The 71,096-nt window shown below is 52.5% G+C and overlaps 1 protein-coding gene across 1 annotated transcript; it reads left to right on the forward strand.

Moving 5' to 3' along the window:
• The first annotated feature begins 9,212 nt into the window (after nt 1-9,212).
• LOC149520842 (uncharacterized) lies at nt 9,213-26,749 on the forward strand. Its single transcript, XM_089775084.1, has 4 exons — nt 9,213-9,260; nt 18,672-19,092; nt 23,290-23,869; nt 26,602-26,749. The coding sequence occupies exons 1-4, from the start codon at nt 9,213-9,215 to the stop codon at nt 26,747-26,749; spliced, it is 1,197 nt and encodes a 398-aa protein (XP_089631210.1).
• Nucleotides 26,750-71,096: the final 44,347 nt, after the last annotated feature.

Below are 71,096 nucleotides of genomic sequence, written 5' to 3' on the forward strand. Positions count from 1 at the left end.
TTCGCCACACTGCCCTCCGGCAGTGCCCAAGTCACTCGCTCTGAGCCCCCCTTCCGGGGGATTGGTGTCTCTCCAGCAGGCCTGTCCGCAGGCCTAGCAGGCTGGCCGGTTGGCTGTCCAAGCGTCCTGGCCCAGCCTGACTCTCTAGCCCTGCCCTAGCTCCAGAGAGCGTCCTGCTCCCTCGGCAGCCAGGCTCACAGCCTTGCCGCAGGCCTAGCAGGCTGGCCGGTTGGCTGTCCAAGCGTCCTGGCCCAGCCTGACTCTCTAGCCCTGCCCTAGCTCCAGAGAGCGTCCTGCTCCCTCGGCAGCCAGGCTCACAGCCTTGCCGCAGGCCTAGCAGGCTGGCTGGTTGGTTGGCTGGCTGTCCAAGCGTCCTGGCCCAGCCTGACTCTCTAGCCCTGCCCTAGCTTCAGAGAGCGTCCTGCTCCCTCGGCAGCCAGGCTCACACTGCCTTGGCTGAAGCAGCCCTTCCCTTTTATAGCCCCCAGCTGGGCCTTAATTGGCCAACGCCGCCCAGCTGGGCTGAACTCCCCGGGCCTGCTCCAGGCTGGGGTTTGGCTCTTAAGGGGCCAGTACAGGGCAGCTGCCCTGTTACACACCCTCCCCCTTAAATATCTTCCGGGGGGGGGGGGGGGGGGGGGGTTCCCCTGCTGCCTGCCCTGTTCCACAAGTCCCAGCCCCCATCCCGCTATGAGGCGGGGCCACAGGTCCATGCGTGTCCATATCGAGTCCTCCTCCCGGAGTGGACCCGGGACGGCCCCGGGGGAGGGGGGGGGGGGCGCAGGCCCACCCGTCTCACTGCGCCCCGGCCCAGGGACCCTGAGTGCAGCTGCGTCGCTGCGATTGGCTCAGTCCGGGCCTTGCTGGCCGTGGCGGCTCTCCCGCCTGAGCGATCCCTGGGCCCCTTCTTCCCCCCCTTCCCGGGTACCTGTAGCCTCTGCGGGCCCGTCGGGCTGTCGAGCTGTCCCCGTTGTTTTAGTAGGGTCTGGGCGGCCCGCTCCAGTGGTCAAGGGTTGGGTCCCGGGAGGTCCTGCCGGCGGTTCGGCCACGGCGTTCCAGCACCCACCGGGGATCTAGCTGGTCCAGCACGTCGGGCTCGTCCTCGGGGTCCAGGGGTGCTCCTGCGGCTGGTCTGCGCCCGGCCTCCGTACCCCGTTCTGGGAAGTTTTGGCCGGCCTCCAGGAACTCAGCTGGGGGCAGCCCAGCCCAGGCCTCAGCCTCCCCAGGCAGGAGTTCGGGGTCTGCCTCCCGCTCCTCCAGTGGCTGGGCCCTGACTGCCCTCTCCCGCCGTCCTCTTAACCTCCTTGCCCCGCCCTCTGGGTTCCGGTTAGGTGACGGAGTGGGGTTCGCCTCTGCCCACCCGGGCGTCCTGAGGGGTTCCTCCTCCTCTGGTTCCGTGGGCGGCCAGTCCGCCCTGCTACCTGCCCTCCCCCATAAGTCCCGGTCCCCCCCCTCGGGGTTGGATTCTTGTTCCTCCTCCAGGCGGGACAATGCGTCCGCATTGGCATTGGCCTTGCCCGCCCTGTGGTGTATGGAAAACACATAGCGTTGAAGGGCTAAATACCACCTCATAAGGCGGCTATTGGTGTCCCGCATAGTTTGTAGCCACTTTAGCGGGGCATGGTCTGTCAATAGGGTAAACTCACCCCCTAGCAGGTAGTACCTTAGGGCTTCAACCGCCCATTTGATCGCCAGGGCCTCTCTTTCTATTACGGAGTACTGGCGTTCTCGGGGAAAACAGCTTACGGCTGATAAAGACCACCGGATGCTCTTCTCCACCAACCTCCTGGGAGAGTACGGCGCCCAGCCCAGTGGCGGAGGCGTCTGTCTGTAGACAAAAAGGTTTATCGAAGTCTGGGCTAAGCAAAACGGGCTCGCTACACAGGGCTTCTTCAAGTTGTTGAAAGGCCGAGTCACACTCTGTGTCCCACCTCACTCTCTGAGGTTTGTCCTTTGTGAGCAGAGAGGTGAGCGGCGCCGCTATGCTAGCAAATTGGGGGACAAATCGGCGGTAATACCCCGCCAGTCCCAGAAATTGTCGGACCTTCCTTTTTGTGGTCGGTGTGGGGTAATTTCGTATGGCCTCTACCTTCCCCACCAGGGGCCGGACTAGCCCGCGCCCCAAGCGATAACCCAGATAGGTGGTCTCTTGCGCGCCGATTTTACACTTTTTGGGGTTAGCCGTGAGACCCGCGTCGCGGAGCGTCCGTAACACAGCCGCCACTTGGTTTATGTGGTCCTCCCAGTCGCGACCATAGATGACCACGTCATCCAGGTAAGCTGCGGCATACTCCAGATGAGGGGCGAGCAGGCGATCCATCATCCGCTGAAAGGTGGCGGGTGCCCCATGGAGGCCGAATGGCATGCGCACGAAGTGGAAGAGCCCGGACGGGGTGGTGAAAGCTGTCTTCTCCTGGGACTCCCGATCCAGCGGGATCTGCCAATAGCCCTTGGTCAGGTCGAGGGTTGTTATGAACTTGGCTTTTCCCAGGCGCTCCAGCAGTTCATCCGTCCGGGGCATCGGATAGGCGTCAAACTTCGATATCGCGTTCACCTTTCGAAAGTCGATGCAAAACCTAATGCTTCCATCTGGCTTAGGGACCAATACGACTGGGCTCCTCCACTCACTTCTGGATCGCTCGATCACTCCCAGCTCCAACATGGTGCGAACCTCTTGTTCTACGACGTCGCGCATCCGTCGGGGAAGAGGTCGGTTTCCCTCGTGAACGACCTGTCCGGGTGGGGTTCGGATGGTGTGTGTTATCACCGAGGTTCGGCCCGGACGTGAAGTAAAGGTCCTGGTGAACGTTTCGATGAGCACCTGGGCTACACGCCGTTGGTCCTTAGACAGGGTGTCCGCGAGCTGGGGTATCTCCTCCTCCTTGGCGTCAGGGACCCTAGGACCTAACACGGGCTCCGACGGGTAGGGCGCAACCAACAGGCCTTCTCGCCCTCGCCAAGGTTTGAGGAGGTTCACATGGTATATTTGTTTTTTTCTTCGCCGGTCCGGCTGATGAATCTCATAGGTGACCGGGCCCGCTCGTCGGGAGACCTCATACGGCCCCTGCCAGCGGGCCAGCAACTTTGACTCCTCTGAGGGGAGTAACAGCAGCACCCGATCCCCGGGTTCAAACACTCTTTCCTGGGCCCCCCGGTTATACCCTCGCTCCTGCGCTCCCTGGGCCGCCTGTATGTTTTCTTGAGCCAAGGCCCCCACCTGCGTGAGTCTCCTGGAGCTGGAGTACGTACTGCAGAAGCCCGACCGAGGAGGAGGGGCCCCGTTCCCAGGCCTCTCTGACCAGGTCCAGGACGCCACGAGGTCGTCGGCCGTACAGGAGCTCGAAGGGGGAAAATCACGTGGAGGCCTGTGGCACCTCCCGTATCGCCATCAAGAGCAGAGGGATGAGCTGGTCCCAGTGCTTCATATCCGCCGGTGGAAATCTTCTCAGCATCCCCTTCAGGGTGCGGTTGAACCGCTCGACCAGCCCGTCGGTTTGGGGGTGGTAGACGGAAGTTTGCAGCTTGTGAATGCCCAGGATGTCGCAGACCTGACGCAGCAATCGGGACGTAAATTTCGTTCCTTGGTCTGTCAGTAATTCCCGAGGTAGCCCCACCCAGGCAAAAATCCGAACCAACTCGTTCGCGATTGTGCGGGCCCGGGTGTTTCGAAGGGGGATGGCCTCGGGGAACCGGGTTGCATAGTCCTTGATCGTTAAAATATATCGAAATCCAGCCGCGCTCCGCGGAAAGGGCCCCACTATGTCCAAGGCAATCCTTTCGAAGGGGGTCCCTACCACGGGCAAAGGGACGAGGGGAGCCTTCGGCACCCCGGGGGCTGCGGCGAGCTGGCAGGCTGGACATGACTTTGACCTCTTTGTACACCCCGGGCCAGAAGAAGCGGGCCAAGACTCGGGCCAGGGTCTTCTCATGCCCGAGGTGCCCAGTGGCCGGAAGGTCGTGCGCCAACCTCAGCACGGTTCGTCGATGGACCCGGGGTACCATCAACTGGGCCTCTTCTTCCTGCGTCTGCGGGTTCCGCCCGACCCGGTAGAGCCGGTCGGCTCGTAGCTCAAACCGGGGCCAGTGTGCTGCCCTCTGTGGATCCACCACCGTCCCATCAACACAAGCAAGCTGGACGTAGGCCTCCCGCAGGGTGGGATCCTCCCGCTGGTCGCGGGGAAAATCCGCCGAGTCCAGTGCAATCGGCACGTCCTCCGTGTCTGAGCGCCCTGGGTCGGCCGGGTCAGATGCGTCGCGCTTGGCGGGGCCTTCCCGGTCAAGCGACCCCTGCGGGCGGTCTGCCTGGAGTTCCTCCCCTAGGAGTTCCACATGGGGCTCGGTCGGCGCTGGTAAGTCTGTAATGAGAGCTGTAAGACCTGGCCAGTCGCGACCCAGCACCATAGGGTATGGTAGGTGCGGCACCACGCCCACTCGCATCATTCGGGTGACTCCCCGCACCCTCAAGGGGAGCCGGACCTGAGGATAGGACTTCACATCCCCATGGACACACCGCAGCTGCATCTCCCCCTCGGGCGCCGCGGTGTCAGGCAGTACATCGGGGCGGATAAGCGTCTGGCTGCATCCCGAGTCGAGGAGGGCAAACACCGCGGGGTCCCCCGCGGGTCCCCGCGTGGTCAGGGATGGGGAGCTAGCCGGTGGAGTCGGGGCGGCCCCCATACCGGCCTGGTCCTGCTCCGCCACCTCCTGAAGAGCCTGGCGGTACTGGGCATCCAGCTGCTGTACCAGCCTCTGCTGTTGTCGGAGCTGCGCCGCCAATCGTTGGGCTCGCAGCTTCACTGGCGGCGGTCGCCCCTTAGTCAGTCCTTCGGGCATTGCCTCTCCCTCCATGGCCCTCCCGCCCGAGCTCGCCGAGAGGGGAGGAGGGAACCTCGCAAACTTCTCTCTCTTTGCGTGAGGGTGTGTGTGTGTGTGGTTTTTTTTTTTTTTTTGTATTAGGGTCCACTGAGGCACACGCGGAGCCCTTACGTCAGGGCCGGGATCGCGTATCTTCAAGTGCCCACATTCTCCACCATCTGTGAGGGGGTCACTCACCACCGTAGCGGGGGTCCGTCGTCTGTCCCCGGAATCAGTCCATTCCGCCCGCACAGGCCTCCGCTCACGTGGCGTTTCCCCTCTGGAATCTTCTGGTCGCGTTGCTCTCTTCGCCACACTGCCCTCCGGCAGTGCCCAAGTCACTCGCTCTGAGCCCCCCTTCCGGGGGTTTGGTGTCTCTCCAGCAGGCCTGTCCGCAGGCCTAGCAGGCTGGCCGGTTGGCTGTCCGAGCGTCCTGGCCCAGCCTGACTCTCTAGCCCTGCCCTAGCTCCAGAGAGCGTCCTGCTCCCTCGGCAGCCAGGCTCACACTCTTGCCGCAGGCCTAGCAGGCTGGCCGGTTGGCTGTCCAAGCGTCCTGGCCCAGCCTGACTCTCTAGCCCTGCCCTAGCTCCAGAGAGCGTCCTGCTCCCTCGGCAGCCAGGCTCACACTGCCTTGGCTGAAGCAGCCCTTCCCTTTTATAGCCCCCAGCTGGGCCTTAATTGGCCAACGCCGCCCAGCTGGGCTGAACTCCCCGGGCCTGCTCCAGGCTGGGGTTTGGCTCTTAAGGGGCCAGTACAGGGCAGCTGCCCTGTTACACTTCCCAAAGAATTTCCAATCTCGTGACCGCATGCATAGTGCAAATGTACGCAACAAGAGGGTTACCCCTTCCGTCCCAACCACCCGCTCATTCCGCTAGAGCCATGGCCACATCTACAGCGTTCCACAGAGGCATATCTCTGAAGGACATTTGCAGAACGGCGACTTGGTCCTCTCATGGGACTTTCGCTAAGCATTATTCTATCTCTCTCTCTCACTCAGATGGGGCAGTGGCGACTGCGGTGCTCTCCACAGCGGATAAATAGGGTCTCCGTGCCCTCCTTCCGTTTTTGGCGACTACCGCTATGCAGTCACCCATAGTGGAGCACCCGCGGGGACATCCCCGAAGAAGAAAGCGAAGTTACTCACCTCCGGTGCAGTGACTGTCGTTCTTCGAGGTGGTGTCCCCGCGGGTGCTCCACTACCCGCCCTCCTCCCCGCTTCGGAGTCCTCTCTCTCTCTTTCTGCTCTTGTCTTTTACAGACTCCGAGGCGGTTCCGAGGAACTGGCGGAGGGGCCGGACCGCGCGACAGAAAGAGTGCGAAAGCCACGAGCCTGCGGCACATGCGTGGTCCGGCAGGACACTGCTAATGACAAGTCTCCATCTGCGGTGCCGGGGCAAGCCCAGCACCCATAGTGGAGCACCCGCAGGGACACCACCTTGAAGAACGACAGTTACTGCACCGGAGGTGAGTAACTTCGCTTTCTTCGAGGTGTGTCCCCGTGGGTGCTCCATGACCCGCCCTCCTCCCTGCTATGGAATCTCGTCTGTTTCTCTCATTTCAGATGAGGCAGTGAGAGGAACTGGAGCGGGGGCCGGACCGCGCGCGGAGAGGAAAAGGCACGAATGGTCTCAAGCGCTTGCGCACGCGCAGTCCGGCCGAATACAGCTATGTGAAGCCTCCGATTCGCAGCGCCGGGACGAGCCCGACACCAGACGTGGAGCACCCACGGGGACGCACCTCGAAGAACCATTGTTACTGCATGAAGGTGAGTAACTTCTTCTTCTCCAAGATACAGTACAGCATAGACGTAATCTGGTTACAGGAACTGGGGCCAGGAGGCCTCAGGCCCCCCCCTTGAGATGCAGGGTGGCTGGGGCCCTACAATCCCAGCCCCCTCCCTAGCCCCTTCTCCCGTGCTTCCCAGACAGTAACTGCCTCCCTTACAGCCCTGCCCCCCCAGCCAGGGGTTGGACCCTGCCTTCCGCCCTTTGTCTCTCCCTGGGAGGCAACTGGTCTGACAGGTTGGGAGACCCTTGCCTACGTGACTCATCCGCTGTCCTGCTGGGCCGTGCTACAAATAACTGCCAATGGAGGTCACCCACAGCCCACTGCCCATGCCTAGCAACCAGCAAGGTGCCACCACCACAGCACACTGGGTTAAAGAGCAGACAGCCCCCCCCCACCATGCCACACCCTCCCTGAATGCTTGTGCCTCTTCCCTCCCCATTAGTTAGTCCCGCCCTCCCCCCCCCCCCCCCGTTCACCTCCCTTTCATGGTGCCATAGACCTCCCTTTCCCAGTGCAGCCGGAGGAGCCGGCACCTCCACCCTGCACCTGTACCATCGCCCCTGTACTATCCGTCAGTGCCCTCCTCTTCTGCCTTCAGCTTTGCAGGGAGGAGTGGTTGCTTTTCCCACCTTCCCCCTCGGTTACCCCTTTCGCGCCCTTCCCCTGCCAGCGCCCTCCCGCCCTACAAACAATCCAGCGGGAGGGAGTGGTTGCTTTCCCCATCCCCCCTCCCCCCATTCGCAACACCCCCCTTCCCTCGTATCCCTGCCCCTCCCTCTAGCGCCCTACCCCTTTGCCTTCAGCCCTGCAGGGATGAGTGGTCGCATTCCCCACCTTCCCCGTCGTGCCCCCCACATGTCCTTGCCCGTTTGTCTAGCACCCTCCTCCTCTTCCTGCAGCTAAGCAGGGAGGAGTGGTTGCTGTCCCCTCCCTCACTTCCCCCTGAGTTTGGCGCTCTCCTCCCTTGCCTTTGTCTCAGAGGGGAGGAGTGGGTAGCCTGACCCCCACCCCCACCCTTACCCCACCCTTGCCTGTTGCTTGGTGGGGAGGAGTGGTTGACCCTTGCCCCCCCTTCCCCACTCTCTGTGCCTCCTCCAACCCTGCCCCCCATGATGGAGGAGGCCCCTGCCCCTTCTCCCATCCCTGTTGACCCTAAGTTTCCCCTGGTGCCACCTGTGACAGCGCGTTGGGGTTTCCCATCTCCTGCACTCCCGTAATGGCACGGACAGACTCCACCAGCCAGTAGAATAGAGGGAGTTTATTGCTTCTTCAGGATACAGCACAGCACAGATGTAATCTGGTTACAGGGCAGCCCTAGGATGCCTCAGCCCCCCTTGAGATGGGGGAGCCTGGGCCCCTAAATCCCAGCCCATTGCCTAGGCTGCTTCCTCCATGATACCAGCCAGAAACCAAACTAACCCACTTCCAGCCCTGCCCCCAGCCAGGGCTCCACTCCCCTTCTTCCTATTGTTCCGCTCCCTGGGAGATAACTGGTCAGACAGGTTCGAAGCCCCCTTGCATAATGACTCATCCCCTGCCCTGCTGGGCCGTGCTGCAGCCAGCAGCCAGTGGAGGTACTGGCACAACCCAAGCCTAGCAACCAGCAAGGTACCCCCCGCTATGTCACACCACCGATCCCAAAGATCGCTTCAGCCAACCTCCCGACCCCCGGCCCGGGCTCCGCCACTGCCACGGACGACACTCCCCCCGATTCGGAAGGAGCCTCCACCTCGGCCGGTAAAAAGGGCCAGGGGAAGAAAAGGGCAAAGGCCCGGCCCGGAAGGCCAAAACCCCCATGGCTGAGGGTGCCCTGACACGACCCCTCCTTCCCTTGCCATTCCCCCCACCGGCTCTGGGGGTGTTCCACCTGCAGCCCCCAGAGTGTACGCCCAGCTGCCTCTGCTGCCCCTCCCCCCCCCCCCGCATGCCACCATATCTTCTACCCCAACCGCCACCTCTAGTTCCATCCCTGGTGGCCAGGGCCCCTTCCCCACCCTGACCACTGCCTCGCCGTGCAGGCGTTGGCAAGGGTGGTGGGGTCCTCGGCCGGGGTGACAGCCTCTAACATGTATGGCAGGGTTGTGTTCTTCCTTGCCTTGGAGGCTGCCACCCAGGAGGCGGTGGAGAGGGGCCTGGTGGTGGGGGACGTGCACGTGCCCCTCGAGCCGCTAGAGGACCTGGGCATATGGGTAGTCCTTACCTCCATGCTGCCCTTCCTGCCCAATGCTGCCCTGTTGCCTGCCCTCTCCACCCTGGGGAAACCTATTTCCACCATCAGCCCTCTCCCGTTGGGCTGCAAGGACTCCGCCCTCTGCCACATTTTGTCATTCCGACAGCAGGTACAGCTGCAAATGCTGCCGGTGGCACGTGGCAGGGAGGCACTGGAGGGGTCCTTCTTGTTGCCCTACCAGGAGGCCTTATACCAGGTCCATTTCTCCTCAGGGGAGACCTGGTGCTTCCTCTGCTGGGCGGTGGGGCATGTCCGGAGCCACTACCCCCTGGCCAGGTCTGAGGCGGCGTCTGGGGCCCAGAAGAGCACCGGCCCCAACACCGCTGGCCCCCCTGGTAGTATGGTCTCCGTGGATGCCCCTCCTCCTATTGCCAATGGCTCTGCTCAGGTGCCGGGGGCTCCGCCTGGTGCGCCCTGGCAAGCAGGAGGAGAGGGTTGCTGTCGGGCGAGGGAGAGGGTTTACCCCAGGAAGAGTTTTCCCAGCCCCCCGTTGTTCCTCCCTTGATTCCTAGACCCCACCCCCCGAGTACCACCTGTGCCCCCTTTCCCAGCTCTAACGAGGAGGGCAGGAAGGTCCCCTGCAAAATATTGAGTGGGGGCACTGCTGCCGGCATAACCCCTGACAAGTGTCAGCAGAGGCGCTGGCCGAGAAAGTCATGGCAGTGGAGCGGGACTCCTCTGTCTCCCTCGTGGAGTCCATTCCTGAGGGGGCCTCAGATGGAGCTCCCCCCAGCCCCTTTACCTCCTGTATCCCCCATCGTTACCTCTGAGGCAATTGCTGCCTTGAGGAGATTGAGGCCCTGGGTTCTGACCCCACTTGCCCAGAGGGAGGACGACCCCTTGCCAAAGGGCCTCGGTCTGGGCGGCAACTCATCTGCGCCGCCCCCTCCTCCTTCTCCTTCTCAAACACCTAACCTGGCCAGCAGGTAGATGGCAGATCGACGCTCAGAGTGAGTGTGCTGCTGGACCCATCTTTATACCCCTAGGGGCCCGTATCCTTTTTTTTATCTAAGATGCCAAATTGTACTGGTCCATTTTTGTGGTGCCAGTTCTTACAAGGGAGTTTCAAATAATTTACACTTGTAAGAGAGAGAGAACTAAATTAGGAGTACTGGACATTCTTTGCTGGGCGGGAGATTTTTCCACCCCCGACGAGTGTGTGATCGTATCAATATGGGTTTCAGTCAAGGGCACTCCTCGGCAGCCTCTTGGTCAGCGATTAATTCGACCACCCTCTTATCTCTGCTTACAGTTGTCCAGGGTCACTGGGTGAGCTGGCATATCTGGGCGTCATGTTCAAGGCTTTCAAAGACTATGCTGTTTTTACTGCTCTGTGTGCCCTGTATGCTTCCGGGCAAGCAAAGATGGATGTTACGGGGGGGTTCATGTCTGGCTACATTCCACCCCCTGATACCATACACCACGTTCCAGGATACAAGATGGCGGTGATGCCAGCACCTTTTGCCCACCTTGGGGGAATCTAAAAGTGCCTGATGGTCTGATTAGGGGGTTCAGGATTGAGGTATTGGCTGGGATTCTTTCCTAGTGCTGTATATCGAATGTGCACAGAAGAGATAGCTACATTGACTAGGCGTTTCACAATACACAAGGTTATGCAGAAAATGATTACAGCAATTACAACAGTTAAAACAGTGGTTATGATGGAATGTAAGAAAGGAGTTAGGGAAAGTCCCAACTGTTGGGCTAACCAATTTAGCCATGTGATTTCCCCATCCTTGGTTACAGCATGTAGCACTTTAACTGCATCCTTTATAGCAGACACATCTTGTTCAATCTGCCATGAATGGTTTACATAGAAACAACAAGATTGATTAATCACAGCACATACTCCTCCTTGCTGGGCTAAGATGGCATCTAATGCTATTCTATTTTGTAGGGCAAAGCGGGCCACTGATTGGATCTGTTTGTTGAGTAGGCCCAGGGCATCTGCAGTGTGGTTGAAAGCTATTTCTAGTTGCCCTGACACATTTACTATGGCTTGTTCAAGCTCAGCTACTCCTAGCCAAGGCAAGAATGCACAGGTAAATCGATGGAAACCTGTGGGACGTCTCACAAGAGGGTTAATAGTAAATTTCCTCTTGGATCGGTGCAAGAAGCTTCCAAGGTTTGTGATACCTGGAGCTGTAATGTGTGGGTGTACCGTTAATCCTCCAGGCACAGCATGTCCCAGAGAGCACCGTCCTGTCCAGGCTACTGGCAGGTATTTGTAGGCCTTAGTCCCACAGATGAAAAATAATCCAGGCTCTTTGTTAAGGATAGGGGAATATGATCCCTTATACCATCCCCTTCCTGTGTGTCTCTTCTTTGGGGCATGGTACACAGCATGGTAACTAATATTAGTAATAGAGCAAAGGAGAGCGAACAGCAGATCTTAGAATCATAGAACCATAGAACTGGCAGAGACCTCAGAAGGTCATCAAGTCCAGCCCCCTGCTCTAGGCAGGACCAATTCCAACTAAATCAACCCGGCCAGGGCTTTGTCAAGCCGAGACTTAAACACCTCTAGGGATGGAGACTCCACTACTTCCCTAGGTAACCCATCCCAGTGCTTCACCACCCTCCTAGGGAAATAGTTTTTCCTAATATCCAACCTGGACCTCTCCCACCACAACTTGAGACCATTGCTCCTTGTTCTGCCATCTGTCACTACTGAGAACAGCCTCTCTCCATCCTCTTTGGAACTTCCCTTCAGGAAGTTGAAGGCTGCTATCAAATCCCTCCCCCCCCTCACTCTTCGCTTCTGCAGACTAAACAGACCCAAGTCCCTCAGCCTCTCCTCATAAGTCATATGCTCCAGCCCCCTAATCATTTTGGTTGCCCTCCGCTGGACCCTCTCCAATGCGTCCACATCCTTTTTGTAGTGGGGGGGCCCAGAACAGGACACAATACTCCAGATGTGGCCTCACCAAAGCCTAAAGGGGAATAAAGGGGAACAATGACATCTCTGGATCTGCTGGCAATGCTCCTCTTAATGCAACCTAATATGCCATTAGCCTTCTTGGCTACAAGGGCACACTGTTGACTCATATCCAGCTTCTCATCCACTGTAACCCCCAGGTCCTTTTCTGCAGAACTACTACTTAACTGGTTGGTCCCCAGCTTGTAACTATGCTTGGGATTCTTCCGTCCCAAGTGCAAGACTCTACACTTGTCCTTGTTGAACCTCATCAGATTTCTTGTGGCCCAATCCTCCAATTTGTCTAAGACACTCTGGACCCTATCTCTGCCCTTAAGCGTATCTACCTCTCCCCCTAGCTTAGTGTCATCCGCAAACTTCCTGAGGGTGCAATCCATCCCCTCATCCAGGTCATTTATAAAGATATTGAACAAAACCGGTCCTAGAACCGAACCTTGGGGCACTCCGCTAGAAACCGACTGCCATCCTGACATCGAGCCATTGATCACTACTCGCTGGTCACTTCTAGCGATCTTTCTATCCATCTTACTGTCCATTTATCCAATCCACATTCCCTTAACTTGCTGGCAAGAATATTGTGGGAGACCGTATCAAAAGCCTTGCTAAAGTCAAGGTATATCACATCCACTGACTTTCCCATGTCCACCGAGCCAGTTACCTCATCATAGAAGCTAAGCAGATTGGTCAGGCACGACTTGCCCTTTGTGAATCCATGCTGACTATTCCTAATCACTTTCCTCTCAACTACGTGCCTCAAAATGGATTCCTTAAGGATCCCTTCCATGATTTTTCCAGGAACCGAGGTAAGACTGATAGTCTTATAGTACCCTGGATCGTCCTTCTTCCCTTTTTTGAAGATGGGCACTACATTTGCCTTTTTCCAATCATCTGGGATTTCTCCGGATCTCCACGACTTTTCCAAGACAATAGCCAAAGTCTCCTCAATTACATTTGCCAACTCCCTCAGTACCCTCGGATGCATTAAGTCCGGACCCATGCATTTGTGTACGTTTAGCTTTTCTAAATAGTTCCTAACCTGTTCTTTACCCACCACGGGCTGTCCATCTTCATCCCATCTTGCGTCACTTAGCGCAGAAGTCCAGGAGCCGACCTTGTCCGTGAATACAGAGGCAAAGAAAGCATTGAGTACTTCAGCTTTCCCCACATCATCTGTCACTAGGTTACCTCCTTCATCCATTAGGGGCCGCACACACACTCTGATCACATTCTTCTTGTTAACATGCCTGTAGAAACCTTTCTTGTTATCCTTCACATCCTTAGCCAGTCGCAATTCCATCTGCGCTTTCGCCTTCCTGATAACCCCCCGGTATTCTCGAGCTATACATTTAAACCCCTCCCTGGTCATTTGTCCAAGTTTCCACTTTTTGTAAGCTTCCTTTTTGTGCTTAAGTTCACCAAGGATTTTCCCTGTAAGCCAATCCGGTCTCCTACCATGTTTGCCTCTCTTGATACGCGTCGGGATGGTTTCTTTCTGTGCCTTCAATAAGGCTTCTTTAAAATACTGCCAGCTGTCCTGGACTCCTTTCCCCTTCATGTTAGTATCCCAGGGGATTCTGCCCATCAGATCTCTGAGGGAGTCAACATCTGCTTTTTTGAAGTCCAAGGTGTGTATTTTACTACTCTCTTTTCTTCCTTTGGTCAGGATCCTGAAATCTACCATCTCATGATCACTGCTTCCCAGGTTGTCACCCACCTCCACTTCCCCTAATAGTTCCTCCCTGTTTGTGAGCAGACGGTCAAGCTGCGAACGGCCCCTGGTCGGATCCTTCAGCACTTGTGTCAAGAAGTTATCCCCAACATTCTCCAAAAACTTCCTGGATTGCCTGTGTACTGCCGTATTGGTCTCCCAACAGATGTCAGGGTGATTCAAGTCCCCCACGAGTACCAGGGCCTGCGATCTGGAAGCTTCGCTCAGTTGTCCAAAGAAAGCCTCATCTACTTCATCCACCTGATTCGGTGGCCTGTAGCAGACACCAAGCACAACATCACTGCTGTTGTTTGCTCCTTTAAACCTAACCCATAGACTCTCAAGAGGTTTTCCTCCCTCTTTATACTGGAGTTCAGAGCAATCGTAGTGCTCTCTTACATATAGTGCAACTCCTCCTCCTTTTCTCCCCTGCCTGTTCTTCCTGAACAGTCTATACCCTTCCATGACAGCGTTCCAGTCATGCGAGTCATCCCACCAAGTCTCTGTTATCCCCATTAAATCATATTTCTTGGACTGGGCCAGGGCCTCCAGTTCTTCCTGTTTGTTGCCCAGGCTTCTCGCATTAGTGTACAAACACTTCAGGTAACCAGTTGATTGCCCTATCTTCTCCATTCGAATAAGGGTTCCTCCTTTTTTGCTCCTTCCTCTCTGCATATCTTCCCGGTATCTGACTTTCCCACTCCCCTCAGGGTTTTGGTCACCATCCCCCAACGAACCTAGTTTAAAGCCCTCCTCACTAGGTTTGCAAGCCTGCCCGCGAAGATGCTCCTTCCTCTCTTTGTTAGGTGGATCCCATCTCTTCCTAACAATCCTTGTGCCCGGGCAGAGTCCCATGTTCGAAGAAACCAAAGCCCTCTCTGCGACACCACCTGCGCAACCACGCATTTACGTCCTCAATTCGACGATCCCTGCCCAGTCCTTTCCCTTCAACAGGGAGGATGGACGAGAACACCACTTGCACTCCGAATTCTTGGATCCTTCTTCCCAGCGCTACATAATCTGCAGTAACCCGCTCAAGGTCATTCTTGGCCGTATCATTAGTTCCCACGTGGAGAAGCAGGAAGGGGTAGCGATCTGAAGGTTTGATCAGTTTGGTAAGCTTCTCAGTCACATCCTGAATTCGAGCTCCTGGTAAGCATCACACCTCAAGAATCCAGGTCCTTCCTACCTTTTCCCCCAAACTCCACACCAACTGCTTCAAGAGGACAGTACACACCCTTGACCTACACAGAGCGCTCTCATTCTACCTACAACAAACTAGGCCTTTTCGAGCATCCCCAAGAGTGTGTGTGTCAATAGTGACCCACAATAAGGGCCAGGCCCTCTCATCACAGAGGCTCTCTTACTGGATATCTGACTGTATTAATCTCTGCTATTCACAATCGCAAGTAATCCCTCCAGACAATATAAAGGCACGCTCCACTAGAGCCTCAATAGCGTTCCCTTACTACTACCTCCTGCATCAGATATTTCACATTTGTTGTGTTTATTCAACTTTAGACTTGTTTAACTGCTTACTAGAGTTACTTTCAACTTGAGCTGTACCATGAAGGTGGCAAGGTGATAGGGAACAGCCAGCATGGATTTGTAAAGAACAAATCATGTCAAACCAATCTGATAGCTTTCTTTGATAGGATAACGAGTCTTGTGGATAAGGGAGAAGCGGTGGATGTGGTATACCTAGACTTTAGTAAGGTGTTTGATACGGTCTCGCATGATATTCTTACCAATAAACTAGGCAAATACAACTTAGATGGGGCTACTATAAGGTGGGTGCATAACTGGCTGGATAACTGTACTCAGAGAGTAGTTAATGGTTCACATTCCTGCTGGAAGGGTATAACAAGTGGGGTTCCACAGGGGTCTGTTTTGGGACCGGCTCTCTTCAATATCTTCATCAACGATTTAGATATTGGCATAGAAAGTACGCTTATTAAGTTTGCAGATGATACCAAGCTGGGAGGTGTTGCGACTAATCTGGAGGATAGGGTCATAATTCAAAATGATCTGGACAAATTAGAGAAATGGTCTGAGGTAAACAGGATGAAGTTTCATAAAGACAAATGCAAAGTGCTCCACTTAGGAAGGAACAATCAATCTCACACATACAGAATGGGAAGCGACTGTCTAGGAAGGAGTATGGCAGAAAGGGATCTAGGGGTTATAGTGGACCACAAGCTGAATATGAGTCAGCAGTGTGATGCTGTTGCAAAAAAAAAAAAAAAAGCAAACATGATTCTGGGATGCATTAACAGGTGTGTTGTGAGCAAGACATGAGAAGTCATTCTTCCGCTCTACTCTGCGCTGGTTAGGCCTCAGTTGGAGTATTGTGTCCAGTTCTGGGCACCGCATTTCAAGAAAGATGTGGAGAAATTGGAGAGGGTCCAGAGAAGAGCAACGAGAATGATTAAAGGTCTAGAGAACATGACCTATGAAGGAAGGCTGAAAGAATTGGGTTTGTTTAGTTTGGAAAGGAGAAGACGGGGGGGGGGGGGACATGATAGCAGTTTTCAGATATCTAAAAGGGTGTCATAAGGAGGAGGGAGAAAACTTGTTCATCTTGGTCTTTGGGGATAGGACAAGAAGCAATGGGCTTAAACTGCAGCAGGGGAGGACATTAGGTTTAGGTTGGACATTAGGAAAAAGTTCTTAACTGTCAGGGTGGTCCAACACTGAAATAAATTGCCCAGGGAGATTGTGGAATCTCCATCTGTGGAGATATTTAAGAGTAGGTTAGATAAATGTCTATCAGGGATGGTCTAGACAGTATTTGGTCCTGCCATGAGGGCAGGGGACTGGACTCACTGACCTCTTGAGGTCCCTTCCAGTCCTAGTATTCTATGAAATAGGGGAAAGATGTTCAGGGGCTCTGAACTGGAAGTTCCAGGAGACTGGAAGAAAGCTAATGTGCCAACCTTTTAATAGGACTACCTGCATAATAAGCTTGTTAGCCGGATCTTGATCCATGGCAACATATTGGGAGTATTTGATAGGCAAATCTATTCATGGAAAAAAAAACCCTCTGTTTAACATGATCAGTTTTATGTAAAACAGTGCCTGGTGTTAATTTTAAGATTACAAGTTTGGTCAACATAGCAGACTTCAGCAAGGCAGTTGGACCTAGTACCATGCAATATTTAAGACACTAGACTGATATACCATGCATTACGGACTCAGTGGATTAAACTGGATGACAGATTTCATAATGGGATTGTAACCAGGAACCATAAATGAAGTAGGTGTGTTTCTAGTAAGGTCCCACAGGCATGGATTCTTGACTCCATGCTATTTACTATTTTTGTCCATGACCTGGAAGAAAACAAAATCCTCATTGATGAAGTTTGCAGCAAAGATGACAGGACTCACTGTTACCAAATGGTTGAGATAATGCTCTGAACTGGGCACAAGCAAATGTTTTAATATGGCTAGATGTAAGATGTCATGGGGTACACCCCTGGCGGGGGTGCGCCCCCCCCCTTAAGGTCTCATTGCCCGCTCGGGTCCTTAGATCCAGGCGTACACGGAATTAATAATCCCAACATAAAGTCCCATGCCCCTCTATCAGGGGAAATATGGCTTTGGAGGCCTAGCTGCCCAGAGAAGCCTCTCCTGGCCCAGGGGTTGATTATCCAGGGCAGGGAAAATGGGTGGTGGGGGGACCCAGGCCCTCCCTCTCCACCAGGTCCCAGCCCAGGGCCCTTTAGGCAGGGATTATGTCCCCTGCCCACTCGGCGGGGAATCTGGCCGATATATGCCGAGCCACGCTTTTAGTCCTTTGCCCTGGGCTGCTTTCTACCATGGCATGGTTCCCCTGGGGCCTATTCGCCTCCGAGTCAGTACTTGCCGGGGCTGCCATCGGGGTTGCGGGTGCGCTACTGCCTCTCTGGGGTTGGCAGCTGCTGGCTCTGCTTCCGGGTCATGCATGGACGGCAACTCCGGTCCCAGCTGCTGCAGAAACACCAGCCCAGCCTGGGCTACTTCTTCATCCTGCGGCCTCCCTGGCTGCAGGGCTCCCTCTGCTTTTATACCCAGGCTCTGCTGGGAGCATGCCCAGCAGGGCTGGAGGGGCAGGGCCTTCTCAGCCAGCTGGGCCTGGGCTACCCCTTAGCCTTCAGTGCAGGGCCTGTCTGCCCCGTTACATAAGAACAAAGTACAGCCATATTTAGGAGATGAGGGACTCTATCCAGGGAAGCAGTGATGCTGAAAAAATCTGGAGGTTGTGATTAATTAGCTGAATATGAGTTCCCAGTGCAATGCTATGGCTTTTTAAAGGGCTAAAACAATCCTAGAATGCATAAATGTCACTCTCAAGTAGGTGTATATTTGGCACTAGTACCACCATCACTGGAATATGTCCAGTTTTGGTGTCCACAATTTAACAAGGATATTGAAAAACTGGAGGGGATTCAGAGAGGTGCCACAAGAATGATTAAAAGATTGGAAAACATTCCCTATAGTGATACTCAAACTTCTGTTTGAATCTACTTAAGGATTGACTTACATTCTACAAGGGGAACAAATACTTGATAATGGGTTCTTCAAACTAGCAGACAAAGGCATAAGAATCAAAAGCTGCAGGCTGAAGCTAGACAAATTCAGACTGGAAACAAGATATAAATATGTAACAAACACTATGGGTAATTACATATTGCAACAACTTACCAAGAATTGTGATGGATTCTTTAACACTGGCAATTTTTAAACCAAGATAGGATGTGTGTGTGTGTTTTTTAAGATAGTTCAAACAAGAACTATTTCAGGGAAATTACTTGGCTTCAGGGGTGGCTTTACAATGAAACATACCGTGCCCTGGCACGGGGCACCCCCAATAAAATGGGGCCCCCAGGGTCATGCAGCCCAGCACTAGCAATTAAGTGGGCAGTCGAATCCCTTCGATGCTATCTGTTGGGTAACCCATTTCTGTTAATGACAGACCACGCACCGCTGAAATGAATGCACAACACGAGGGAGGCTAATCCCCGTATAATGTGGTGGTATTTATTTTTGCAACAGTACAAGTGTCAAATAGTGCACCAGGCAGGGCGAGCTCACGCGAACGCTGACTTCCTGTCAGCAAAGCAGATAGGGGAAGCACAGGACAGTGAGATACAAAAGGGGGAGGTGTGTGACAGGGGATCCAGCCCCCGCACTGCCGGTGGCCCGGCGGCGGCAGTCTGCCGCCCGGGCACAGATGCAGCTGCTACGCCAAGTGGCGGGTGCGAGGACGCTGTGCAGGTGCATCGGCACCCGGGCCCAACCCGTGGGCCTTAGGACCCAGGGAAGCCCAGCCGGCGCTGACGCCGGGGCGCACCGTGACGCCACGCCGGGAGGACGAAAGGGAGGAGAGAGAAGGGGGGAGAGCAGGAGCTGGCTGTGCGCTCAACCCCACAGGCACCGAGCGACCGGGAGGAGCGCCGAATGCCCCAGCGAGACGCCCAGCCGTCGACCCGGGAGGGGAGCGACCTGTCAGCGGCGAGCACAAGCCCCAGCGGGACGGGCAACCCAGGAGCTGGCCGGATGCCAAGAAATCCACCACACCTGGGACTGGGCTAGGTGAAAGAGGCAGAACCCGGAAGGGGAGTGGAAAGAAGGAGTGAGGGAGAGACTAAAAAGGGGACAGAAGCAAAGGGGGGGGCTTGGGATGGAGCCCACCTGACCACTCCCTTTGGGTATGTCTACACTACCCCCCTAGTTCGAACTAGCGGGGTAATGTAGGCATACCGAACTTGCTAATGAAGCCCGGGATTTGAATTTCCCGGGCTTCATTAGCATAAAGCCGGCTCCGCCATTTTTAAAAGCCGGCTAGTGCGAACCCCGTGCCGCGCGGCTACACGCGGCACGGACTAGATAGTTTGGATTAGGCTTCGGATTAGGCTTCGGATCCGGGGCTTCATTAGCAAGTTCGGTATGCATACATTACCCCCCTAGTTCGAACTAGGGGGGTAGTGTAGACATACCCTTTGTTACACACCCCAGCCCAAACTCCGGCACCCTCACATCCACAAGCCTGTGGCTTGCTCAGCACCCCAACCCTCCACCTGAACCCAACACTCTCCAGCCTGGAGCCCCCTCCCTGAGCCAGCATCCCCTTCTCCACCTCCTCCTGCATCCAAATTCCCTCCCAAAGCTTGCACTTCTCACCCCTTCCCACACCCAAATCCCTCATTCCCACCCCAGAGAAAGCACCTCCTCTCTCAACCAAGTGAGGGTACGGCTAGACTGCAGGAGTTTTTCCGGCAAACACACTCTTTTGGCAGCCCCCGTATTCCTCGTTCCACAATGAATAAGGGGGCTTCCAAAAGAAGGGGGTTTTATGACGTTTGGCCCAGTGTAGACGGGCTGAATGTTGGAAAATCTCTTCCAACAGAAGGATCAAAAAAAAGTGGAAGTGTAGCCATACCCCGAGAGTGTGTAAGGGCCGGGGATAGCAAGTGATGGAGAGAAGAGGAACAGAGAGGACAGGGCCTCAAGGAAGGGGTGAGGTCTTGGGGAAGGGATGGGGTAGATCTTGGCTTGTCCTGACATTTAAAAAGCGATCTTCGGTGTAAAAAGGTTGGAGGCCACTACTCTAAAAGGACATGACGAGTCATCAGTTTCAAATAAAAAAGGTCATTTTTTTAACCTGCCTTGAATATCTTAGGGTCTGTCTACACTACAAACTTAATTCGGAATAACAGCCATTATTTCAAATTAACTTCAATAGCGTCTACACATGCAAACCGCTGTTTCGATTTTAAATCGAAATAGCGGAGCGCTTATTTCAAATTTGGTAAACCTCATACGAGGAGTAATGCCAAATTGGAAATAGCTATTTCGAATTAAGTGCTGTGTAGACACTTAATTCGAAATAGGGGGCCTCCAGCCCTTCCCAGGGAGCCCTGGTGGCCACTCTGGGCACAACTAGGAAAACTTGTCTGCTCCCCCCAGCCCTGGAGTCCTTAAAGGGGCAGACTCTGGCCACAGTGCCTGTGCCAGTTGCAAGCCTGCCAGCACACAGCCAGCAGATCGTGCACCTGGCACAGGATGAGCCAGCAACCCGCTGCCACCCAGCCCTCCACCGCTCCCCAGGACCAGGCTGGCGGCTCCCAGGAGCCTGCCAGAGACCGCAAAAGGTGGGTGCCTGCCTGGTCTAGTGTGGAGATCGTAGACCTCATTGAGGGTATGTCTACACTACAAAGTTAGTTCGAACTAACGGACGTTAGTTCGAACTAACTTTAATAGGCGCTACACTAGCGCTCCGCTAGTTCGAATTTGAATCGAACTAGCGGAGCGCTTAGTTCGAACTAGGTAAACCTCATTTTACGAGGATTAAGCCTAGTTCGAACTAGCTAGTTCGAATTAAGGGGTGTGGCCCCTTAATTCGAACTAGTGGGAGGCTAGCCCTCCCCAGGTTTCCCTGGTGGCCACTCTGGCCAACACCAGGGAAACTCTATGCCCCCTTCCCGGCCCCGGACCCCTTAAAGGGGCACGGGCTGGCTACGGTGCCCGTGCCAGGTGCAAGCCTGCCAGCACCCAGCCAGCAGACCCTGCACCTGGCACGGATCGAGCCACCCACCCGATGTCCCCCAGCCCACCCCCTCTTCCCGGGAGCTTGCCCTGGACCGCAAGAGGCAGGCACCTGCCTGGGCTAGTGCGGACATCGTGGACCTCGTCCACGATCTCCGCACTAGGCACAGGAAAGTGGCCGTCTAGGGCAGGCAGGAGAGCTGCCAGCCTGGCCACCCAGGAGCAGGTGTGCATGAAAATCAAGGGGGTCCACTGAGACCCCCGACCCTGAGCCCTGAGCTTACAATGGCCGTCCTGGGTCAGACCAAAGGTCCATCTAGCCCAGTAGCCTGTCTGCTGACAGCAGCCAACCCTAGGGACCCTGGAGGGGATGGACCGAAGACAGTGACCAAGCCATTTGTCTCGTGCCATCCCTCTCCAGCCTTCCACAAACTTTGGGCAGGGACGCCACTCCTACCCCCTGGCTAATACCACTCCATGGACCCAACCTCCATGACTTGATCTCACTTCCCTTTAAACTCTGTTCTAGTTGTAGCCTTCACAGCCTCCTGCAGCAAGGAGTTCCGCAGGTTAACTATTTGCTTTGTGAAGAACAACTTTCTCTTACTAGTTTGAAGCCTGCTACCCATTCCTTTCCTTTGGTGTCCTCTAGTCCTTCTTTATGGGAACTCAGGAAGAACTTTTATGAATGCACCCTCTCCACCCAACCCCTGCTTTTAGAGACCTCTATTCTGTCCCCGCTCCATCTCCTCTTTTCTAAGCTGAACAGTCCCAGTCTCTGTAGCCTCTCTTCATCTGGGACCTGTTCCCAACCCCTGATCATGTTAGTTGCCCTCCCCTCTCCCAGCCTTTCTCTTCCCCTCTCCCACCTCCTTTTCCCAGTCTCCCCCAGTTTTGTTCAATAACGTTTCTTCCAACATTGACTCTGTCTTTATCTTTATTTTGTACATCAATAAGAAGGGGGGCTAGGGAAGGGTAAGTGGAAGGAGGTGAGGGAGGAATGGGGTACGAGCCCCTGATGGGGAGGACTGGGCTGGCTCTGCGGGCTTCTGGGGGTGGAAGCTCTCCTGCAGCCCCCCCAATTGCCCCCTCTCCCCAGATGGCAGCCTGCGGCAAGTGCAGCCGGGCTGATGGCCGAGTACTCCGGGCACTCCAAGCCAGAACTTCTTTGCAAGTGGGGCACCCCTTAGAACTGTGTGTCCGGGGTGGGGGTCGGGAGCCTTTAAGCGCAGCCCTCGGCTAGCCTGAGACAGCATCTCCATGCTAGTTCGAATTAGCAAAACGCTAATTCGAACTAGTTTTTAGTTCTAGACGCGTTAGTTCGAATTAGCTTAGTTCGAATTAACTAATTCGAACTAAGGTAGTTCGAACTAGCGCTGTAGTGTAGACGTACCCTGAGGTTTGGGGGGGAGGCCTCCAATGCCCATGATCACCGCACTAGGCACAGGAATGCGGCCATCTACAGCCGCATGGCTGCCAGCCTGGCCACCAGAGGCCACATGCACAGCCAGGAGCAGGTGCAGAGCAAAATAAAAGAGCTGCGGCAGGCCTATGCCAGGGCCTCCCACCCAGGGGCTGACCCGGAGGCCTGCCCACAGTACGAGGCCCTGGACCACATCCTGAGGGGTCGGACAGTCCGTGCCCCCCTGGTGGTCATTGACCCCAGGGCAGAGGGCCCTGCCCCTGACACAGGGGAAGAGGAGGAGGTTGGCAGCCAGGAGCCTGCAGGGAGCGTGCCCTGCACCCAGGACCCCCGAGCTGTACCAGAGAGCCCGTCAGCAGCCTCATCCGAGGCTGGGGAGGCCTCCCACATGTGACTGTCATCACGGTCCCCTTATACAGGGCGGGGGAGGGGAGGGGGAGCCCAGGGACCGTGCGCATGGGCCTTGCCGACCACGGCGCAGGCGGCAACCTGTGCATCTGCTGTGCCATCCAGGACATGTGGCCCCAGCTGGGTGACATGCAGGGGCCCTGGCCTGTTCCCCACACACATCTACACGTGAAGGCACATGACAGGCTCCTGACCCCGGGGAGAGACACTGCACGCTGCCTTCCCTCCAGATGCCCCCTCTATACAGAGGCAGGCACATCTCCCCTCCCCCCCACACCACACTATAGGCAGCACAGGGGCTGGGGTGCAGTCCTGATGGTGCGGACACCTGCCGTCCTCGCCTTGCAGAGGGGGGTGGGTTTCACCCACTGTGTCCCCAGGGAGAACTGACCACTGCTCTTGTTTCACCACAGCCGCAGCACCTGCGAGTGCAGAATGCACCACCCAACCTGGAACATCCACCCGCACCCAGGCCAGCAGGCTCACCCGCAACCAGGAGGAGTTCCAGAAGCAGCAGCTGCGGTTACAGGGACTGCAGGTCAACAGCCAAGAGCAGTGGGTGCAAGAGGACCTGCAGCTGCGGTGGGAGAGCTTGTGGGAGCTGCGGGAGCAGCACCGTGCCCTCCGTCAGTACCTGCAGGCCCTGGCGGACCGATTGCTGCCTCCTGCTGCTCCAGCCCCTGTGGCCGCCCCAGCTATCACTCCTCCTCCCACCCCTGCTCCCCTCCCGCTTCTTCCGCCCCCCCGTCCCTCCTGCCCCACCCTCCATACCCACTCCCCCCTGGGGACACTGAGGCCCCCGCACCCTCAGTGCTGTGAGACAGGAGGGCCAGCAAGACCCCCAACCCTGAGCTTCCCCTCCCCCTTCCTCCCCTTGCCTCCCCCTTCCAGTTCCCTCCTCCCAGTTTTCCCCCCTCCCCTCTCCCCTCCTCATTCCCCCCCTCCTCCCACCCCAGTTATGTTAAATAAAGAGAGTTTTTTGTGGCAACACGGGTGTTTTTATTGTATATCAGGAAGGGGGGTTAGGGAGGGGAAAGGGGAAGGAGGTGCGGGTGGACTGTAAGGCACAAGGCCCCAGTGGGGCACGCCAGGGGGACTTCAGTCCTCGTCCACCAGGAAGCTCTCCCGCAGGGCTTCCAGGATGCGGACAGCCCCCCGAAGGGCCTCCCGGATGGCAGCCGTGCAGGGCTGTGCGTACTGGCCAGCCAGGTGGTCAGCCTCTGCCATCCAGGCTGGCAGGAAAGCCTCCTCCTTCCTCTCACATAAATTGTGGAGCACACAGCACGCTGCCACCATGTGCGGAATATTGTGCGGGGAGAGGTCGAGGCGGGTGAGGAGGCATCTAAATCAGGCTTTCAGTCGGCCGAAGGCCCCTTCAACCACAATGCGGGCCCGGCTGAGCCTGGTATTGAAGGCCTGCCGGGAGGGGTTGAGGTGTCCCGTGTAGGGCTTCATCAGCCAGGGCTGTAGGGGGTAGGCCGCATCCCCCACCAGGCACACTGGCATGTCCTCATCCCCGACCCTGATGTGGTGGTCGGGGAAGAAAGTCCCAGCATGCAGCCTCTGGCACACGGAGGAGTTGCAGTACACCCGCGCGTCGTGTGCCTTGCCCACATTGATGTCCGTGAACTGGGCCCAGTGGTCAGACACGGCCTGCAGGATCACGGAGAAGTACCCCTTCCTGTTGATGTAGAGGGAGGCCTGGTGTTCCGGGGCACGGATGGGGACGTGCATCCTGTCGATTACCCCCCCGCAGTTGGGGAAGCCCAGGGCGCCGAACCCCTGGATGACCGCGTCCGGGTCGGTGAGGCGGACAACTCTGCGGAACAGCACCCTGTTGATGGCCTTGACCACCTGCAGAGAGAGACACAAAACCAAGGGTCACTGGGGAGCCCGAGTGGCTGGGAGTGTTCGTTCCCCGCCACTGCCCCGTGCCCCACTCCCAGGAGCAACCCCCGCTGCAATCCTGGCCACCGCGGGCGGTCTGTAGTGCGGCTGGGAGAGACCGAACTCTCCCGGGGAGGGCACTTACACCACCTCCCCTCCCCTGTTTTCCCTGGGGCAGCCCATCTCCTCCTTGCAGCCCCCCATCCTGGCCCAGTGGCCGGTGAGTGCCGTACCTACAGGAGCACCGCTCCGACAGTGGATCTCCCCATGGCAAACTGGTTGCCGACGTATCGGCAGCTGTCCGGCGTGGAGATCTTCCAGAGGGCGATGGCCACCCGCTTGTGGAGGGGGATGGCGGGCCTCATGAGAGTGTCCCGTCACTGCAGAGCAGGGGTGAGCCACTCGCAGAGCTCAAGGAAGGTGTCCTTCTTCATCTTGAAGTTCTGGGTCCACTGTTGATCTCCCAAGCGCTCCAGGACGATGTGGTCCCACCAGTCGCTGCTGGTGTCCAGATGCCAGTGTGTCCAAAATGCTATTTTGAATTAGATTTTGTGTCTAGATGCGTTATTTTGATTTAGCTTAATTCAAAATAACTATTTCCAATTAAGTTAATTCGAAATAGCGCTGTAGTGTAGACATACCCTAAGTGAATTTGACAATTTTCTCAATGAACATTTGAAAAATGATCAGTACTGTGGCTCAGGTAAGACCAACTTTTTAACACACCAAACTTTCCATGAATTCATTACTGTAATGGCAGAATAGCTCAGAAACCAATTCACTGATGAAGTAAAAGATGCCAAGTACTATTCCATAATAGTTGTTTCAACATCACATGTGAGTCATGCAGACCAATTAACATTAATTTCAAGGTATGTGACCAGCAATGGTGAAGTTGTAGAGCGATTTCTTTGTTTTGTCCCACTAAAATCCCACACTTCTGAATGTCTAGAGACAATTGTTTTGGAAATCATTGCAAATTTAGGTTTGGATATAAAAGAGTGTCATAGGCAGAGCTTTAATACGGCAGTAGAATATTCACATCTACAGGCAAGACTGAACAATGTAAATCCCTCTGCTTTATTCATACCATGTTCCAGCCATTCCTTACATTTCATCTGCAATGCTGCATCTTGTGAGGGAGCTGCACATTTTTTTGACTTTGTTCAAAACATGTATGCTTTTTTTAGGTTTCCACACATTGGTGGAGCACACTACAATCACACTTGGAGCACACAAATGGAAAACATTTGAGTCAAAAGAATTTGTGACACCAGGTGGTCTGCTCGTGCAGATGCTCTTTTGGTTTAGAAAATGAGCTCTAATGTTATAGAGAGAATTTTTTTAGACATAGCCACATCATATTCTGAAAAAACACGTGTGAAAACGGAAGCAAAATCCTTAGCAGAAAAGTTTGAAAAGTATGCTATTGCTGTTTTTACTATTTTGTGGAACCGTTTACTTCAAAGAATTAATGCCGTCAGCAAATCACTGCAAAGAGTTGATACAAATTTATTGAATGCTGCACAATTGTTAGCCTCAGTTATAAGTTTTGTCATGGAAGTTCAAAATGACTATAGGGCTGTGGAAGCAGAGGCACTAACATCAACAGCAAATATAGGTGCCTCTGATATATCTGATGAGAAGTGTAAAAAACCCAGGAAGCTATTTTTCAATTAAACTAGAAACAATGAAATCAATTTAAAAGGGAAAGAGAAGATCCATCGTTGAGACCATCAATGTTAATTGTGACACAATAATAGTGCAATTGCAGAGTAGAGATGAATCTCTTAAGAAAACTGTTGATTTATTTTGATTTTTTTTTTTTTTTTGGACAGAAGTAGGGAGGAAGATGCTAAAAGCCACTACAGTGAGAAATCAAGTGAAGTCTACCGAGAGGACATAGACACAAATCTTTTTGAAGATGAAGTGAAACATTTCATTCATTTTATCGAAAATGATGAGGTCTTCCAGATCACCAGTTGATTTGTACAGACTTGTACATGATGGTTTGCAGGCAACCTTTCCAAATGTAGAAACCAGTCTGAAAATATTTTTAACAATGCCTGACAAATGCTTCTGGTGAACGTTCTTTTTCTGTATTGAAACAAGTTAAAATAATTTGCAAAATACGATGAGTCAGGAACATTTGACAAGTTCAGCAATATTGAAAAATTAGAAGGGCCTCTTTACAAAATATTACTCAACTGACAATTTTGTAATGAAAAAGTGTAGAAAGAAAGCTATCTGAATAAATATTTTTTTCAACATAAGTTTTTTCATTCATACATCATCTGTAAATTTTAGTTTTACACATTTCATGTTAGCTTAATGTAAATACAAGCTTTCACCTAGAACACAAGTTCTCAAATTGTGCTTTGAGAACTCCATTCAGGTGGACTGAGGAAAGATTGTTACTTTTCTTTTTAATAAAGTACTCTTATCCAAAGCACTTTCCAAATATTGTTTGTACCATGAGCTAGTAGCTAACTATTGTAAAGATCATTAAGTGGTCCACAGAGACCCTCAGCAGTTTTCAAGTGATCTGTGGGAAAAAAGTTAGACTACAAAAACAATCAAGGTACCTCACTTGATTTTCATTTACTTCTTATTGCTTATAACACAGGAGGATGAAGAAAAAAAGAATGAAAAATGTGAGGGGTGGTGTCACGTTACTGGAATTTGAGGGAAGCAGCCGGATCATGGCTGCACCCATAGGTGGGGGTGCTAGCCCCAACAATGATATAGAAGGGGGCCATGTGGGGTATTGAATGGGAGCTTGTTGTTTGCTGATCCTGTGTACGCTATTTATGTGAGTGTATAATGTCTGTGTGTGTAGATAGGAATCTGTAATCTGTGTGGAAGCTGAATATTTCTCCGAATGTGGTTAAGCATTGCTATGGACAGGCTGATTAGCGAAGCCTTGTGGAACAATGGCACTTGATGGGCCAAGGACACACCTAAAGCATGAGGGCGGAGACCTAAGAGCTGCCAGCAGAGAGAGGCTGAGGACCAGGTGACCGGCTGAGACCAGGAGAGGCCAGGAAGGGGGTATAAAGAGGCCATGTGGTTGATGCCATTTTGTTCTCAGCTCAGCACTTCATCCCAGAGGCAGCACTGCAGGGATTGAAGGGCCCGAAAGACCTGTGGACCCATCCTGATCTTAGGATGTGCAATAAGAACTTTTAAACCAGCAGCTGCAACATCTCTGCTAGAGCCTGCATCGAGGACTGGGAGATTTGGTGCATGTAACGTACTGTACTTTAATAACCTTACTCTCATGCTTTTCTTTCTTGTGTTAATAAACCTTTAGTTGTTAGATGCTAAAGGATTGGCCCAACGTGATTTGTGGGTAAGGTCCAAAGGATAAATTGGCCAGAGATCTGTGGCTGGTTTCCTGGAACCGGACAGAACTTGTTCGGGGTAGGTGGGATTGGGCGCTAGGACCCCCCACCTGTGTATGAGGTCTGGGGCCATCTGGGGCACGGTTATTGCTGGGGTGTCGGAGGGGTTTTGCTCGTGAGGCTTCAGGCAGGCAGCTGAAGCGCTCTGTGGGACTGGTTTGTGGCCTGTGTGGAGAGGTCACCAGTCGGGGGGGCTGTAAGGAGCCCCGGATTCGAGCAATTCACCCTGAGTGGACGCCCTCAGCTGTGCCCAGACATGTCTGTCACAGGTGGGAAGAGTGAATTTTTTTTTTCTTGGCTGGGTCCCCAGGGGGGCCCCCAAAATGAAGCTGAGCACAGGGCCCCACTAACTATAAATCCACCACTGCTTGGCTTGTGTTAGACTGGATAGCAGACCAGTCCTTTCTGACCTTAGAATATATGTAATATGGTCAAAGAGAGCTCATGAGAAACTGTAGCAATGAATAATAATTGTTCTCACCTTCCTGATCAATAAATGTATAAAAGAAATACTGCATCACTGGCTCGAGCCCAGTATCATGTACATAAACAGTCTCAGGTTTCCTATACCTCCCCAGTTATTGCACTTGAATTCTTACTTGCAACATGACCTCTGGGAAGTTCATGACTGGAACAGGAGTTAACAAATGCACATTGGTGAACTTGGTATCTTCCTATTTCAGTACCATACAACCTGGTGGACCTGTGATAATGCTATCTCTTTTGTCAGCATTTGAATGAAAATATTTCATTCCTCTTTCCCTGTGATGAGTTTCCCTTCCCTGTATATCTGCTTCTCAATACTCCTTCATTTCCCCCCTGTGCAAGTTCCACAAATACCTGTGCATGGCAAAATGTACTGATACCCCCTATGGAAGCTAAAAGCAGTTCAACAGGTGAACTATATCATCACAACAAAATTTTTGCAGGGGTTGTGGCAGAAGCAGCACAATAAATTCTCCTTCGAGTGATGTTCCCATGGGTGCTTCATTTGGTGTTGAGTCAGCCCAGCGCTGCAGATCGGAGTTTTCAATAGCAGTGATTGGTTGGGCCGTGCATGCGCAGTAGGCTCCTCATGGCATTTGCGCCTTAGAGCCTCACATGTGCGGCCCGACCCTCCCCAGTTCCTTTGCTACCGCCCTAGGTCACATATGGCACTCTGTTCTCGCCTCAGCATTTGTTTTCTAGTCAGGTTAGAAATAGTTGGTAGGTAGTTAAGCTTATTAGTCGGTTATTTTTACTTTCACTTTCCAGTTATTGCTTGTTTTTTTAAAAAAAGGAAAGGGGCCGTGGGGTCTCCTTCCCTCAGACTCCCTTGCTCTTCCCCCTTTTTTCTCCAAGTTTAATCCCCTTGTGTAGTTAGTGTCCGTCCCCCCCCAAAAAAAGAAGAGGAAGGAGAAAGAGGAAACAAGAATGGAAAAAGAGGAAAACCAACAGATAAGTGCCAGTTTTGGGGTACCATGTAGCATTCTCCAGGCCTGGCACCTCCCGTACCACAGCGTCGCGTGCCTCTACAAACACCGACTCTAAGGGTGTGTCTAGACTACAGGGTTTTGTCGACAAAAGTGGACTTTTGTTGACAAAACTATAGCTGCGTCTACACTACTGCCGAATTCTGTCGCCATAACGTCGCGTCAGTTTTGTCGACGGCAGTAAACCTCATTCTACGAGGAATAACACCTTTTGTCGACAGAGTTCTGTCGACAGAAGGCGTTATTGCGTCTACACTGTCCGTTGCGTCTACACTCTCATGTTGACAAGTGGCTTGCTTTGTTGACAGAACTGGATGTAGTCTAGATGCTCTTTGTCAGCAGTATCTGTCAACAAAGCCTCTGTTGACAAAAGCCTGTAGTCTAGACGTACCCGTAGTCTCACCAATCTCATCCAACGGCACCTTCTCGGGCAGCGTCTACACCGGCAAAGCCGCAGGAACCAGCAAAATAGTTGGCACTGGCGAAATCACAAGAACCAGTGAAGACCTTGGCGCTGGCCAGGGTGTCGGCGCCAACCAAATCACTGGCCCTGGAACTGTCATCTCCAGCACCTATGCCACCACTGCCAGCACTTCTTCACACGGCACTGACAGACAGGGCTGCAGCTGCGGAACATCCGGCACCTAAGACAGCTGATTGCGGTGCTTTGGCACCAACTGGGGCGAAGCAGTCTCACCACCACGGTACCGCAGCCAGAGAGCTGTCACTGGCACTGTGTTCCTCGTGTTGTTCCCCTGAATTTCCCAGGTTTCCGGTGCTGTTGATGCACAGTGACTTTGATGACTACAACCGTAGGAGTGTCTTCTCAGCACAGCACTCCTCTCCTACCTTGTCACATTCCACCTCATACAGGGACAGATCTCGACATGCCCATCAGCCACTGTGGTATGCTCAATGTCCTTACCCTCCACCACACTATCCTGTGCAATGGTCACCATGGGATCCATAGTTGTCATACCGACAGTGGTCTACTGTTCCATCCACTCTGGTGAAGAGACCCCCTCCAACTTCACCATCTCACAATCTTCCCTTCCCCCACCGAAGACTTGGAGGAAGAAGAGGTCCAAATGCAGGAGGAGGACCCTGACCCACAGCATCCAGACGCCTCCCCATTTGATAATGCCTCTTCTTCACTGGATGAGGCAGTAATTCCCACTGATCCATCCCCAGCAGATGACTTAAAACAATTTCAGGAACTTTTTAAAAGGGTGGCCAGTAGGCAGGAGGTTCCTCTCCAGGAAGTACAGAAGAAGCAACACAGACTCCTGAAAATCTTTCAGCTAACACTGCATGCGAAGATCGCACTACCTATCGATGAGCCCATAATGGAGGCCTCTGAGGAGATCTGGAAGACCTTGGCTTCCACCCCCCCAAACAATAAGAGAGCTGACAGAAAGCATTTTGTCCCAGCCAAGAACATGGACTTCTTGTTCTTCCACCCTCAACCAAATTTCCTCATTGTGGAGGTGGTTCATCAATGGGCGAAGTTTCCACAGTTCAAGTCTGCAGCCCAGGACAAGGGCCACAAGAAGTTGGACATGTTTGGCCGCAAGATGTACTCCTCTGCCACACTTTATCTTAGGATTGCGAATTACTCTGCATTGCTGGTGAATTGTGACTTTGACAATTACTCAAAGCTGGCGGAGCTTATGGAGCATCTCCTGGACCACAAGCTCCCAATACTGAAGGTGATTATACAAGAGGGCCACTACAATCCTCTCTAGACGTTGCCAATACTGCCACTTGCACCACAGCAACCACTATCGTGATCCGTAGGGTCACAGCTTCAGGCTTCTGGCGTCCCAAAGGAGCTTCAGGGCAAAGTAGAAGATCTGCCTTTTGACAAGGACAAGCTCTTTGCAGCGAAAACTGATGAGATGTGTTAGAGAAGAAACAGATGACCCAGGAGTGGATGGGGTAAACGAACTGCTTTATTGCCCACACATGTTAACCTCAGACCCCCAACACATTGTTCCGAGTGGCAACAGTTTGGCACCATTTACACCCTTTTATCTATTTTAGTACAGGCAGTCCCTGGGTTACATGGATCCGACTTACATCGGATCCCTACTTACAAACGGGGTGAGGCAACCCCGCACTAGCTGCTTCCCCCCAGCAGACCAGGGAGACGCGGAGCGGCTTTTCTCAGCAGACACTTCAGCTTGAGAATAAAGGACTGAGGGAAGTGAGGTGTGGGAGAATAAAACTGAGCTCTGGAGAAATGTTTGGCTAGAGTTTCCCCTACAATATGTACCAGTTCCGACTTACATACAAATTCAACTTAAGAACAAACCTACAGTCCCTATCTTGTACGTAACCCGGGGACTGCCTGTATGTTAATTCACATGGCTATCACTACTTTCCCTAAAATCTTATTTAGTAATGTTAACTCCTACACAATGAATATTAATAAGCAGGTGATGAATATATTATACCCCACCCCTAATTACTATTTACAGAATTTTGAATTAAATCAACACTTTTCTACACTACAAACTTTCCAAATCAGCAGGTTACAGAGATTACAAGGAAAGTAACCCCGAAATATTTTATACAGAGCCAATGAGTGTAAGTAAAAGACACAACAAGGAAGAGCAGCTGCATGCTTATATATTTTTCTAGGCTGCAAAAACGAAGGGAAAGAGCATATTTATATATCAGAAAGGATAATATCTGCTTCAGCCGGACCCTAATCTATCTTTCCAGATTGCAGAAACAAAGGGAAAAAATATGCTTAAGGGCAATGCCTGCTGTGGCTGAAGTCCTTAACCACTAATATATAGCCATCTCATACACCTATTAATTTTTATTATTATTAATCCCAACAAGTCACCACAGGAGTCCACACTGAACATCAACCTCCTAGAACTCAGGGCGGTGTAGAACATCTGCATTCATTTTGCTCCCAGTATCCGCAACCAAACAGTCCATATCCTTGCAGACAACATGACCACCATGTTCTATATAAACAGGCAGGGAGAAGCTTGATCCTGTTCCTTATGTGGCGAAGCAATTCGACTATGGAATTGGTGCAGCTGTCACCATGTCATGCTTGCAGCGTCTTACTTACCCGGCTTGAACAACAGTACAGCAGTGTGACAGGGTCAGGCTGGAGGGCTAGATTAGAAGGGGAGAGAGGCAGTTCTAGAAAACAGAAATGGCTCTAGCTAATCAGGAGAGGGTTACTTCTGGGCCTTTTAAAAGAGCCTTCCCTGCTGGGGGATGGAGAAGAGAGTGGAAGAGGAGTTTGGAGTGAGGTGTAGAGGAGCTAGAGCTGTTAAGGAAAGAATCAGAGAAGCTGATATAGAGAAACAGCAGCATTGCCAGAGACAACGGGAAAGGTGAGGGGCTCCGGCAGGGAGTGTTTGGACTCCCTTCCCCAAGTAGCCTGAGTGTCCAACCAGTAGCTGGGGAGGACAGGTTACCCAGCCCAGGCTGACCAGGGGCATCTGCCCCAATGCCCTTTTAGCCAAGGGACAGAAGCCCAAACCCCGGCAAGGGCAAGCGGGACCCATGCCACAGCAATTAGACTGTGAGTTTGTGGACTGAACAGGGGTCTGGGGCCCACGAGTGGGACTGACCGTGTCACAGCGGACACCCTCATCTGGCATTTTTCCATGGATCACGAGTGGGAACTCCACCCTCAGGTCCTTGCTTCCATCTTCTGACAATGGAGATACCCACTGATAGACCTCTTCGCATCCCATCTCAATGTGAAGTGCCCGCAGTACTGTTCCTGAGCGGGGCTGGGTCCAAGGTTCCTGGGCAATTCATGCTTCATAACTCGGAACGCACCTCTCCACTATGCCTTCCCTCTACTTCCTCTTATCCCAAGGGTTCTGCACAAGATTCTATCAGATGGCGCTCAAGTTATCCTAATAGCCCTCTCCTGGTCCAGGCAGATCTGGTATCCATACCTCCACTGGATGTCCCTACTGCCTTCGTACCCTCTTCCAGATTGCCACAACCTTATCTCACAAAACTGAGGCACAGTTCTACATCCTCAACCTCGATCCCTGCCCCTAAATGCGTGGCTCCAGTCTGGTTCCGGGATTCCAAGGAACTTTGCTCTGAGCAGGTGACAGACGTCCTTCTCTATAGCAGGCGGGATACCACTTGAATTACCTACCTCCATAAATGGAAACACTTCTCTGCCTGGTGCGCTCAGAGACCAATTGATCCCTGCTCCTCTCTGATTCACACCCTCCTTGATTACATCCTTGAGTTAAAAACCAGAGGTCTATCCATCTCAACCCCCAGGGTTCACCTTGTTGCAATTACTGCCTTCCATCACCAAGTTGAGGGATTCTCTGACTTCACACACCCTATCACCAGGAGGTTCCTCAAGGAATTCACTCACTCAACCTCCTTTTGAGCCCATGGCGACGTGTTCCCTTTCCTTCCTCTCCATGAAGGTACAGTTTTTAGTCACTGTTACCTCTGCCAGCAGGGTCAATGAGATTGGGGCCCTCACGGTGGACCCGCCTTACACAGTCTTTGCTAAGGACAGAGTTACTTTATGTCCACATCCCGCACATCGTTCCATATCAACAAACCTGTTGTTCTGCCAGCATTCTACCCAAAACCATGTGCCTCCCGTCGGGCTGGCTCCCTGCGAGTACTGGATCTGCCTGCCCCCCCTCCCCCCGCTCTGCTGCCTCTGATAGAGAGGCAGAACCATGGAGGGTGAGGGGGGCAGGTGGGAGCCGATATGTGTGGGGAGCCAGCTCCATGGACCCGCCTCCCCCGCCTCCTACAGAGCTTCCCGCAGACAGGGGCTGCTGTCACCCCACGTTGCAGTCTTTGTATCGGAGGCATGGCAGGCAGGAGCCAGTCTGCGTGGGGAGCTGGTTTTTAAATTGCCACCCCTTGTGGACCGACTCCCACATGCCACCCCACACTGTTGCCTCTGACAGAGAGGCAGTAGTGCAGCATGGCAGGGGGCTCCCCAGGAGTGGGGCTGGGAGTGCACTGCCACCCTGCCTCTGGGGACTATCAAATAGTCATGTAACCGCTAACATGTGATGCAGTTACACTACTAGTCAATTACACGCTATCTAACATTCCTCATCTTTACACAAAGTTGCACAAGTTTAGGTCAAACCTGTTTAAAAATCATTTTGGTTAAACTCTCCACCATAGGGATATGGATCAGTGTAAACCTGGCTCATTGAGTTTCTCCTGCAGGTAAGCCCTAATGTAGAGTTACTCCAGTTTAATAATGGCATGATTTTCAACTGATTTAATTAAATTAGTACAAACCCCTCATGTGCACACACATCAGTTTATACCTGACTTAAATCAATTTAGCTTAATTTGGTAACAGACTCTTGACACCACAGCTCAAAACCAAAACCCTGGATGTGAAAAGCTCCAACCTTTAGGTGAAGTTCAGATTCAACCATTACAACTCAGGCTGGGTATGTCTACACTAGCCCCCTAGTGTAATTGAGGTTTATAAATGCTTGGTAGAGATCCTGAAGTTTCTGGTCTCTGTCAGTGGGATTAGAGCAGATGCAGTTGTATCGAAGGGCTTGGCTATAGATGATGGATCGTATGGTGTGTTCTGGATGGGAGCTGGAGGCATGTAAGTAACTGTATGAGTCAGTGGGTTTTGTGTAGAGAGTGGTGTCTAATTTTCCATTGGTGATTTGTACTGTGGTGTCCAGGAAATGGATCTCTCGTGTAGAATGGTCCAGGCTGAGATTGATGTGTAGCATGGTCCAGGCAGGGATCGTCGAATGGTCCAGGCAGGGATCGAAGTAAATGGGTGGTTGCACGGGTAGTGTCGCAGAGAGGGCTTTTGTTTCTTCACCCATGGAACTCTGTTCCGGGCACAAGGATTGTTAGGAAGAGATGGGATCCACCTAACCAAGAGAGGAAGGAGCATCTTCGCGGGCAGGCTTGCAAACCTAGTGAGGAGGGCTTTAAACTAGGTTCATTGGGGGACGCTGACCAAAACCCTGAGGGGAGTGGGAAAGTTGGATATCGGGAAGAAATGCAAAGAGGAACGAGCAAGAAAGGAGGAACCCTTATTCGAATGGAGAAGACAGGGCGATCAACTGGTTATCTGAGGTGTTTGTACACTAATGCGAGAAGCCTGGGCAACAAACAGGAAGAACTGGAGGCCCTGGCCCAGTCCAAGAAATATGATTTAATGGGGATAACAGAGACTTCGTGGGATGACTCACATGACTGGAGCGCTGTCATGGAAGGGTATAGACTGTTCAGGAAGAACAGGCAGGGGAGAAAAGGAGGAGGAGTTGCAATATACGTAAGAGAGCACTATGATTGCTCTGAACTCCAGTATATAGAGGGAGAAAAACCTGTTGAGAGTCTATGGGTTAAGTTTAAAGGAGCAAACAACAGCAGTGACGTTGTGGTTGGTGTCTACTACAGGCCACCGAATCAGGTGGATGAGGTAGATGACGCTTTCTTCGAACAACTGAGAGAAGCTTCCAGATTGCAGGCCCTGGTACTCGTGGGGGACTTTAATCACCGTGACATCTGTTGGGAGACCAATACGGCAGTACACAGGCAATCCAGGAAGTTTTTGGAGAATGTTGGGGATAACTTCTTGACACAAGTGCTGAAGGATCCGACCAGGGGCCGTGTGCAGCTTGACCTTCTGCTCACAAAGAGGGAGGAACTAATAGGGGAAGTGGAGGTGGGTGACAACCTGGAAGCAGTGATCATGAGATGGTAGATTTCAGGATCCTGACCAAAGGAAGAAAAGAGAGTAGTAAAATACACACCTTGGACTTCAGAAAAGCAGATTTTGACTCCCTCAGAGATCTGATGGGCAGAATCCCCTGGGATGTTAACATGAAGGGGAAAGGAATCCAGGACAGCTGGCAGTATTTTAAAGAAGCCTTACTGAAGGCACAGAAAGATCCCGACGCGTAGCAAGAGAGGCAAACATGGTAGGAGACCGGATTGGCTTACAGGGGAAATCCTTGGTGAACTTAAGCACAAAAAGGAAGCTTACGAAAAGTGGAAACTTGGACAAATGACCAGGGAGGAGTTTAAATGTACAGCTCGAGAATGCCGGGGGGTTATCAGGAAGGCGAAAGCGCAAATGGAATTGCGACTGGCAAAGGATGTGAAGGATAACAAGAAAGGTTTCTACAGGCATGTTAACAAGAAGAAGGTGATCAGAGAGGGTGTGCGACCCCTAATGGATGAAGGTGGTACCCTAGTGACAGATGATGTGGGGAAGGCTGAAGTACTCAATGCTTTCTTTGTCTCTGTATTCACGGACAAGGTGGGCTCTCGGACTAATGAGCTAAGTGACGCAAGAAGGGATGAAGATTGACAGCCCTTGGTGGGTAAAGAACAGGTTAGGAACTATTTAGAAAAGCTAGACATACACAAATCCATGGGTCCAGACTTAATGCATCCAAGGGTACTAAGGGTATGTCTACACTACAAAGTTAATTCGAACTAACAGCCGTTAGTTCGAATTAACTTTGATAGGCGCTACACATGCAAACCGCTAGTTCGAACTTAATTCGAACTAGCGGTGCGCTTAATTCGAACTAGGTAAATCTCATTCCACGAGGACTAACGCCTAGTTCGAATTAAATAGTTCGAATTAAGGGCTGTGTAGCCACTTAATTCGAACTAGTGGGAGGCTAGCCCTCCCCAGCTTTCCCTGGTGGCCACTCTGGGCACCACCAGGGAAACTCTTCTGCCCCCCTCCCGGCCCGGTCCCCTTAAAGGGGCACGGGCTGGCTACGGTGCCCGTGCCAGGTGCAAGCCTGCCAGCACCCAGCCAGCAGATCCTGCACCTGGCACGGCTCGAGCCGGCCACCCGCTGCCACCCAGTCCTCCGCCTCTTCCCGGGACCAGGCTGGCGGCTCCCGGGAGCCTGCCCAGGTCCGCAAGAGGCGGGCACCTTCCTGGGCTAGTGCGGACATCGTGGACCTTGTCCACGATCTCCGCACTAGGCACAGGAAAGTGGCCGGCTAGGGCAGGAGAGCTGCCAGCCTGGCCACCCAGGAGCAGGTGTGCATGAAAATCAAGGGGGTCCACTGAGACCCCCGACCCTGAGCCCTGAGCTTACAATGGCCGTCCTGGGTCAGACCAAAGGTCCATCTAGCCCAGTAGCCTGTCTGCCGACAGCGGCCAACCCTAGGGACCCTGGAGGGGATGGACCGAAGACAGTGACCAAGCCATTTGTCTCGTGCCATCCCTCTCCAGCCTTCCACAAACTTTGGGCAGGGACACCACTCCTACCCCCTGGCTAAGACCACTCCATGGACCCAACCTCCATGACTTGATCTCACTTCCCTTTAAACTCTGTTCTAGTTGTAGCCTTCACAGCCTCCTGCAGCAAGGAGTTCCACAGGTTGACTATTTGCTTTGTGAAGTAGAACTTTCTGTTATTAGTTTGAAGCCTGCTACCCATTCATTTCATTTGGTGTCCTTTAGTCCTTCTATTATGGGAACTAATGAAGAACTTTTCTTTATGCACCCTCTCCACACCACTCATGCTTTTATAGACCTCTATCCTATCTCCCCTCAGTCTCCTCTTTTCTAAGCTGAGAAGTCCCAGTCTCTTTAGCCTCTCTTCATATGGGACCTGTTCCAAACCCCTGATCATTTTAGTTGCCCTCCCCTCTCCCACCCTGTCTCTTCCCCTCTCCTACCTTCTTTTCCCAGTCTCCCCGAGTTTTTCTCAATAAAGAGAGTTTCTATTTTTGAACACACGTGTCCTTTATTTTGTACATGAGGAAGGGGGGCTAGGGAGGGGTAAGTGGAAGGAGGTGAGGGAGGAATGGGGTACGAGCACCCGATGGGGAGGACTGGGCTGGCTCTGCGGGCTCCTCGGGGTGGAAGCTATCCTGAATCCCCTTGATTGACCCCCCCCCTGGATGGAAGCCTGCGGCAAGTGCAGCCGGGCTGATGGCCGAGTGCTGTGATGTGCTGAGTGGGCACTCAGGGCACTCCAAGCCAGGACTGCTTTGCAAGCGAGGAACCCCTGAGAACTGTCTGTCCGGGGTGGGGGTCGGGTCCCTTTAAGCACAGCCCTCGGCTAGCCTGAGACAGCAGCTCCACGCTCTAAGTCCTAATCTGATGTCCTGCCGGCACTGCTTCCGGCCATCCTTAACCTCAGTTCAGGGTCCACTCAGTGTGGACATGCTAGTTCGAATTAGCAAAATGCTAATTCGAACTAGTTTTTAAGTCTAGATGCGCTAATTCGAATTAGCTTAGTTCGAATTAACTAATTCAAACTAAGTTAGTTCGAATTAGTGCTGTACTGTAGACATACCCTTAGGGACTTGGCAAATGTCATTGAGGAGCCTTTGGCCATTATCTTTGAAAAGTTGTGGAGATTGGGAGAGATCCCGGATGATTGGAAAAAGGCAAATGTAGTGCCCATCTTCAAAAAAGGGAAGAAGGACGATCCAGGGTACTATAGGCCGGTCCGTCTTACCTCGGTTCCTGGAAAAATCATGGAAGGGATCCTTAAGGAATCTATTTTGAGGCACTTGGAAGAGAGGAAAGTGATCAGGAATAGGGCCAGTCGTGCCTGACCAATCTGATTAGCTTCTATGATGAGGTAACTGGCTCGGTGGACATGGGAAAGTCAGTGGATGTGATATACCTTGACTTTAGCAAGGCTTTTGAAACGGTCTCCCACAATATTCTTGCCAGCAACTTAAGGGAATGTGGATTGGATAAATGGACGGTAAGATGGATAGAAAGCTGGCTGGAAGGCCGGGCCCAGCGGGTAGTGATCAACGGCTCGATGTCAGGATGGCAGTCGGTTTGTAGCGGAGTGCCCCAAGGTTCGGTTCTAGGACCAGTTTTGTTCAATATCTTTATTAATGACCTGGATGAGGGGATAGATTGCACCCTCAGCAAGTTTGCGGATGACACTAAGCTAGGGGGAGAGGTAGATACGCTTGAGGGCAGAGATAGGGTCCAGAGTGATTTAGACAAATTGGAGGATTGGGCCACAAGAAATCTGATGAGGTTCAACAAGGACAAGTGTGGAGTCCTGCACTTGGGACGGAAGAATCCCAAGCATTGTTACAGGCTGGGGACCAACCAGTTAAGTAGTAGTTCTGCAGAAAAGGCCCTGCGGGTTACAGTGGATGAGAAGCTGGATATGAGTCAACAGTGTGCCCTTGTAGCCAAGAAGGCTAATGGCATATTAGGTTGCATTAAGAGGAGCATTGCCAGCAGATCCAGAGATGTCATTATTCCCCTTTATTCGGCTTTGGTGAGGCCACATCTGGAGTATTGTGTCCAGTTCTGGGCCCCCCACTACAAAAAGGATGTGGACGCATTGGAGAGGGTCCAGCGGAGGGCAACCAAAATGATTAGGGGGCTGGAGCACATGACTTATGAGGAGAGGCTGAGGGACTTGGGTCTGTTTAGTCTGCAGAAGCGAAGAGTGAGGGGGGATTTGATAGCAGCCTTCAACTTCCTGAAGGGAGGTTCCAAAGAGGATGGAGAGAGGTTGTTCTCAGTAGTGACAGATGGCAGAACAAGGAGCAATGGTCTCAAGTTGTGGTGGGAGAGGTCCAGGTTGGATATTAGGAAAAACTATTTCACTAGGAGAGTGGTGAAGCACTGGAATGGGTTACCTAGGGAAGTAGTGGAATCTCCATCCCTAGAGGTGTTTAAGTCTCGGCTTGACAAAGCCCTGGCCGGGTTGATTTAGTTGGAATTGGTCCTGCCTAGAGCGGGGGCTGGACTTGATGACCTTCTGAGGTCTCTTCCAGTTCTATGGTTCTATGATTCTATGATTCAAAGTGGTGCCTGACCATGCACCACTCCGTTGGCTCCATGCAATGATGGACTCCAACGTGCGGATAATGAGGTGGTACCTGGCGCTACAGCCATACCGGTTCGAGGTCAGTCATCGGGCCGGGAAGGCCCACGGGAATGCTGATTTTTTTCAAGGATTGTGGAAGAAGAGACGGAGGACAGATTGGATGTCACTGGGGGCTTAAGGGGGGAGGTGTGTGACGGGGTGGATCGCCTCCGCCCAGCTGAAGCCAATCCGCCCCGAACTGACCCCGCAGTAACGCTCGCGCTCCTCGGTGCCAGCCGGGAAGCGCTGACCTTCTGTGCATGCTGCTCGGCGGCGGCAGCGCAGCTGACGGGGGGAGGGCGGGGTGAACTCGGAGCGTCGGCCGAGCGCCGGAGCGCACTCGAAGCGAGAGGACGCCCCGCCCGCCTGGGAGGTCGGCAGGTGACGTCAGCAGGTCAGGGGGAGGGCGGAGGATAAAGGCCAGGGGGGAAAGAGAAAAGGAGAGGACGGTACTGAGGGAAGTGTGGAGGCGCCGCTGGAACCAGCGGGGTAGAAAGTAGCCCAGGGAAGGGCCTTTAGGGATGGCCAGGGGGCTGGTGAGTTGCGGGCCATTCCCCCACCAGCCGGACGGGGTACGGTGAACCTGTCCTTAGGGTCCTCGGCTGGGGCCCATGAGAGAGGGCGGGCCCGGGCCCCTCTACCCCGCGTTCCCGGACCAGGGAGGCTATGGAGTCCCGAGTTGTGGCCGCCAATTGCCGTCAAACCGAGGAGGTGACGAAGGCGAGGGACTGGCCCCGCAGGCCTCAAAGACAGGCCCGGGGGTGAGCGCAAGACCGCCCATGTACAGTGGGCATGAGACGGAGGGCTTCCGAGAACTCGGCCCAGTGAGTGAAAGGCAGCTCTAGCCGGTCCAGGTCACCCGCGCTGACTGGCGGGAGCTCGGTCCAGAGTACCCTGCAGACGTCGGCTTTGGTCAGATCCGGGGAGAAAAAACTGTCGTAGAAGGCCCTGGCCCTTCCACGCATCTCCTCTGGATCCGTGAGGGGGGTGCCGTCCTCTGCCAAAAGGCAGGTGACGTACTTTTTAGCCCCCCCCCTTTTTCTCCAGGGCGTAGAAGAAGCGGGAGTGTAGACGAAGAGGACGGATGCAGGACTGAACAAAGGCACCCCGGGCCCGATGGTCCCCGAGGGCTCGGAGTTCCTCCCACTTCTCCCGGTACGCCTCGCGGAGGGGCGGATCCTCGGTGGTGGATGCCAGGCGCCTCTTAAGTTCAAGACCTCCCGCTCCAACTGCGGTATCGCCGCATCCCACCGCCAGCTGGTGCCCCGGGAGTAGTTGCAGCAGAAGAGTCGGGTGAGCACCTTCCCGATGTCCCACCATCGCCGCGCTGAGGGAAAGGTGGGCCGCTGCCCCTGCCAGGCCTGCCAGAACTCCCGGAAGGACGCCACGAAGCCCATGTCCTCCAGCAAGCTATTGTTAAAATGCCAGTAGGCCAGCCCCAGCCTCTCCAAACTGAGAGGTGAGTTGCACCTTGCCCTTGGAACTAGCGCAGCTCAGCCCTCAGCACTGAGGAGATACCGGGGTTCTCCTCAATCCGGGGCCCCAGATGGAGCTCACAGGCCACGGAGATGGACAAGCAGGGATCCGATCCCCGGCGCGGTGCCAACAGTGACGGCGCCGCGCTGCCCGTCTCCAACCCCGGCAAGGGAGGGGATGGCAGAGGGAACATGGCAGCCCCTAATGGATTGGGGACCGGGGATACGAATACCACCCCCTGAGGGATGCCGACAGCTAGTGGGAATGAGACGGCCCCCACGGGAGTGGCAATAACTGTGGTTTTGGGGGACGGTGGAGGTGGAATGGGTATCACGGTGGGGATGGGAGTGGGGGGAGGATGGGGGGATGGGCATCATGGTAGGGGCAGGAGGAGGGGTGGGCTGAGGGCCAGATGGTGGGTCGGGGGTAGAAAGAGGGGGAACGGTAATGGTAGGAGAGGGATCAGGGATGGGGGAGGACTCGCAGTTGGAAATGGGTTCATAGAGGACGGGATCAGGTCCTAGGGCATGAACAGGGGTGAGGGAAGAATCGTGACAGGGAGGGGGACCGGAACTTTGGGCCAGGTCAGGGGGACAGTTCCCCGGGTGCGTACCACCGGGCTGCAGTGCCTCCTGAATGGGGACCGGGGAAGCAGAAGCAGGAGCAGGAAGGGGGCCCGGGCCAATGCCGGGCTCAGGTGGAGAAGCAGAAGCTACTACCATGGCGTCGGCCAGAGGGGTGTTCTCTGCTGGGCCCCCGACAGGAAGGGAAGATGGCCGTCCCACCTCATTTTCAGGAGAGGGGGTGCCCTCGATCCCGGGACACGGCCGCTCGGCGCCAGCCGTCACCCCTGAGGGCTTGGCGGCCTCAGCTCCACCACCCGAGTTGGCCAGGCCGATGGGCAACACCGGATGCCCCGAGCATGAGGACGGGGTCAGCCACCTGGGGCATAGGGTTAGGGAGAGGACGGGGTGGTGCAGCAGATTCGCCACCCAGACTGAAGCCCACTGGCGGAAGGTCGTCCTCCCCCTGGGTGAGTGGGGTCAGACCCAGGGCCTCAATCTCCTCAAAAATGGAGCTAAGCTCCATCCCCTCAGCTCCAGAGTGGGAACTCCATCCACAGGCGACAGATTCCATTTTTCACAGGTGGGGCTATTTGGCAACAGATCTCTTTGCAACCTTGAGCAACACCAAATGCCCTCGTTTCTGCTCCCGAGCAGGACTGGGCAAGGGATCCAGGGGAGATATGTTCCTAATTTCATGGGATGAACCGATTCACTACGCCTTCCCTCCAATGCTATTGATCTCCAGAATCCTGCGCAAGATTCGCTCAGATGCAGCTTGAGTCATCCTAGTGTCCCCATCCTGGTCCAGACAGACCTGTTTCCCATACCTCCAGCACATGTCCATCGAGCCACCCTATCTGCTCCCTCTCCCAGAACACTGGCAAACCACTTCACCCTCATACTTGCACCCTTCATCTCCATGCCTGGCTCCTGTCTGGTTCCGTGGCGTGGAATACAGTTGCTCTGAGCAAGTAAGAAATGTCCTCCTTCATAGCAAGAGGCAATCTACTAGAACAACTTACCTGCAAAAATGGAAACACTTCTCATCCTGGTGTCATTGCAGGAGGAGTAACAGTTAATCTGAACTAAGGACTTAGTTCGGATTAACTTCGGACTGCCGTGTGTAGCCGCGGGCAGTCAGTCCGAACTAAGGGGATTTAAAAATGGTGCCAGCCCGGGAACATGCAAATGAAGCCTGGGATATTTAAATCCCGGGCTTCATTTGCAAGTCCGAATGCCTACATTAGCCACCCTAGCTCGAACTAGGGGGCTAGTGTAGACATACCCTATGAACCTCAAGAATACAGAGATTATGTCCCAGTCTGTTCAGAAAGAGCCCAGTATTCCAGTGATCATTGCTGCCGATACTATCCTTAAGGCTGTTGATAAGTTTTTCTATCTTGGAAGTATATTGTTCTCCAGCATAAACGCTGATGATGATGTATGTGTTCAACTAGCCAAAGCTAGTGCTGCCTTTGGAAGATTGACCAAGTACTTATGGAGTGACCATGGTGTTACCTTCATATGAAATTTAACAGTTTATCAGGCAGTTGTCCCGAATATCCTGCTCTATGACTCAGTCGTGGACCATATATCACCAACATGTTTTGAAACTTGATCAATTCCATATGCGCTGCCTCAGGAAGATTGCCCATGTGAATTGGTGGGACAAAATTCCTAAAATGGAGGTCCTTAAGCTGTGTGGTGTCACGGGCATGGAAGCAATGCTTATGAACAAACAGTTTTGCTGGATTGGTCATGTTATGAGGATGGATGATACATGGCTATCAAAGATGGTCTTCTACAGCCAGCTTGCTCATGGAAAGTGCTCTATTGGTGGCCAGTATAAGCATTATAAAGATATCTTAAAGACCAATGTGAAGTCATGTGTCATATCTGCCGGTGACCTGGAAATCATAGCTCAGGACAGATTGTTATGGCTACAAACTATTGTACAAGCTCTCAAATGCTTTGGAAGTCAACGTATCCAGACATTACAAGAAAAATGTAGGATCTGAAAAGAGTGTACAGCACCCACAGGTGGCGAATTTTTGTGTGACACCTGTAAGCAAATTTCCCAATCCACGAGTGGCTTAGTCACAACTGGGCCCAGGGTTCAACTAATTACAGGGGAAAAATAATGAAAAATAGGGTCGGGATGCAGGTCATAGGTTTAAAACAAGGAAACCGGATGGGGACACTGAGCAGAGAACCCCGGACAGCGCCCACTGCTCCTCAAAGCTGTCCATGGAGCCAGTGGACGCCTCCCAGAGGAACTCTGCCTGGATGCGTGTGACCTGGGAGGAAAGGAACTAGGTCCCACAGTCGCAGAGCACCCCCCTCGTCCAGCATTCTCCTCCTGGAGTTATATATAGCTACTTTTGCCACGGCCAGGAGGAGGTTGACGAGGAGGTCTCATGACTTTGTGGGGCCTCAGATGGGGAGTGCACAAATAAAGAGGTGAGGGGAAAAGTGCAATCAGAACCTCAGCAGGAGGTTCAGGAGGAGCTGGAATAGGGGCTGCAACTTGGCACATTCTAGATATGCGTGCACCAGGTTTTCCCTCACGTTGCAAAAGGGGCAGGCATCGGGGACGGGGGTGAACAAGCCCATGCTCATGGCTCCATGGAGGAGCCACCAGCTGATGTCCCCCGATGGGCCACGGGATTAAGGTCGAGTAAACACTGGCCCATCGGGATTCCTCACCCTCAACAGGTCTTAGATAGTTCTGCCATTTGGTATCAGGGTGGGACATGAGATTGAGGAAATGCAACGTGTGGAGCATGAGCATGTACAGATGGTCTCTGGGTGCAATTTGGAAACAGACTGGCTGCATATCCTGAAGCTGGCGGGCGGGGGGGGGGGGCGTGTAACAGGAGCCCGAGAAAGAGGACCGTAGGACTTGCAGTGAGGGTGGGGCGGGGGCGGGGTGTACCATCTTGCAGGGCTTGCTGCAGGCAATCAAGATCAGGCTGCGACAAGGCTGTCTTTGCCTCCTGAAGCATGCTCAGGGGGGTTCAGAGGGTGGAGAGCCCCATGCGCTCAGCGAGCACCTGAGTATACACCCAGTATCCCCTTCTGTAATCCAGGAGGTTTCCTACCTTGGTGGTTTCTGCCAGGACTAACCTCCAGTGCACCGAGGGAGACTCCGCCACCTGCACACACAAGGCTGGATTGTGAAGCAGGGGCCATCCCCTCGGTGGCCACAACGGACCTAGTCACTGCAAACAGCTTCCAGGTTTGGAGGAGTTCCTGGTAGAACTCCGGCATCTCTGAGAGGGCTCACGGAAGACCTCTTGGGTGGAGAAAAAAAGAGCTGCCGGTTTTATCTCTGCCCTTGGAGGTGGCAGAGAAGGCATGCGCCAACGTGCTTCATGCCGGACTACCTGCACTATAGAGGAGTCTCTGCAGGGCCTGGAGGTGGAACATCCAGACCTGGCTGTGCACGCAGACCAGGTCCTGGCCCCCCTCCTCAAGGGGGAAAACACAGGACCCCTGCCGAGATCTAGTGCAGTCCTGGTCAGAAGAACTCCAGGACTATCCTCTGGAACCTGGCCAGGACCTCCGGGGCTAGGCTCAGGGTGTTGAGCCGGTGCCAGAGCATGGACAGGACTAGTTGGTTCAGCACCAGCACCCTCCCCAGCAGGGAGAGACACTGGAGCAGTCCTGTCCATCTCCGCCGCCGCTCACCCACCCTGGACTCCAAACCCTGCCAGTTCTCCGGCGGGGAGAGATGTGTGGTGAATAGAAAAACGCCGAGATAGAGCAGCGGACCCTTGCATCGCCTGATGGCCTGAAGCATGGGTGGGAGGGAGCCTGTCTGCCACCCATTCCCAACCACAGCTCTTGACCCAATTGACCAAGGCGGAGGAGGCCGCAGAGTAGATGGCTTGGCAGGCCTCCACCCACACCAGGCAGCCTGGGTCCTGGACCACGAGGAGCACATCATCGGCGTATGCCGACAGGACCAGCCACAGCTCTGGCTCTCAGAGCACCAACCCCATCAACCTCCGGTGGAGGAGACAGAGGAGGGTCTCGATCGACAGAGCGTACAGCTGGCCTGACAGCGGACACCCATGACGTACTCCCTGCCCGAAGCTCAGTCAGGGTCCAGTTGAGCTTGATCAAACACTCCGCGGAGGTGTACAGCACCCGGAGAAAGCCCACGAAATGGGGCCCGAAGCCGAAGGCCTGCAGGGTGCCCAGGAAATACCCGTGGTCCACCCTGTCGAATGCCTTCTCCTGGTCCAGGGACAGGAGGGCAAACGACAGACCATCCCTACACTCAAGCTCCAAGAGATCCCAGACCAGATACATATTATCAAAGATGATGCGGCCTGGGACGGTGTAGGTTTGGTCAAGATGGACCGCAGTGCTACAACTTTGTAGTCTGTGCTGAGGAGCGAGATGGGACACCAGTTCCGAAGGTCGCGGAGGTCCCCCTTCTTCGGCAGCAAGGCGAGCACCGCTCGCCTGCACAACGGAGGGAGGACCCCACTCTCCAAGGACTCGGCCCAGATGGTGACGAGGTCTGGGCTGAGAATGTCCCAGAACACGCAGTAGAACTCCACAGTCATCCCGTCCATGCCCAGGCTTTATTTACTTTTTCTCCAGGGTGTAGAAGAAGCGGGAGTCATGATCCATCCCCCAGAGGAGACGGATGCGGGATCGAACAAAGGTGCCCTGGGCCCAGTGGTCCTCGAGGGCCCGGAGTTCCTCCCGCTTCTCCTGGTACGCTTCACCGAGGGGAGGATCCTCGGGGTCGGATGTCAGGTGCTTCTCAAGCTTCAAAATTTCCCGCTCTAGCTGCTCTATCACCGCATCCCTCTGCTGGCTGGCGCTTCGGGAGTAGTCACAGCAGAAGAGCCGGGCGTGCACCTTCCCCACGTCCCACCTTCGCTGCGTTGATGGAAAGGTGGGCCGCTGCCCCTGCCAGGCCAGCAGAACTCCCAGAAGGATGCCACAAAGCCCACATCCTGCAGCAGGCTGTTGTCAAAGTGCCAGTAGGCCGGACCCAGCCCCTCCTGGCTGAGAGAGGCTTTCACGGGCAGCAGGTGGTGGTCTGTGAATGGGGCTGGCCGGATGCTGGAGGAGTGGGCCCGTTCTTTGTGGAAACGGGATAGGTATATGTGGTCCAACCGGGAGTGGCACGATTGATTGTCCTCCACCCGGACATATGATTTTCCTCCAACCAGACATAGGTAAAGATGGTGGCGTAGTCTGGGTGGTGGTCGCACCATATGCCCACCAGGGAGTGATGGTCCATGATCTCCCTGAGGACTGTAGCCTGGGAGAGGGGTATAACAGAATTTCTGTGGGTAAGGGTCGTCAATCTTTCTAGAAGGTTCTAGGTTTCATCCTCCGTACCCCAGATCACATATGATTATGCTTCTGGAGGTAGGTCTGGGGGTCCACAACAACAGCCATGCTCACAATGAGGAAAGCTCACAATGAGGGTACCAAATTACAAGAAGTTTTATTATGACACGTATTAAGATGGCTAACAGAACAAAGCACATAGCAATGATTACACAAATCGATTGACTCACCTCTGAGGGTAACATTAATACAAATCTGGTTATGTAAATTGCACTTATCTAAATATACAGAGAGACTTACCTCATATAAAAACTACACTGACATCCCCTTCTCCCGAAGGCCGAGCTTGGAAGGCCCAGCCTCCCTCCTCCTGTGGGACCTTGGTGCTGTGTGGAGTAGGAAACTTAGAAACAGAGACTTAGAAAGAATAAGTAGAGCAGGCATGTCAAACTGGTGTTTGGAGGGCCGCATGTGGCCCGATTGAAATTTTTTGCGGCTCGCCAGAACATTTTTATAAAAGAATGAAGTGCGGCCTGCTGGCAGCTCAGAGCACGTGGCTGAGTGCCTGCTCACAGCTGGCCGGGCCGCTCTGTGCCACAGCAACTGCTCATGGACTGCTGGGTGCTCTGTGCTGGGCGTTCCAGCAGGCGCTCACAGCTGGCCGCTGTGCTCACGCTACCCCAGTGCCTCAGGCAGCAACGTCGATTCCGGGACCCAGGTATTAGGTTGGGAGGGGGGGCTGGCTCTGGGGGAGTGGAAGGGGTTATTTTGTTAATATTTTGTTCTTTATTTATTTATTCCCAAATAAAATCACAAAATGTATAAATGTATAAAATGTATATTAATTTTATATCAATAAATATGTCATTTTTTTGCAATTGCATGAATAATTATAACTTTATGCAAAATCTCAAACGTACAAGGTATCTGAAATTTTCACAGAAGCCTGTTCTATTTGGGTATGTCTACACTACAAAGTTAATTAGAAATGACAGCGGTTATTTTGAATTAACTTCAATAGCGTCTACACATGCAAACCGCTATTTCAATTTTAAATCGAAGCGCTTATTTTAAATTGGAGCGCTTATTTCGAATTTGGTAAGCCTCATTCCACGAGGAATAACGCCAAATTCGAAATAGCTATTTCGAATTAAGTGCTGTGTGGACACTTAATTCGAAATAGGGGGCCTCCAGCCCTTCCCAGTTTCCCCTGGTGGCCACTCTGGGCACAACCAGGAAAACTCTTCTCCTCTCTCCCAGCCCCGGGGCCCTTAAAGGGGCAGACTCTGGCCACTGGACACGTGCGAGAGCCAGGCCTGCCAGCAGCCGCAGCCCCTCACCCAGTGGCCGAACAATGGCAGCCAGTGGCAGCTAGCCATCCCCTGCCCAGTCCCCCAGCACCCAGGGGCCAGCCAGGGGCCGTAGATGGCGCGTGCCCGCCTGGACTGGTGCGGAGATCATGGACCTCATTGAGGTGTGGGGGGAGGCCCCCAATGTCCATGATCTCTGCACCAGTTAGAGGAATGCCGCTGTCTATGGCCGCATAGCGGCCACCATGGCCCGCAGGGGACACAGGTGCACCCAGGAGCAGGTACGCCTGAAAGTTAAGGAGCTGTGGCAGGCGTACACCAGGGCCACCAGGGGCAGCGCTGCAGCAGGGGCTACCACCTGCCCCTACTTCCCCGCCCTCGACCGAATCCTGGGGGGCAGGGCGGTCTGCACCAGCCTGGGGGGCAGCGAGCCGGGAGCTGAGGGCCCTGACCCGGGCGCAGCAGAGGGGCCACCACCAGCTGTCCTGGCACCGGAGTCAGCAGGGTCATCTGGGGAGGCCATATCAGCTAAGTGCCAGCACTGTCCCCTACCCGAGGGGGAGGCGGGGAGGGACACCAGGAACCGCACATGTAGGCCATGCCTCCCACGGATCACGCAGCCACCTGTGCACGTGTGGGCACATGCCATGCCACCCTTGGGCAGGTGGCTCCAGCTGCGTGACACCCAGGGGCCGTGGCCTGATAGCCACACGCATGTGTGAAGAGACCTGACATGCTCCTGCCCCCGGGGCGGGACACAGCAGGACGCCCTCCCTTCACATGCCCCCTCTACACAGGGGCAGGGGACATCTCCCCCCACCTCAGCCGCACTATACACGGCACAGGGGCATGGGTGCAGTCTCAGGGCACCTCCCACTCCCAGGGATAGCAGGGATAGCTGGACATTCCAAACATGGCCTCTGGGCAAGCACAGCGGCTCTGACGGTGCAGGGCATGGTCATCGTCACCTCACAGAGGGGGGGCTGAGCTTCACCCACTGTGTCCCCAGGGAGAACTGACCACTGCTCTTCTTTCTCCACAGCCGCACCACCTGTACATGCAGGGCTCACCACCCCTCCTGGGACATGCTCCCGCACCTGAGGGCTCCGCAGGACCACCACAACACTTCAGAGGTACCACGAGCGGCACCTGGCAGCCCTGTGAGACCAGACCCGCATCATGGAGCAGCAGGCGCAGGAAGAACGGGAGTTCCAGCGGGAGCTGCTTGCCCAGGGTCGTGCCAGCTGTCATCATCTGCAGGTCCTGGTGCAGAGTGTGCTGCCCCGTGCCGCTCCCGCGCCTGCTGCTCCCCCAGCTCCTGCTCCCCCAGCTCCTGCTCCTCCTCCCACTCTTTCTCCCCCTCCCGCCTCTCCCTCCTCAACCTCCACACCCTCCTCCCCATCCCCCCGGGGACACCAAGGCCCCCGCACCCGCTATGCTGGGAGACATGTGGACCGGCGAGACCCCCAACCGTGAGCCCTGAGCTTCCCCTCCCCCTTCTTCCACTTGCTTCCCCCTTCCAGCTCTCTCCTCCCAGTTTTCCCCCTCCCCTCTCCCACCCTCTCTCCTGCCCTTTCCCGCCTCCTTTCCCCAGTCTCCCTAGAGGTTCATCCCCCGCCAGTTGTGTTAAATAAAGACAGTTTCTATTTTTGAAAATACATGTATTTTATTTGACATCAGGAAGGGGGGTTAGGGAGGGGTAAGTGGAAGGACGTGAGGGAGGAATGAGGCACAAGCCCCCAGTGGGGCAGACCACAGAGACTGTTAGTGCTCCTCGGGGCGGAAGCTCTCCCGCAGGGCCCCCTGGATACTGACAGCCCCCCAATGGACCTCCCGGATGGCAGCCTGCAGAAAGTGCAGCCAGGCTGATGGCAACGCATCCACAAGATGCACCAGAGTACCCAGGGGCAGCTCTGTATTGTGGAAGAAAACAAGCCTTCACTCTGCGTTGTGGTTAAGCAACAAGTAGCCAGAGGCAGTTTTATTACGAGCTGCAGCAAGGGAAAAACTGGTTTGGATGGGGGGGAGCCCCCCACCTCCCGCCTCCAGAGGCAGATCTTCGAATACAAGCAATTATGAAGCAGTTTATCTACTGTCCATTAGATATAACAACAATAACAATTAGTCTCCTTCCCATTACAAACACCAATGGCTAACAGTTATTTAGTTCCACCCAGATGCTCCTTATCTCAAGGTCCCTGCCAGAGTCAGCATTCTATCCTTATCTCCGTATGGAAGCGAGAGGCGAAGGCAGCATCTAATTACAGATCTCGCGTTGTCAGGCCACAGACTTAGCCTGACTCTTGCTCTCTTGTTAACAAGACCAAGATGGCTGCACACAAATTCCCTTATTCCCTTTTCCTGCCTCCACAGTATCCATGTTGCAGAGTGCCGTGGTGTCCCGAGTGAGGGCAAGCAGAGCACTCTGAGACACAAATGCTTTGCTATCCCTCAGTGAGGTAGACCAGCAAGCAGAGAAACCTGAGAACTGTCTGTCCGGGGTAGGGTCCCTTTAAGCACAGATAGCCTGATACAGCAGCCCCACACACTAAATCCGACCCTGATGCCTTGCCGGCACTGGTTCCGGTCAGCCTTAACTTCGATTCAGGGTCCACTCAATGTGGACGCTCTATTTCGATTTAGAAAAACGCTATTTCGATTTAGTTTTTGTGTCTAGATGCGTTATTTCTAATTAGCTTAATTCGAATTCACTATTTTGAATTAAGTTAATTCAAAATAGCGCTGTAGTGTAGACATACCCTCAGATTAACCATGGTCTATACTTGTTTTTATTTCAACAAAACAAGTTATGTATCATATACAAAATTTAAAAGTACCTTAAACGTATATTGTAAATTACAAAGTATGTAAAATTAATTTTAAATTATTTAATATGAGCAAATAACAATTTTACACATCAAAATATTGTAATATATACCTAAAACATAATCTATAATAATAAATAACTACGTACATTGTCTTTGGTATCCCTAGGTGCCTGGCACCTTTTTTTTTCTTCTCGACAAACCATCTGGTAGGTGTCCCTGAAAGCTATCAGTTTTCATTTGTGCGGCCCTCAGTGGGCTTCGAATTTGACATGCCTGAAGTAGAGTAAAGCAAAGAGCTTGCAGGAAGAACTAGTTAAAGTGAAATAGATACATATGGCTCGAGCCCCGAGCTTCCTTATTCCTGCAGCTTTTATCCCCCTTTTTGAATCATTGCTGCCCAGCCTTTGATAACCAAAGCTTGAGTTCTGCACCCTAAGATTTTGTGGGTACACATACTTGATTGGAGGGTAATATTGGGACTTTTTTTTTTTTTGAATATGCATGAATAAAACCACCTGCTACTGCCTTGGATCTGGTCCCGGACATGGAAAAGGTGGGAACTTTGCAGTTAGGTGGAACAAGGTGCTTCCTTAATTCAAAAGGACGGTTAGCCAGGTTTGGCAGAGTCTGGACTTATTTGGGTATCACAAGCGCACGAGGAACTGAGTCATACATGTCCATCTGTGTACTGTCACAACTGCCAATTTCACCACAGGGTCTTTAATAATTTCTAAAAAGATATTAGGAACAAATAATTTTCTAGAAGATACATTAACCCTTTCTTATCCCACTATACTACTGCTAAAGCCAACTCATACAGGATAAATTAAACCCTGCAGGCCTTGCATTACTAGCATGCCTACTAAAATATAAAAAAAAGAGATGATAGGAAAAGACATAGCTTGGCAGGCTACAGGACGCCTGGCAGTTCTCGACTCCTGAGCGCTCCTGGTCCTCGAGGGTGGTAATGAAGTCCCCGCCCAGGACCAAGCATTCACGAGGATCCAAGGTGCTGAGGAAGGTGGCCACCTGCTGATAAAAGATGACCTAGTCCAGGCCCGCATTCGGGGCATAGGCGGGGGACTGTCTGTCTCCATCCCCAGTGAGGGAGGCGCGGCGGAGGGAATAAGGCAGTCCCTATAGGACTGGGAATGGGGAACATGAAAACCACCCCCGAGGGCCGCTCACAGTTAGTGGAAATGAGACGGCCCCCATGGGGGTGGCAGTAATAGTGGGATGGGGGTGATGGAAGGGGAGAGGGTGTCCTGGTGGGGATGGGAGGGGCAGTTGAGTCAGGAGTGGGAGTAGGGACAAGATCGGGGACAGGGTCAGGCGCAGGGGCAGGATCAGGACCAGGAGCAAGGCCACGGTTTGGGAATAGGGCAAGGATACAGTCCCCAGGGCCTAAGCCACCAGGTCACGGCGCCTCCCAAATGGGGTCAGTGGCCAAGGGGACAGCGGTGGGGAGAGGGCCCACACCGATGCCAGGCTTGAGTGGTAGGATAGTCTGTGTGTCTGAAACTACAGCGTCAGGCAAGATGGGATTAGCAGGTGGGTCCCCCAATGGGAAGGGAGGGCGACTGCTCTGCCTCAGAGGTAGAGGGAGTGTCCACAGGCCTGGGACCCGGCCACCTGGCGCTGGCCGTCACCCCTAGGGGCTTGGTGGCCTCAAACGGAGCACCTTTTGCATCCAGGCTGAAGGGCAGTATGGGGGCACGCCAAGGGTGAGAGCAGGGGCGGCCGCCTGGGGCGAAGGGGAGAGAGGAGGAGGAGGAGGAGGCAGGGGCAGTGCAGCCAAGTCGTCGCCCAGAGCTATCGGGGTCAGACCCAGGGCTTCGATCTCCTCAAAGATGGAGCTAAAGTCCATCCCCTTGGCCCCAGAATCCTTCCTGCCAGAAACAAAGGCTACAACTGCCTCAGTGATGATGGGGGGGCACAGATGGTAGCGCTCCACCCGAGGCCTCCTTGGGGATGGACTCTGTGATGGGGATGGCATCGTCCCGCTCCGCTGCCACAGTGGCCTCAGCTGGTGCTGCCTGCCGACACTTGTTGGGGGGTGCATTGGGAGCAGTGGCCCCCATCAGTATCTTCCATTTTGGTGGCCACCATCACAACTGAAGACCCCACCACCCTTGCCAACACCCGCACGTACGTTTCCACGTAGGGCAAGGCGAGGATCAGGAGGCAACGGACGCTGTGCTTCCTGGTCAAGGTGGGGAAGGGGTCCCAGCCACCAGGGATGGAACTAGAGGTGGCGGTGGGGGGCGGTGACCACCAGGTCATATGCTCTGGGGCCTGCAGGTCGAATGCCTCCCAAAGCTGGTGGGGGGAACAGCAGGGGAAGGAGGGGTCATGTCAGGTGTTGGGAGTGGAGTGGGCAGGGCAGTCTCAGCCATGGGAGGTTTGCCCGTCTTCTTCCCCTGCCCCTTTTTACCAGGCAAGGTGGAGGCCCCTCCAGAGTTCGGGGGGGGGCATCGTCCATGGCAGTGGTGGGGTCTGGACTGGGGGTCAGGAGACCAGCTGCAGGGGTCATCAGAGCTGGTGGCAACAAGGGGACCTTGGGGTCAGCGGGGACAGGGACCTCCTCCATCACAAGGGGAGGGGTTGGAGGCGGTACGGAGAGCAGGGGAGGGGGGCAAGGGTCAACCACTCCTCCCCACCAAGCAGCAGGCAGGGGAGGAGGGCATCAATGGAAGTGGTGGAGGGGAAGTGGGGGCCAGGCTAACTGCTCCTCCCCGCTGAAACAAAGGCAGGGGAGAAGGGCACTGAGTCGGGGCAGGGGCAACCAAGGGAAGGGGGCAGCAACCACTCCCCCCTGCAAGGCTGGAGGCAGAGGAGGAGGGCACTAGCAGGATGGGGCAGGGGGTGAGGTCACAAGGTGAGGTCACAGGTGCAGGGTGGGGGTGCCGGCTCTTCTGGCTGCACTGGGACAGGGGAGGACTATGGCAACATCAAGGGGGGTGCAGTGAGCAGAGGAGGGGGGACATTAACTAAAAAGGGAGAAAGGGGACATGAGCTCTTGGGGAGGGTACCAGGGTGCACTGGGGAGTAGGTAAGGGTCTAATGGGAGGCTGGGGGGAGAGAACAAGCTCTGAGTAGGCACTCGCTCACCCGCTGCTGCAAACACAGTCCCAGGTGGAAAAGGGGAGCAAGCGGCTAGCCCCGTCAAGGGGCAAAGAGCAGGTCCAGGTCCAAGGCTGGCAGCCCCCCCACAAACAGCAGCAGCAGTGGTGGTGGGGGTGAGCAGCAGCCTTCGTCCTCATCAGGAGAGACCCCCTACACTAGTTATACTACAGGGATACGTCTAGACTGGAAAGTCGCTTTTGCGCAAAAACTTGCCAGCTGTCTACACTGGCCGCTTGAATTTGTGCAAGAACACTGACTTTGTAATGTACAAAATCAGTGCTTCTTGTGCAAATACTTTCACACTCCCACTCAGGAAAAAGCCCTCTTGCGCAAGAATACTTGCTCAAGAGGGCCAGTGTAGACAGGGAAGAACTGTTCTGCGCAAAAAAGCCCCGATGGCTAAAATGGCAATCAGGGCTTTCTTGCACAAAATTGTGTCTAGACTGACCACGGATGCTTTTGCGCAAAAGCACTTTTTGCACAAAAGCAGCTGTGCCAATCTAGACGCTCTTTTGAGGAAATACTTTTAACGGAAAAACTTTTCCAGTAAAAGTATTTCCGCAAAATCATGCCAGTCTAGACTCAGCCCAGTTGTTTACCGGGTGTGCATGTACTGGCTCTGCCATTCTTATCACTCTCATGAGCTGAGACCGCGGTCAAACTTGTTTACCACTTAGTAGTTTCCCAGCTCAAGTGCATGGGTTAAAGCTGACAAGGGCCAGCTGCTGTTTGCATTTACAGACTACAAGGCTCTACTAAGCTGTGTACAGCAAGGATGGAAACTTCCATCCCAGCCTGCTGAGCTGCAGGCCCTGCATATTGCTTCTTAATTGCCCAGGGAGGTTGTGGAATCCCCATCTCTGGAGATATTTAAGAGGAGGCTAGATAAATGTCTAGCAGGGATGGTCTGGACAGTATGGCTGTGTCTAGACTGGCAAGTTTTTCCACAAAATCATCTGCTTTTGTGGAAAAACTTGCCAGCTGTCTACACTGGCCACTTGAATTTCCGGAAAAGCACTGACGATCTCATGTAAGATTGTCAGTGCTTTTCCAGAAATACTATGCTGCTCCCGTTCGGGCAAAAGTCTTTTTCCAAAAGACTTTTACGCAAAAGGGCCAGTGTAGACAGCACAGTACTGTTTTCCGCAAAAAAGCCCCGATCGCGAAAATGGCGATCGGGGCTTTTTTGCGGAAAAGTGCGTCTAGATTGGCCACGGACGCTTTTCCGCAAAAAGTGCTTTGCAGAAAAGCATCCTGCCAATCTAGACGCGCTTTTCCGAAAATGCTTTTAACGGAAAACTTTTCCGTTAAAAGCATTTTCAGAAAATCATGCCAGTCTAGACGTAGCCTATTTGGTCCTGCCATGAGGGCAGAGGACTGGACTCGATGACCTCTCGAGGTCCCTTCCAGTCCTAGTATTCTATGATTCTATGACATTCCACCCCTTGGAGTTGGACAGGTCACAACCACCCAGTGTGGCATGCATATGATATATGTACAATGCAAAGGTGCCAATAGAGATAACATATTCCAATAAAGCCAGTCAATATGCACAGAATAACAACTGGATGAAGGGCTAGGTTGAAGAGGGCAGCGGCTATAGGCAACTACCCCTTGAAAATATCCCACCGATGAGGTATGGTTAGATCTGACTCCGCTTTGGCCAAACGTAATAATTCGCCTGAGGCGTACTGCATACAGACATAGGTGCGTACCAAGCGCTGCCCCTGTGCAGCCAAGAACTGAGTGACTTCAGGGTTTCTTTGCAAAAAGTTATCCAGTTGGTGGAATGCTAGCCCCAGCGGGAATGAGATATGTGGACTTGAGAGGGACAAATTCAAGAACTGCTGATCATATCTGGTAGCCCAATACACACTGCCTATTGTGCGGTCTAGCATGAAAGTTACCTTGCAATGGCACACTTGCACAGGGTGAGCATGAAGAGTTTCGTCCTCCCACTCTATAGTGTTCACAGCCTTGACCATTATCGTGCACCCGGGTGGTGTTGCTTTCAATAGGGTGCCATATGCAGGTTGCTGCACTACGCTTTAGACTGCAAGGTTCTGGTGTCGGAGGCAGGAGGGGGCAGACCCATGCCTTGCCCCACCACTGGCATTCACAATGCAGATATGTACCATTTAAGCCTACCAGTAGTTTTATCCCCAATATCTCTGGTGCCCACATTGAAAAGTCAAAAAATTTTTGGTAGAGATACAAAGAGAAGAGAAGAGAGGAAATGGGAAGAGAGAGAAGAGTTGCACCATGTCATCGGGGGTTGAGATGGTCGGGGAACAGCTATCTCAAGACCCAGGAGCAGTATGTCCTCCCCCAACTGCGGGTCGGCAGTACGCCGGACATACCCGCTCAAATACATACTGTGGAGCTGAGCTAACACAGTCTGGAGCTGAGCAGGGTCAGCTGTGCTTAAAAGCGAATACAAGTTTTGGTACTGGATAGTAGATAGGAGTTGAGCCACCATACATGCTGGGGCAAAACTTATATTGGAAGTGAGGCCGACATAAGTGCTCCATAAGGAAGCTTTTACCGCCTTCCACAGTCTTCATTTTCGCTCCCACACGTATTAGGGTACCCAAAAAGGTGATTTGTAACATTTGGTCTTGTAGCGTAAGTGTTCCAGCATTAAGGCCACCCAATTTTTGTAACGTATTCCTAAGGGTTTCGATGTCAAAATAATTCAGGATACCTGTCCCTGTCCCCATCCCTCCCAATATGGTGTCTATCACACTTCAACGATTACGTCGCAGTGGTGGCAATTGCCATTGATGCTGTGACGGACCGGGCGCAAAACCATGGCTGCTTACAGCCCCAGACTGGAGACCTTTCCCAAACAGGTCACAAACCAGTCACACAGAGCACTTCAGCTGCCAATCCAACCAGCAGGAAGCCTCACGAGCAAAACCCCTCAGACACCCCAGCTCTCCCTGTGCCACAATCAGCCCTAGGCCTGCACACAGGTGAGGGGTTATAGAACCCAATCTCACCTACCCAGAATGGGTTCTCCCAGTCCCAAAGAACCAGCCACAAATCCCCAGTCAATTTACACTGTAGCTCTTACCCACAAGATTACGCTGGGCCAATCCTTTAGAATCTAAAATCTAAAGGTTTATTAAGAAAAGAAAGAAAAAGTATGAGTAAGGTTGTTAAGGAGAATACATTACATGCACCAATCACCAAGTTCTTGATGTAGGCTCTCAGCAGAGATGTTACAAACTACTATCTTAAAAGTCTCTGGTGTACATCCTATGTCAGGATGGGTCAACAATCCTTCCCGGCTCTCTGTTCCTTGAAAGGCTGCATTTGGAATCAGTAGCAGAATTGAAGATACGATGGGGTCCGCCTCATGGCACTTATATCTTGTTGCATAAAAAAAGGCCTCCCCCTGAGCTTACTTGATTTATATACATGGATTTGCTGAAGCTACACCAAATGGTAAGGTCTAAGGTTTTAAACGCTTTGTCAAACTGTATAATCTGTGTAACTCTCAAACTCACTGTAAACTGCAACTTTGTAATCTTTGTAACTCTCAGGCACCTTGCTCATAACTTTCCCTAAGCTGCATTCTCCCCTGAGTGAATGGAGAGAGAGTGTGAGAGTGTGTTTGAAGCAGGCGTGGAACAATGGAGCACATTTCAATGAGTCATCACAGTATGGGCATGCTCCCTGCTGGAGAAAGGGAAGTCTGGGCATGCTCCCTGATGACAAGGGGAATGCGTCACAGGGGCCATTCAGACACTATATAAAGAGAAGGAGCACATGTGAGACTCTCTCTTTTTCCTTCCACTGATCCTGAGAAGCTCCTCTCCAGTGTCCCTCCTGACCAGCTTCCCCAGCCATGATGAGCAGACAGACCCTCCAAGATCCACATGCCTTGGCTCCTTCTGCAACCCGTATGTCTGTGTAAGTGTGTGAGTGCCTGAGGACAGGAATGAATGGAGGTGTGTGTGTGTGTGTGTGTGTGTGTGTGTGTGTGTGTGAGTGTGAGAGAGAGAGAGAGAAAGAGAGAGAGAGAGAGCGTTCTATCTTCTTTAGCTTAAACCTTTGGTGGCTGCTTTCTCCTCTTTAGTTTTATCTAGTGGAAAATAAACCCATACTAGTGTAACCCTAGGTGGTCTCCAGTGAGAATATTTTTGGGGTAACATATCTCTCCTGGTGTCTCCCTAGCCAGAGCAGGTCACATGGCCTAGTGACTTATCCCTGTGTCCCATGCCAGCAGCCATTAGAGCTGACTGGTTTGCAGGTTTCCAGACGCATTCCTCAGGTGTGTATTGGGCACCTTGAGAGGCGTTGTCCTTGGCATAGTCATTGACTGAACAATCCTTCTTTACAACAGGCAGTCTAGGCCCATTGCTCTGTCTCAGGCAGAGAACATTTACAGTACCAGCACAGAGCCCATATTCATAACCCCACATACAGACATCATACAAGTACACGAGTAGCCTACATAGAATCGGTAGAACACAAGCTTTCATTTGACACCTCACATGGTCCCCTTTGTATAGACTTTGGGGCAAACACCCCCCTGTCGGTGCAGCAGTGATCTGGCTGCTCCCCTTAAAATCCAATAACATGACAGTTGCCAAACGGGGTCTGCCCAAACCTCACACACTTTGTTATATGTACTAACACAAACCACGCTAGCGTTAATTGGCACAAAAAGCTTATGAATATGAGGCCCAAACAGGACCGGGCTACAGGTGTCCAGCAATAATAGTGCCATGGGAGGGGTAGCATTAGCAGGGTATTGGGTAGGGAGAGGCCAAAGGTATATCAGGAATACCAAATAACTACGTCCCTGAATCTCGCTATTATCATAAAAATAGACCGTATGATTTACAAGCAAGGTAACATTTGACTTAGGGGGAGAGCAAGCATGAGTAATTAGGAGATGGGTAACGCTGGCTTGGGGTGATGGGCCCCTCACGGCCTCAAACGGGGTTACAGTGCCAACTAGGCAGCTGTGGCCCGCGTCACAGGTGTAGTTGTCGATGGTACGGTTAACCTCTGCATGTTTCATAAGGAGGGTGTGGAAGCCAAGGGATTTGTATGTAGCCATTTTGACCTTTTGGTTAGCCTAACTCATGATAACTCTGAGACCTAACAACGCAGAGTACTGTGAGAGATGCTGTTTTCGCCTCTCGTCTCTCTTGTGCTTGAGATAAGGATAGAACGCTGACTCTAGTGAGGACCTTGAGATAAGGTGACGTCTGAAGGGAATTGTTATGAAAAGGGGAATAATTGTTTGTTATATATAAACAGTATATATATTGGCTTCTAATTGTTTTGCATTTGATGATCTGCCCAGCAGCAGCTTCTTCCCTTGCAATATTGCTCGAATAAACTGTCTCTGACTACTTGTTGCTTACAGATGCAGAGTGAAGGCCTGTTTTCTTCCACAAGGGTTATGGAGATATGATCCTGGCTTGTTGTACCCCACCTCTTGGCCAGGGGAGGGAGGGCCAGGTAGAGAACGAGGACCAGGAGGCACCATACAAAAAATGCCATTCTATCATAGGAGAAGTTTTTTCCTGTCAAAACATAATAGATGTGCTCATTAGTAAGGCTCACCCAATAAGTATCACCTGGCCCTTCAGCCACACTCTTTCCAGTTTGCAACCACTGCCCTGGGTAGCGCATCCAGATCTTCTGTCTTGCTTGCAGCCCAGGCATATACCAGTGGGGATGAAGGCTTGCTGGCACGGTGCCAGGGGGACATTCTCTACATCATAGAGGTCTTGGGATGCGACAAAGTGACAGTAATCGGGAGGGGGGGAGGGCGGGATTCTCCTGACAGAGTTAATGCCTTGCCTTTCTGCCTGGTGAGGGGAGGCTAGCCCATAGTATAGACACTGGTTCAGTAGATACACGGTTTGGGACAGAACAGGAGCCCACCCCGTGAAGTCGGGTGCACCGGTTAAGAGATGTAATCGGGCTTTGAGCAGGCCATTGAAGCACTTCACAACACCAGCTTGCCTGTGGATGTTAGCGAACATGAAACAACCAGCAAATCCCCAAGCCCTTGGGCCATTCCCTAGAGGCCTTCCCTGGGCTGGCCTTAGAATGGCCAGTAAGGCACCTTTAACGGGGGGAGCTGACCTTATAAGGTGGTTACGCATTCCCAACATAAACAGCTCTCTGTCATGGCCTTGAAAATTCTGGGTATAGATTCCTGTCTGTACACCCATCCCTTTGAGTTGCCTGCCGGCCTCCTTTAAGGTGGTTCACTGCTTATCTGGCTCACACCAATCCATAGGGTTCTGTCAGTGCTGCACCACAGCGGCGGTCACCCAGCTTCCTCATGGCCCACGGCAGCGTCTTTTTTTTCCTGCTTTGAGAAACTGGAATCAATAACACATTTGCTAATAAAGATATCAAACAGGGGAGTAGGGTGATGCATTAAGGACCACAGGCCTTTGAGTGATGGTGGACAACCATGGAAATAGGTGTGTAAGTAACAATTCGGCCTGACGTGGAGGGGTAAGGCGGGGAAGAGGTGTAATTAAAATCCATATCCCTTTGTTCCAAAAGGGAGTGGCATGACATGCCGAATAAAAAAAGGGGGGCCACCATGATTGTAGAATTTTAGAAGAATCTAGAGGGTGGGTGAAATTCCCATCTGATGCCCCATCTGCAATATTACATTCTGTAAATACAGTAAAATATTAATTAATAATTTTTCTCTGCCTAATGCAGTATCCCCCCTTTTCAAACACAACACACAACAAAGCTGGCAATGAGACAGATATAACAAGACAAGCTTAGATCTGAACACAGAAAACTTTTTTTGTCATGACAGTAGAACCGTGGCCTTTTCAGTCTCTCTTCAGATGGTACCAGTCCTTAATGATGTCCTGAAAGACAAAAAGGAGCTGTGATGGGATGGGACAGGACGGGACGCGACGAGACAAGATGAGACAAGACAAGACCAGATGAGAAGAGAGGAAAGGGGGACGAGAAGAGACAAGACTTGACCAGATGAGAAGAGAAGAGAGGAAAGGGTATGAGAGGTGATGAAGAGAAGAGAAGAGAAGAGAAGAGAAGAGAAGAGAAGAGAAGAGAAGAGAAGAGAAGGGGGGAGAGGGGAGGGGAGGGGAGGGGAGAGAAGAGAAGAGAAGAGAAGAGAAGGGGACGAGACACATTGAGAAGAGAAGGGAAGCAAAGACAAGGCAAGACAATATAAGAAAGGGGTCGAGACTAGATACAGGGGGAAGAATAGAGAAGAAAGTGGGTGATGCAAGCAGAGAAGAGAAGAGGGGAGGGGAGAGGAGGGGAGGGTAAGGTAGGGGATTGGAGAAGAGAAGAGAAGAGAAGAGAAGAGAAGAGAGGAAATGGTATGAGACGCGTCGAGAAGAGAAGAGGACGAGACTAGATGCGGGGGGAAGAATAGAGAAGGAAGTGGGCGAGGTGAGGCGCAGCGCGGCGAGGCCAGAAGAGAAGAGAAGAGAAGAGAAGAGAAGAGAAGAGAAGAGAAGAGTAGACAAGAAAGGGGATGAGGCACATCGAGAACAGAAAAGAAGACAAGAGAAGAGAGGAAAGGGGACAAGATGAGACGGAAGGAGAAGAAAAGAGAGAGGACGACACTATACGAGGAGGGAAGAGTAGAGTAGAAAGGGGACGAGGCGTGGCGAGGCGAGAAGAGAAGAGAAAAGGAGATAAGGAGGGAAGGAGAAATGACAGCACTGAGCTCACCATGAGCTGCAGGCCGAACACCAGGCATAAGGGGCAAGTGCTGCTGCAACAAGGGAGCTGCCAGGGCTTCTTCAGAGCAGCTCAAACTGTGGAGGAAGATCCCACATAACCCACTCAGGATTTCCCCCACTGTTTCATTTCACAATGTGATGCCTTTCAAACATAGTAGCTGCCTTCTGTATTTCATATCTGGGGGGAAATATTTAATCCAGGGGTGGGAACCTTTTGTGTGTTGGGGGCCGCATACAAGTGAGAAGCAAAAAAACAAAAAACAAAAATAAAACCATGGGCCTTAGGTTCCCTACTGCTGATTTAATGTAAAATAACCCATTCCCCATGTAGCTCTTAAAGGAAGGGCGTCGCCAAGAAGGACAACTCCCTTTCCAAGGGGGAGAGACAGGAGCCCTGTGTGACGGCGCGTCGGGGTTCCCCCGTCTCCTGCACTCCCGTAATGGCACGGACAGACTCCACCAGCCAGTAGAACAGAGGGAGTTTATTGCTTCTCCAGGATACAGCACAGCACAGATGGAATCTGGTTACAGGGCAGGCCTAGGATGCCTCAGCCCCCCTTGAGATGGGGGAGACTGGGCCCCTAAATCCCAGCCCATTGCCTAGGCTGTCTCCATGCTCCCAGACAGCAACTCACCCACTCTTCCAGCCCTGCCCCCAGCCAGGGCTCCACTCCACCTTCTTCCCATTGTTCCGCTTCCTGGGAGATAACTGGTCAGACAGGTTTGGAGCCCCCCTTGCATAATGACTCATCCCCCGCCCTGCTGGGCCGTGCTGCAGCCAGTGGAGGTCACCCACAGCCCACTGCCCAGCATAGCAGCCAGCAAGGTACCCCCCACTACGTCACACCCTGTACTCAGAGGAGGAAGGGACTGAGCAGCTTCTAAAGGAAATGGGGGGGGGGGAACATGCCCAGAGTAGGGGGGGTCAGGGGTGCCAAAATGCAAGTTCACCCAGGGCGCCATTTTCCCTAAGGACAGCCCTCTATGCAGAAGTGGGGAGCCCTGAGCCTCGCGGGCCAGATCCGACGTGTGGGGGAGAAGAAGCACGGTGCCGCGCACTGCTGCTCATCCTTCCCCTGACTGGGGGAATGCTCTTCTGGAAATTGCTCGTTGGAGAGTTTCCCCACTGCTCCCATTAGCCAGATTTTGGGGCCACATCAGTGAGGGGTTTTTTTTGTTTTGGGGGGCTTGCCTTTCACTTGTGTGGCCCCCAACTGATTTTTCTGTAGGTCAGTGGCCCCGGCCCCAAAAAAGGCTCCCCACCCCTGATCTACAGTTTTCCAGAAAGAGCATTTTCTTAGTCAACAGCTGTTTTATACTTAGGATGGCAGACCACAGTATAGCTCACCACTGGCAGTAACTGAAGGATCTTTTTGAATTGAAAGATGTTAAAGGATCTTCAGTACACCTTCAATGTCGACTTTGTTTACCAAAGACAGTGGAAGTGGCAGCGTACATCAACTCGCCGTCACATTTAAAAAAGCATGTGCAGGTATGTAAAATTCTCTTTTCTTTAGCTGTCCAATTTAGTTTTTGATGGATTTTATGTGGGCTTTATGTGGATTTTATAATGTACCTTGTTGGATCGAATTTATTTAACTACGCATGTAACGTTTCTTAGTTGCAGTGTCTCAACAGACTGCTACCTCAGACTTGTTTGGTACTTCGTGTGTTTTTTTTAATTATTATGTTTCATAAATAAGCAGCTAGTTACACAGTTTGGAAAACTTTGTTTTCTTTATTAGAAATCTAGAACAAGACAGAGCTAATATCGCAGATTTTAAAAGCAACAGCTTTTTTGATGCCCTTAGCATCATGCAGGGCCGGCCCACAACATTTTGGCACCTGAGGCGGGGAGCTCAAATGACACCCCATGCCCCCTCGCTTGGGCCAAAACTTTGAAAGTTCTCAATTCTGCCTTCCTCCTGTTCTACTCCTCTCACAGGACTGCTCTGCTACCGACCCCAATAAAGGAGAACTAACAACTTAAAATGCCTTGTTCAAAAATTGTAAGTAACACTTAACTTTCAAACGCCTGAACAGCAAATGTAACTTTTCTTGTCTGCGTAGTAAACACTGGCATTTTTATCTGTTTGAATACTCAAAGTGGTGCTTCCCGTGCCTTCTTGGTTGCAAAGATTTGAACTGCTTCCTGAAGGTCCACAGTCTGGGCCAGCTCATGCTCTATTGAGATGGTTGCAAGGCCGACCAGCCTCTCCTGTGTCATTGTGGAGCGTAGATGTGTTTTTGTTAACTTGCCAGTGGAGAACGCAGCTTCTCCAAGGTGAACTGTTACAGGAAGTGATAGTTAACTTGCCAGTGGAGAACGCAGCTTCTCCAAGGTGAACTGTTACAGGAAGTGATAGTTAACTTGCCAGTGGAGAACGCAGCTTCTCCAAGGTGAACTGTTACAGGAAGTGTTAGAAGTACACACAGAGCAACAAAAGCATTTGGAAAGAGGGTGGTCGTCTTATTTGTGCACATATATTCCAGAACAGCCTTTGAAGTTGATCCTGCTGAAATGTATCTTGAAAGGGCTTTCAGTTCATCACCTAAATCACTCGCATCAATATTGTGTATGTCATCATGTGTCAACACTGTCTCTAGTGCCCTGCATTGCCGGTGTAGGTCTTCTTCAGGTATAGTGAGGAGTTTTGGAATATCATACATTATCCCAAATATACTGCTGTGTTCCTTGAGCTGCATGAAACGTTCTTCAACTAACTGTATTGCACCTGGTTAAAGAATTCAACTTTGAATTGTTGTTTGGGGTCTCTTCTGGGATTATCCTGTGCCTCGTAATCAAAATGTCTTCTTCTTCAGTGACTCTTGTATTCTTGAATGGGTGGGAAAATAGCTTCAGTGTCAACTTCTGCGTACTCTTCAGAACGCTTTGAAATCCCTCATCTGACCGGTAAGACTGTAGGTATGACTTTGCTTTGTCCAGTTGTTCCATTGCTCCAGATATATCAAGGTCAACACCTTGGAGTCTCTTACTTACAACATTTATTTCAAACAGTATGTCATGCCACAACACTAAGCCACACAGAAATTTAAAGTTATGTATGTTTCTGGTGATTCCATTTCCCTCTGCCACTGTTCTCCCACAAACAGTTTGGGTGTGTCTAGACTACATGCCTCTGTCGATGGAGCCATGTAGATTAGACAGATCAGCAAAGGGAAATGAAGCCGCGATTTAAATAATCACGGCTTCATTTAAATTTACATGGCTGCCACGCTGAGCCGACAAACAACTGATCAGCTGTTTGTCGGCTCAGCGCGCTAGTCTGGATGCTCCGCGCTGACCTGAAAGCCCTTTATCGACATCCCCCTTATGCCTCGTAGGATGAGGTTTACCGGGGATGTCGATAAAGGGCTTTCATGTCGGCAGGGGAGCGTCCAGACTAGCGCGCTGAGCGGACAAACAGCTGATCAGCTGTTTGTCGGCTCAGCGCGGCAGCCATGTAAATTTAAATGAAGCCGCGATTATTTAAATCGCAGCTTCATTTGCCTTTGCCAAACAAACAAATCTACATGGCTCCGTCGACGGAGCCATGTAGTTTAGACGTACCCTTCCTGTCATAGCATTATCCTCCATAATGGCAACTATGGCATCATCTATCTTCCCAATTTGGTGTTTGATAGGCTTTATCGCCTCCACTCGAGTTTCCCATCATGTGGTGCTCAGTGGTTTCAGTGTCAGAGAGGATGTTCCCAGATGTTGCTTCAGAATTTGCCATTGATGAGTTGATGCAGAGAAAAATACATAGATGCTTTGAATTACCGTATATACTCGAGTATAAGTCGACCCGAATATAAGCCGAGGCACCTAATTTTACCCCAAAAAACTGGGGAAAAGTATTGACTCGAGTATAAGCCTAGGGTAGGAAATGAGGCAGCTACTGGTAAATGTAAAAAATGAAGATAGATACCAATAAAATTACATGAATATTTATTTCAAAGAAAAACAATAACCTAGCTCTGTAAGTGCAAAAGGGGGTCAACAAAAACAATATGGTATCAAAAATACCGTAACTTTAAAAGTACAACAACCTTAGCTCAATCAGCAACCAAGCTAACACACAAGAGCTAAAATCCTTCAAAACTGGAGTTCTCCTCCTCATCATCTGTATGTCCAAACAGAGCTTCAGCTGGTGTGAGGTTATCAGCATAGACATTGTCATCATCACTGACAAACTATTATGGAGTAGTTTTTTAAGAAAGCATATTGGAATGTATTTAACTCACTTAGAAGCAGTCCCAGCTCTACGAACATCAAAATGCAGTATGTAGAAAAAGTTGAAAGAAAAATATAGTAAATCTGCCCTCTTCCACAACAAGTAAAAATAGCACCTAATGTAGCATCATTGCCAATCTACAGCAGCTATTCAAGTACATGAAAGTTTAAGTAAAATACTTCCAACTTAATCTTAGAAATGTTTTATACCCTTTTAATATATCATTTTTTAAAAAGTTCCTATAAAGCTACATGTGGCATTTCATTTCTTTTCACAAGTTTTAGGAACTGAACTGAGCACTTTTAATATGCTCTGGATTATAAATTCTCTTTAAAAGTTTATTGTGAAATACTGGCAAAACCAATTGTCATTCAACTGGTATATAAACGAGACCCAAGAGTATAATGAATTTCTATCTACAACATTTAGTCAAATCCACCAGGGAAGGGCAGTAATTTCTTTTAAAGTAGAACCCTTTAATTGTTCCTACGTACCTTCCAATATTCAGTTGTATTAAATACATTTCTTCAGACAATTGTCCTAGTATTCAGTCTTTCTTGTGTTTAGTGCACTAACAATCTGGCGTAAGTTACTGTACTAATATGAAACTATTCAGCAGTTTGACAGATTAAATATTTTTAATAAAACAGTACAGGCAGTCCCCGGGTTACGTACAAGATAGGGACTGTAGGTTTGTTCTTAAGTTGAATCTGTATGTAAGTCGGAACTGGCGTCCAGATTCAGCCGCTGCTGAAACTGACCGCCAGTTCTGACTTACATACAGAATCAACTTAAGAACCCCAGGCGTCCCCAAGTCAGCTGCTGCTGAAACTGATCAGCAGCTGATTCCAGGAAGCCCGGGGCAGAGCAACTCTGCCTGGGGCTTCCTGTAGTCAGCGCTGGTCAGTTTCAGCAGAAGCTGACTTGGGGACGCCTGGGGCAGAGCAGCTGGGGTGCTGCTGGGTTGCTCCAGTAGCTCCGCTCCTGGGTGCTACTGGACCAACCTAGCAGCACCCCATCTGCTCTGCCCCAGGCGTCCTGATTCAGCCGCTGATGAAACTGACCAGCAGCGGCTGAATCAGGACCTGGGGCAGAGCAGCTGGGGTGCTGCCGGGTTGGTCCAGTAGTGCCCAGAGCAGGCGCTGCAGGACCAATCGGCAGCGCCCCAGCTGCTCTGCCCCAGAGTCCAAAACAAAAGCCTGGTCTGCTGGGGGGGGGGGGGAGCACACTAGCTGCGCCCCCCCCCTCCCCAGCAGACCAGGGACACGGGGAGCAGAGCCTCTGAGGCTTTGCTCTGGCAAAGCCTCAGAGGGAGGGACCCCGCCGCGGCTGCGGCTTCAGTCCGGGAGCCTGTGGTCTGCTGGGGACGGTCCCCAGCAGACCACAGGCTCCCGGACTGAAGCCGCAGCCGCGGGGGGGTCCCTCGCCTCTGAGGCTTTGCCAGAGCAAAGCCTCAGAGGCGCGGGGAACCGCCGCTGCTGCCGCTTCAATCTGGGTGCCTGTGGTCTGCTGGGGACCGTCCCCAGCAGACCACAGGCTCCCGGACTGAAGCCGCAGCCGCGGGGGGTCCCGCGCCTCTGAGGCTTTGCTCTGGCAAAGCCTCAGAAGCGCGGGAACCCGCCCGGTGCCCCTGGTCTGCTGGAGACGGTCTCCAGCAGACCAGGGGCACCGGAGCAGCTTTCGCCCCGACTTCCGGGGCTAGACCCGGCTAGACCCGGCCAGCGGCAGAGACGCGCTGAGCCCGCCCGCCTCAGTTCTCGAGATGCTGACTCGAGTATAAGCCGAGGGGGGCATTTTTCAGCACAAAAACTGTGCTGAAAAACTCGGCTTATACTCGAGTATATACGGTACATTAAAAAATTCAGCAGCCTCACTAGAAGCTGATGCTGCATCACTGACCACCAAGTTCAATGAATGAGAACTGCCTGGGACAAAAAAAGCTCAAGGGTTTAACTCTCGGATCCATGTCTGCATTCCTCTGTTCTTTCCTCTCATGTTGGCACCATTATCGTAGCCCTGATCTCTCATGTCAGCTATCGCAATTCCCGTATCTTCCAGCTTTTTAAGAAGCACATTTGTCATACCAGCTCCTGTAGTATCATCAATGTCAATACATTCTAGAAAATGCCCTGACAGTCACCATTACAGGGACATTTTCACTAGGTTCTGTTGTTGTTACAAAACGCACCATTAAAGTCATTTGTTCCCTATGGCTGATGTCAGGTGTGCAGTCCAGTAATATCTTGCTGACTTCAGATCTGCCACAATCTTCTGTTTGACTTTTGTTGCCAGTAACTGTATGATCTCATTGTGAATTGTTTTTCCAAGGTAGTGGTGTGTGTACATTTCTTGGGTGGTGACTCTTCTTAGATGCTCCTGGAGTACAGCATCAAACTTGGCCATCAGCTCCACAATTTTAAGGAAGTTTCCATTGTTTGGCACATACAGCTGATCTGAAGTGCCACGCGGTGCTAGGTTTTGGGTTGCAAGCAGTCTCACAATGGCAATGAGCCTTTTCAGAACATTTTGCCAGTAAAGAGACTCTGATGCAATCTTCTCTTGATACTGATCATCTATGGTGGCCTTTAACCTTAGTCTCATCTCAAGCTCTTTCCACCTATACAATGCTCTCTGGTGATTTGTTGCCTTCTCATGACATGACAGATTTCTAGCCAGATTTTTCCAGTCCTTTATTCCTGTAGAACCCAATGTGGCTGGAACATTAGACTGGAAGAGTTTGCAACAAAAACAGTATGCAGCATTCTGGGTTTTTGAGTACATAAGCTATGGCCTCTCCTCTTTGTCACCATTGGGGATTTCACACCAGTAATGTGTTGGATGGAAATTTCTATTTTCATTGTCTTTGGGGAACATGAAGTTTTTCACTTGCTGTGGCCCATGCAGTACAAGGAGGTCCCTCAGGCTACTGCTCAAGTGGGTCCACAGTCCTGGATCATCTAGACTTAAGGAACTAAACTCAGCAGCAGCTGTTCCTTGCACCTCCACCACACTCTTCTCTGATCTACACTTCTCTTCAGGAATGTGCATCTTTACATCCATTTGAGATGGAGATATGGATGCTGCAGTAGCTGCCAGGTCACCTGCACTCTGACTAACTGGAAGATCAGGCATCTCCTCACCACTCACATCCTCACTGGGGCCAGAAGGCTCACTGTGAACATTTGTGTCTATGTATCTCAGGAGAGCTCCTTCCTGCTTAGATAGAAAAGCTTCCTTTGCTTTCTTTCTTTTTCTGAATGCTGCCCCAGAGGGGCGTTTTCTTCTTTCACTCATGACTGCTGTTCTGTGCCAGCTATAGTGGCTCTCAACACTCAGGTGAAGGGGACAAACAAGCAGGCTGGTAGCAGGGCCTGAGTGAGGGAAGATAGCAGCGTCTTAAGGGCCTAACTGGCTCCTACTACTTCAGTTGACTGCCTGTTCTCCTCAAGTGGGTTCAGGGAAGCAGCAGGAAGCTCCCTGAGAAGCTGGTGTTAATCAGTCCAGGCTCCTGGAGGTGCTAGAGAGGTACATAAGAGGCTCCTCCTCCTCTCTCTCCCTGTAGCGCCTGCCGCCCATGAGGGTATCTCACTGTGGTCGGACACTTCCCATGCCTGCCTGTCCGTGGGGGGTGGGGGGGGGGGCGGGAAGCAGGCAGCATGGTCCTCTGGGCACGTCAGGGCCCTATGAGAAAGGGTGTGCTGTGCAGGCCACACATGGCCTGGCACCTGGGACATCCCCCTCCTGTGGTCATCCCCCTCCTGTGACTGGTGTGGTCGCTGCTCACAGAGGAGGGCATGGCCTCAGTGAATGTATGTGCAGGGATGACTGACGGCCTCTCCCTCTTGTGTGCTCTCCACAGCCTCCTCCCAAAGTGATGCCTATGGCCCCTCCTTCTGCCCTCCCTGCCAACCCTGACCCCACTCTAGCCACCCCCTCTTGCCCACCCCTTTCTGGTCCCCAGACCCACACAACCCCAAAGAGGTCCCTGCACCCAAGGTGGCACAGCGAGCCACCCCACTACTCCTCC

The sequence above is a fragment of the Pelodiscus sinensis genome, chromosome W (genome assembly GCF_052426305.1).
Source record: "Pelodiscus sinensis isolate ZL-2025 chromosome W, ASM5242630v1, whole genome shotgun sequence".
Taxonomy (NCBI): domain Eukaryota; kingdom Metazoa; phylum Chordata; order Testudines; family Trionychidae; genus Pelodiscus; species Pelodiscus sinensis.

What these genes read in the sequence shown, in the direction of transcription:
- LOC149520842 (XM_089775084.1), top strand. Translation starts at nt 9,213, where the DNA reads ATGGTCTCCGTGGATGCCCCTCCTCCTATTGCCAATGGCTCTGCTCAG. An exon ending in CACACCTGGGACTGGGCTAG is followed by an intron (nt 19,093 to 23,289) that starts GTGAAAGAGGCA and finishes GTTTCACCACAG; the next exon opens with CCGCAGCACCTGCGAGTGCA. An exon ending in AGTTTTTTGTGGCAACACGG is followed by an intron (nt 23,870 to 26,601) that starts GTGTTTTTATTG and finishes TTTTTTGGACAG; the next exon opens with AAGTAGGGAGGAAGATGCTA.